General features: G+C 32.8%; 4 protein-coding genes across 4 annotated transcripts; 2 read left to right on the plus strand and 2 right to left on the minus strand.

Annotated features, from left to right (window-relative positions):
• Nucleotides 1-10,685: 10,685 nt before the first annotated feature.
• Nucleotides 10,686-12,772, plus strand: LOC114177167 (uncharacterized). The gene is made up of 3 exons (XM_028062422.2): nucleotides 10,686-10,915; nucleotides 11,433-11,589; nucleotides 12,556-12,772. Exons 1-3 carry the CDS (start codon nucleotides 10,913-10,915, stop codon nucleotides 12,600-12,602), a joined length of 207 nt encoding a protein of 68 aa, XP_027918223.1. The 5' UTR covers nucleotides 10,686-10,912; the 3' UTR covers nucleotides 12,603-12,772.
• A 481-nt stretch (nucleotides 12,773-13,253) lies between these two features.
• On the minus strand, nucleotides 13,254-16,635 carry LOC114177166 (F-box only protein 6-like). The gene is made up of 2 exons (XM_028062420.2): nucleotides 16,422-16,635; nucleotides 13,254-15,186 (listed from the first exon to the last, which is right to left on the minus strand). The coding sequence occupies exons 1-2, from the start codon at nucleotides 16,547-16,549 to the stop codon at nucleotides 13,941-13,943; spliced, it is 1,374 nt and encodes a 457-aa protein (XP_027918221.1). The 5' UTR covers nucleotides 16,550-16,635; the 3' UTR covers nucleotides 13,254-13,940.
• A 16,471-nt stretch (nucleotides 16,636-33,106) lies between these two features.
• Nucleotides 33,107-43,242, minus strand: LOC114178065 (ubiquitin-associated (UBA)/TS-N domain-containing protein). Its single transcript, XM_028063754.2, has 12 exons — nucleotides 42,958-43,242; nucleotides 42,680-42,833; nucleotides 42,233-42,328; nucleotides 41,584-41,660; nucleotides 41,310-41,389; nucleotides 36,952-37,012; nucleotides 35,698-35,765; nucleotides 35,528-35,609; nucleotides 34,407-34,493; nucleotides 34,261-34,338; nucleotides 33,557-33,676; nucleotides 33,107-33,445 (listed from the first exon to the last, which is right to left on the minus strand). The coding sequence occupies exons 1-12, from the start codon at nucleotides 43,123-43,125 to the stop codon at nucleotides 33,269-33,271; spliced, it is 1,248 nt and encodes a 415-aa protein (XP_027919555.1). The 5' UTR covers nucleotides 43,126-43,242; the 3' UTR covers nucleotides 33,107-33,268.
• A 16,233-nt stretch (nucleotides 43,243-59,475) lies between these two features.
• On the plus strand, nucleotides 59,476-71,554 carry LOC114178218 (protein HEAT STRESS TOLERANT DWD 1-like). The gene is made up of 13 exons (XM_028064001.2): nucleotides 59,476-59,985; nucleotides 65,992-66,055; nucleotides 66,195-66,358; nucleotides 66,661-66,739; nucleotides 67,053-67,232; nucleotides 67,326-67,424; nucleotides 69,267-69,432; nucleotides 69,549-69,655; nucleotides 69,793-69,932; nucleotides 70,019-70,091; nucleotides 70,466-70,581; nucleotides 70,868-70,985; nucleotides 71,079-71,554. The coding sequence occupies exons 2-13, from the start codon at nucleotides 66,008-66,010 to the stop codon at nucleotides 71,211-71,213; spliced, it is 1,425 nt and encodes a 474-aa protein (XP_027919802.1). The 5' UTR covers nucleotides 59,476-59,985; nucleotides 65,992-66,007; the 3' UTR covers nucleotides 71,214-71,554.
• Nucleotides 71,555-72,089: the final 535 nt, after the last annotated feature.

The raw sequence follows: 72,089 nt of genomic DNA on the forward strand, positions 1-72,089 counted from the left end.
AGTCTTGTACAATTATCCTCATATTAATCCTATCATAGGTAAAGATTTTGTGATGTGTTCCTAACATATAGATTTTAAACAAAGTATGAGACAAAAGCGTCAATCACAAAAAGAAAAGTTGATATTTGAATTTTTATATTTCAGTCATGTCCAAATGTTCATTTGGGTCACAATAAATATCTCTTATGGATATGATAGTGCATTCCTAAAAGAAATAAAATTCATTTTGTTCCATAGGATCCACATTATAACAATCCACACCACCTTCCATAGCATATTCCCTTCATGATTTAGATGAAAATGTTCAAAAGTGTTTGAATTTGATTATGATTATGGTTTAAAGGGTAGGTAGTAAAATATAAAAAAATCAAATTTTGTAACAACCTTTTAGAATTTTTGTAATGAGAATACTTTTAGAATTTTAGTTTTATTTTTTCATTATAATACTGATATTGATTTTATGTGAATTTAGTCTCTCTAAAATTATTTATTTATTCTAATTGTGATATTGATATAGATCATATATCAACAAATGCTATTATTTGTACTAGAAAAGAACTTAAATCCAAACAAAATGAGTATTCTCTTCTCGACATTTCATATTAAGATCATCTAATAATTTTTTTTTTAAAATAGAACACTTAAACATAGAGCATTACACTTTCATGCCCACTTTAACCGAAATTAATTTTCTAAAGCAATTTTGTCTAAAATCAATTTTGCAATCCACGTAATACAAAATGCGAAACAAAATCTATTTTTATATATATATATATATATATATATATATATATATATATATATATATATATATATATTGTTCTACCACAAACTCAATAGTCTCACATTGTTTAGGAGTCAAGGTCACACTAGTGCAAATTTGATATTTTACCTCGCCTTATAGGCCTCGGTTATGGCGGAACCGAAGCCTATAAGGAGGCGGTGGCAATTTTGCAATTTCAACAACCTATATTGCTTCGGTTCTACAAACAACCGGTGCCGTAAGCAGCTTTAGGCCTCGGTTCCTTAAGAACCGAAGCCTATTAGGCAACCCAGAAACCCTAATTTAAAATTTTCATCAGCGCCCCCTTTGGCCTCGGTTGCTTTTCGACCGAGGCAATATTGGGCAGTTTTAGGCCTCGGTTGAAATAGAACCGAAGCCTATAACCCTGCCCAGAAACCCTAATTTAAAATTTTCATCAGTGCTGCCCCCTTTGGCCTCGGTTGCTTTTCGATCGAGGCAATATTGGGCAGTTTTAGGCCTCGGTTGAAATAGAACCGAAGCCTATAACCCTGCCCAGAAACCCTAATTTAAAATTTTCATCAGCACCGCCCCCTTTGGCTTCGGGTCTCATTCGACCGAGGCCATTGAGCCACTTTAGGCCTCGGTTTTTTGAATAACCGAGGCCATAAAACCTATTAAAATCTCCAAATCGCGAACCCCAATCACTCTTCATCTTCTTCCCTAATTCCACCATGACCCGAGGGAGTTTGGTCACACCCACTTGCTTCCCTCCTTTTTTGAGTGTCTCAAACATTTCAGCACCAACGTCTTCCAACAAGAATTTTGGCAGCACGGAGCGTCCCACTCTGAAGCTTGATGCTTTCATCCCGAAGAAGCATGTCATCACCATTATCTTCAACCCTATCTCGCTTCCTACTACACAAACAATAGGGTATAATAGAACCAACACTATGGCCCTCAGGAGCCCTCCCGCTTCAAAGGCCACTAACATGAAATATCGAAACAGAGAAAAGGATTTCAACAGAGCATTTCGTTGCTGCAACTGTTCCAGGTGCTTCCATGGTGAGCGGTGCAGTATTGGCATTCACGGTGGCTCACAAAAGTGCAGGTGTTGCTGGAAGATGAGGCGAGGTGCAACGATAAAATGGTGGTGCAGGTGGTTACGATTTCCGCTGCTGCTGCGGCATCAATGGCTGAACAATGGAGTTCTCGTCACTGCTTGGTGGACTGCGCGAAGGATTCGCGATGGGTGCTGCCGGCGAGATGAAGTTCGGTCCTGTGAATTTAATTTTTTTTTTAAATATTGAATCTATGGCTTCGGTTTCTCTGCAACCGAGGCAGAAAAGAGATCTATGGCTTCGGGTAATGACCGAGGCCAAAAGGGGTGCCTTTTGGCCTCGCTTTAATATGCCTCGGTTCTTAAACCGAGGCAGAATCTCGAAAATAACCAGGGCCAAAAGGGGGTACTGCACTAATGTCAAACGTAGTTTAAATACTTATTCTTCTCTCCAGCCTTTGAAACTCGTCTTTTAAGGACAAAACTTTGATGGAGTTTCTCACTCCAAAGTAGATAATATCTCAAAAACGCGATGGTTAATCCTAACAATGCGATCGGAACATATATATATGTGGACTTACGGTCAGAAATGCGGTGGCAGAATGTATATTATTCAACTTTTTAATTTTAATTTGTTCATGTCTTTTTTGATTGCACAATTTTGTTCCATTTCATATTAAATTTAATAATCACATTAAAACTCTAACTAACACGAATTTACATTAATTTATATAGTTTTTAAAATTAGTTTAAAAATATTTTTAAACATATTTAATAAAAATGTCTATTTTAGTAAAAATAGTAGCACAAGATTTATACAAAAACTAAATTTTGTCTCAATTTATAAAGGGAAAATATTGTTCCATTTTTACTAAAATTGAGACTAAATTAAATTTAAAAAACAAATCTAGGGAGCAGATTGAGACTTTCTCCAAGTGTCATTGCTACATCACACATATACTATCATGCCACACTAACTATGCCACGTGGGGCACAATTATGAAGTGACACCTGAACAAACAATTCAAAAATAAATTTTAAAAATTTAAAGAAACTACAAATTGACATGTGATACTGACTTTAACACCAATACTAACGAAAATGACTAAATTGAATCACTTTTAAAAGAGTTGAGACCAAATTGAGAATAAATTAAATTTAAAAAACTATCTGATCGTATCTTATATGGTCACTATCCAACAAAAAACATACATATAGTATATAAATCACTTCATTTACAGTCATCAATAAAGGTAAAACTACAATCAAAACAAGTTCAAATTCAGCCCAAGAACATAAGCTAGAAAGGACGATAACTATAGAGTTTTCAAAAGATAACGAGTAGCAAATGCTAACTAAAATCTAAATAGTTGCATTGTCATCACCATTGCCAAGGGAGCCAACACCTAAATCCTCATTTGCTCACACAAAATATTGGTGATCATTGCAAAAGAAGAACAACAACATGAGAAGCACACATAAAAGAGAGGGTATGCTAATATAAAAACAAATGTTCCATTAATCATAAATTAAATCATATTAGGGAGTTGATTAATTCACACCATTATAAGTAGCAAGCCACATCATAAAAGACTCATTAGACTTAGTTATCCGGATAACAAGCATTGAGGTAGAACTACTTGGAAGTTTTTACACTTGTGATGGATAACCTCCACCGATAAGGTTAATCCTATACAGGTTCCTAGAACTACAAATGGTTCTTCCTACTAGTACCACCTACAACTCTTCACTCCTAATTCATTCTCTTCTACATGAGTTTGAATGATGAGTAGAGTGTCAATATAAACTTCCAAATTCAGAGTCCCTACATCAATGCTACCAAACCACACATAATTTAAAAAGATTTTCCCTTGAAAATCCATTCATCATTCTCAATTCACAGTTAAACAAGTCTCATACATTATATCATCAATGTACAACACACATATCCATTGGCAAGGTCATCATTATTATAGTTTCATACATCATTATTGTAAGATCCGAGAAATTTAATTAATTAATTAAATAATTAATTAATAAATGTGAGTAGTGGGAGTCTTTATGGCAATTAATGCTAGCTTGTATGACGAGGAATAATACCAGCTCAAGTGGTTGAGAGTACTTGATTGTGTTAGGAGAACTTGAGTTCGAGTCTTATGTATGCCATTTGTGAGTTATTTTAATCACTATTATTTTAATCATAATATGCTTGATCATGATGAGTGATAATATAATCCTAGAATTATAAGAATTATCATAAAACATGAATTGGTTGAATGGTTGTGTATTGACTTGACATTTGCATGGTTGTGTGTTTGAACCTTGGTAGACATGAATTAAGCTTCCCTTTTGCCAAAATTCCTTTTGGCATGAAGGTCAAGGGCCAGACAAACCCTAGCCGTCAAAGGGTAGCTAGGAAGGCTGAGAAAACTTTCATGGAACAACCATTGAATGTCAATTAAGTTTAGTTTAATGTAATTTTCGTTTTACCAACATTAAGCCTAATTAAGTTGTAGTAATGAGCATTGGTGAGAGGAAAAGAGTGGGTTTTGAGACTTCCATAGGGTGAGAACTTTGGAGAGTGTGTTTTGGACTCCTAGACGAGTCTAAGGAGCGCTGGTATGTGTGCTTGAAGGGAGGCAAGAGGGGAAGTCTTTGTGGAACCAAAAAAACACCCGAATTGTGCAAGCTTGAGCAAGGAAACCAGGTTAGGGGAGCTTCTTTACGTGTATATATAATATATGATATTTTTCATCGTATAATGCGTGAATATAATGCCTTTGCATGATCAAATTCTCTTTGTATTCGTGTTTCTGGAAAATTTCCAGAAACGACCTAGTTTCTAGGTTTTTATTAAGAATCGCCTAGCGGTGAAGAGCTATATAGCCAGGCGATCCATGCTAGTGTTCTTTTCATGAAAAACGTTGTTTTTCTTATTTTCAGGCAACAGGAATCGTCGACGCTGGTTTTATACCACCAGGCGCCAAGTCCCTGATTTATGAGCGTTGGGCACCACCGATTTTCTAGTCTGTGTAGTTTTCATAAAACTACATTTCTCGGTTCGTTAACCGTCTAATTTAGGTGAAATTTTGGCAGGTGATCCCTAACATGTTGTTCTTTACTTTTAACGGTGGAGAATTGATTTGGAGGTCTGTAGCTAGAGATATATGTTACTCATGATTGCTGGTTTGGAAGTCTTTAAAATGCATGAATAATTTCTTGATAATTTCAAGTAACTACTAATGTATCATGAGTTGGAAGCATGATTGGGTTATGTTGTAAGTCTTTATGAATTGAATGTTCCTTTGGGTTAGTCACATGTTGAGAATTGGTTTATTGGTCAATGCATGTGTATCAATATAAATTAAATTATTGCATACGAGGTATGAAGTGCTATATTAATTTGCATTGGTGCATAGAATCATGTGCTTAAGTTGTTAGAGTGTTTTTGCTTTATATTTGATTTGAGGATGCATTATTCATAATTTGGAATTGAATGTTAGCATGGATTTAAATGGTGGAGTATATATATATATATATATATATATATATATATATATATATATATATATATGAATATATAGGGATTGATGCATATGATATATGGTGATACTTGTGTACACGTATGCTAAAGCCATCTAAATTGAGATTGTGCATGTGAGTCATGTTTATTTCTGGAAGCCTATATTATTGATTATGGATTTGCATAATTATAAGAGTAGGATAATTTTACTTTGCATTGGCGGCACATGGGGGACCGCTAGGCAATAGGACAATAAGGGATATCCCTAGGGCACGTGGCACCTGGCGAAGAGGAGTTACTAGCTAGGCGATAGCCTTAAAAACAGTGGGTCAGGATTTGACTGGCGCCTGGCGGTGAGAGGTGTTCGCCAGGCGGTCTGCGCTGGAATGTCACCTGGCGACGCTTAGGCAGCGCCAGGCGATAGCAGAAAGAGGAGTGTGTTCTGTTGGCTTGTGTTTGTGATGTTGGGCTTAGACCAAAATATGCTTGATTGTGTCATGAACGGGTATGTTCATGGTTGGTGGTGAACGCATGATAATATGAGCGGGGAGGTTCATATTATGTAGCTCTCGTGTGAGGATACAAGCGGGTAGGTTCGCATGTTCCGTGCTCACACTTGAGGGCTGCTGCGAGCGGGGAATTTTGTAGCTGTTGGATCACATATGTTGGATATGGGTGGCAATGTGAATCGACCCGACCCGTTTAGGCTCGGCCCACATAAGGCCCACACAATGCAAGCTGGCCCACCCCACCTCGCACACTTTATGCGGGCTAAAAACACTGGCCTGCCCCGCATACTCCTTGACCCGCGGGCCCGCCTCCTTTTTTTTAATATTTTTTTAAAATTTTTATGATAAAACTTTCAATGTTTAAAAATTGGGAAATTTTAAGAAGTTCACAAAATTAAGTAAAGACTTTGAGGAATTAGATGATAAATTGATAATTCAACATTTTCATCATATTCATACTATGACATACACAATGTATTCTTTAAATTTTAGCACATTAAAAATTACATAATACTTGTCTTTTCCAGTTATACAAGAATTTGAAACGTTAATGCAAGAGTCCATAAAAGAAGCAATTAATATACACAAGTGTAAGTTTTTTTTTTCATTTTATGCGGGCTTGCGGGCCGGCTCACGCGGGTCGCGGGCCTATGCGGGCCTCCGAGCTCACTACCCTAGCCCGCCCTGCGTTTTTTCCACGGGCTTGCGGGTCGGCCCAATGAGCCAGGCCCTAATTGCCACCCCTAGTGTTGGACTACGGGCGGAGAGGTCTGTAGAGTTAGACTATGAGCGGGGAGGTTCGTAGAGGCAGGACCACAAGTGGGCAGGTTTGTGGAAGCATGTATATCCTGGGTCTATGGTACAGTATTGGTATGGTGTGCTTGGAATAGTAGTTTCAGGGGCATAATGAGACTTAGAGTTTTACACGACTTATGGCTTGTTTCTTTGTTGTGACATTCCTTGAGTTGTGGCTCGGTATGGTATCCCTTGAGTTGTGGCTCGGGATAGAGGTTAAACACGTGGCATTTCTTAAGTTGTGGCTCAGAATGGCATCCCTTAAGTTGTGGCTCGGGATGGCAGATGGACATGAGAATTCCTTGAGTTATGGCTCGAATTGGTAGTCTTGGGACAAATACGAACTAATGTTCGTATTGGGAACTCCACCTGGCGTTACAGAGTGTGGTCCGTAGCAGGTTTCCCGCACATGTTCTACAAGTTGTAGCTTGTAGGTGGAGGTAGCAAAGGGTATCTTGAGGTTATCATCTAAAGACGTAGAACATGGATAACATGGTGGTGGTCATGTGGTATGAAATCAAAGGATAGAGTTCCTTTGATGAATGTATGTATATATATTTGAATTGTATATACAATTTGATATTGTTAGCTCACCCTATTTGCTTGTGTTTGGCGATGATCGTGTAATGTGTTACACGGGAGCAGATGATGTTGCAAGTGATGCTGGTGAGGAATAGAGCCGGAGCGGGGATGATTAGGGATTTGATTTCATTGATTACTTTGTAACTCAGATTTTGATTTTCCCAGCTTTGGAAATGTAAACACTTGAAGTTTAATTTATGTTTATTATGAATGACAATTAAGAAGGATTTTAATTTCCCGCATTTTGGGAAAGGCATTTAATTAAACGTGACTTTTTTTTATTTTATATTATTTAAATTTAGTAATATCTGAATAGATGTTACAATTTATATTCCAAAAGTTTATATCATCCCCTCACATAATCACCAAGTAATTTACTCAATAACTTAACAACACATATGCAAATTGGTTGGGGTTTTAAAAATAAAATTGCAACTTGCACAAACATCCAAAATTTATGTTTTAATAATCAAATGAAATATAATTGAATCAAGAACTCAATAAAACAAAAGAATTAATCTAATTGGATACTTATAGAAAAAGTTATGCACTAAACAAGTGACAAAAGTCAAAGTTGTCAACAACCTAATCTATGGGAACCTTACAAGAAAAATTGCTCTCATTATAGACTTTCAAACAAAGATCACAGAGTTCAAAACAAAGCATCATATGGCTAGGACCTATTGTAAAAATTTTAGCTCAATCTGACAGTTAACAAAGCGTGAATTCAAATTTTTGCAAAATGACTCAAAGCTGGAAAAACCCACTCGCCCAACGATAGGATTGCTCGCAGAAATGGAAATGTTGCATTTGACATAGTCAAATGAACTTAAAACCTAGTTTAAGTCTCATATAAGTCAAAAACATTTCAAATTCCACGTTACCATCTCAATTTCCATCGAGTTTATCTTAAATCATACGCATTCAACAAAACCCTCAAAGTTTTCTAACCCATACATACCCAAACATGAAATTAGGGATTTCTCATCTCACACCCACAAAGAACAACATTGACATATCAATTTGAGTTGTAAAACACAATATAACATGCAATTAACATTCAAACAAAATCATCATGCTAGAAGTAAGGTTTAGCTTCTCTCACCTTCGAAGATAGACACAAACTCTAAGAATCCTCAAGGCACCTTCGAACTCGCAAAAGTTCAACATCGACCTGAGACAACGGAAAACAATTTGATCATGCCCACACAACCACTGATTAGAAGAGATACAAGATGGAAACCAAAAAAGATAGATGTAAGAAAGGAAGACTTGCATGCATTGTAGAAGGAACAGAAAAAGCGAGAAAAACTTATTTACACCAAACAAGAAATTGATCGGTAGGAATCAAAGGCCTTGTTACGAGGAACGACCCTACAATCTTGGTTCTACAAACAAACATACAAACAAAGAGTGAGGAATGGAGGTTCAAAGATGGAGATGAAGTTGAGAGAAAGGAAGGAAGGGTTTATGCTTTTTTTTGAAAACAAAAAGGCTTAGAATTTGGGACTATTTAGGAAAAAAGAATTTACAGGGTTTTACCTATGGACCAAATTCAATCTTTGCCCACATGTTATTGCTACATCGTGATACTATCATGTCACACTTACTATACCATATAACATAACTATGAAATGACATGTGAAAAAATAATTCAAAAATAAATTTTAAAAAAATTCAAAAACATCACAAATTGACATGTGACTCTAACTTTAACACCAATACTAATAAAAATGATTAAGTTAAATCACTTTTAAAAGAGTCAGAACCAAATTGAAACGAAAAAAACAAATTAATTTGACACTTTTTTATAAAATAAAATAATTAAACTATAATGAGTGAACATTAAAATATATAAATTTATATTTATTTTGATCTTTTATTAAATGATAACCATGGAGTTGAATATATATTTTTAAAATAATTATTAATTGAGATAAATTTATAAAATAGTGGTCTGATGCATAATTTAATGGTATACCAGGTGATTTATTCAGCGTCTCGCATTCAAATACATATCATTAGATTTATATTCTTGGTATATTAAATATTGGTGAATTATATTATATATATATATATATATATATATATATATATATATATATATATATATATATATATTATATAGAATTATTTTATTATTGTAACCGCGTAAACAATCCACATGTTATGTGCATCTTCTCTTGACATCAATAAGTGCATTTGGCCATTTTAATATTCGAAGATCATTTCCTGTATAACCATTATCACATACAAACCCCCTAAGAGTCTTCATTAAACTAAGGCTTCATTGTTATATTGCACTAACATGTAAAGTTTTGCGATTTTAAAATATAATTAAAAGTAAACAACACAATATATATAGATATAGATGAAATAGGAGAATCCGTATAACCTTTTTCTTTCACATCCTAGTCAATTTCTTAGGTCTAATTTCTTATTTTTTATTTACTCTTCTCTTCTAATCTCAAAGACTACAACAATCTGTCACAATGTGATATAAAAATGAAACAGAATTGTTAGTATGGAAAATGCTATAGTTTTAAAATATAATTAAAGATAAAATAATACTTTATTTAAACCAAATAACAAAATTTTTATATTATATCACGCATATTTAAAAAATACATACAGATGCATTATCACATATATGTTTACACTAGTATATATTAAGATAAAATTGTTAACTTTTACGGCCTCCATTATTTTCATATTTAAATTTAATTTTATACCGGTATAATTTTCTAAAGTTAAATTAAATTTAAATATAAAAATAAAAGAAGTAAGTTGTAAAAGATAAATAATTAATAATATTAAATTTCTTATATATATATATATATATATATATATATATATATTTGTATCCACATTTATTTTTTTAAATAATTTTTTTAAAATTTAATCATTCTTTTGTTTGAAATTTTTTAATTTAATATTTTTTCAAAATTAATTATTTTTTAATTATAAAACTAACAAAATAAATAAAAACTATTTGCCATAATAATTATAATAATTATTATTATTTTATTTTATTTTGTTATCATAATATATATTAATAGAGATATGAACTTAATTTAAATTATAAAATGTAAATCAAATTAATCTAATTTGTAACTAAATGATGTGAAAAATATTAAAAAGATTAATTTTACTCTCATAACCTCAATGTTGGAGTTGATGAAAGTAGATAAAAACGGTTTGTTGATGCTTATCATGTCCCTTTATAATACTAACAAATAATCATTCCAATGTGCTTAGGCAACTTCTATTAATGTTAGTATTCATTATTCATTATTTTAATTCCGTCAAAAAAAACCCAATCAATTACTATTATTATAATCAACACTTTTTTAATTAAGTTATGATACCCATTCTTGAAGACTCTCTCACCTACGTTGTTAAAAAATATTCTCCAATGAGGATACGCCACGCGTCCAAGATAAATGGTTTGGCCCAATCGCGAAGAAGCGGTGACGCTACTCTCGCTGGATCACTAAATTAATTGCAGTTAGAGAATTAGGTATGTTAAATATAAATAAGAGGGGTAAATACCGGAAACCGTGTTTCACTAGGATCGCTCATTCACACACGCGAGAAAATAAGGTTGGAGAGGGCGCTGCCGGAGGAACACCGTCTTTCATTTTTCCGGCCATCTCTTGTTTCTTCCACCACTCGGCGATCCCCTTTCTCTGACACCAAACATGGTACTTCATTCTCTAGTGCCTCTTCTTTCGTTTACTTTCATTTATTCATTTAGATCTAGTAGTTCCCCTACGTTCTTTTTCCGGTGCCGACATTGTTTTTATTTTTCTCTCTCTCGTATATGTAATTTCTGATTTATCCTGTTTTTAATTATGGACAAAGAAATTAGAATTCAATTTCAATTTACTCAATTATCAAGTTTGCACGTTGAAATCAGAAGTTTGTTCAACTTATTAGTTTATGATCATAATTTTGTTAACCTAGGGTTTTTATTCTTATTTGATTATTTTTTATCCGTCAAATTAATTACGGCATTTTGTGGTTATTAATTACCGGTGATTGTGAAGTTTAGCTAGCTTTTGGACCTGATCTGCTGCCATCCAAATCCAAATCCAAATCAAATCGTGCCTTACCTCCTTGTGTTATGCTATGATACACAACTCGTGTCGATTGATTTTGTTTGTTTGATTTTTGAATTGTCAATTGAAATTGAAACGTGGAATTTGTGGTTCTGTGTAGACGACATCAAGGCGCTTTGCTGACAGGAAGGTGGAGAAGTTTGAGAAGAACATTACCAAAAGAGGATTTGTGCCTGACACAACCTCTAAAAAGGGAAAAGACTATCCTGTTGGTCCACTGCTGCTGGGTTTCTTCGTCTTTGTCGTCATTGGTTCATGTAAGACTATCATTTCAGCATCTCTTGATTATTCGTTTCTTTCGCTGATAAAGTTTTCTATTTTGTTTTTCACTTTTAATTACGAAAACATGTGATTCGCGTAACTAATCTCACCTGGTAGGATAAGTCTTTGTTGTTTTTGTTTTAATTACAAAATGCATCATATTGTTTTCAATTTGCTTTGTTTTCAAAGTTTGTAGAGGAATCAGTAAAATCAACTCTTTATTGTTTATTGTGTTTAATATACTTTGAAAATAGAAAATAATTGTTTTTTTTTTTTTCTTACGGTAAGGGAAAACATGATAATAATCATAAATTCATAACGTGAAAACATAAACACATGATAATAACCGTAATACGAAAACATTAACATTTTCTGAAGCCTGAAGTTTGTCTATATTCCTGTCATGGGGGATGTATAGATTTGTTGTTGACGGAACATATCTGGCATATAAGAGTTGGATTTGGATATTTTTATGTTATTGAGTAATAGTTCTTTTGTTTATGTTAACAAATATTTCATAGCTTCTCAGGTATATCATTACACAAGAATAAAAGCAATCATAATACTGCTTTTTTTGGCAAATGATATGTGGTATGCCTTGCATTCCTCTAAATGTTGGTGGTTAACATTAATTCTTACGCCTTTATAGTCAAAGGACTTGAATACCTATCTAACTTAGGCATGGAACCCTGAAGTGAAGAGGGTATACTTTCGGTGCCACAAAAATTTGAAAAAAAATTGGATTGCAATTCTTATTGCTGAATCATAAATGTGGGGGCTTGTAATTTATTCGTTGTATTTCGTGCGTGCATGTCGGTCGCTTGGGCTAAGGTTTTAAATATATCTCGTTAAGTATTGTATATCTCCAAAGGAGTTTGTTAGATTACCTTTCTTCCCATTTGCATTTTCAGTCATATTCTGCCGAGTTCCATTAACCTTTGTGTTCGCTTTTTCTGGTTCAGCTCTCTTCCAGATTATCAGAACAGCAACAAGTGGAGGCATGGCTTAATTAATGGAGCTTTGTTTTGGGTTGTGTCATCTTCTCTTTCTTAGCCTCGTAGAAAATGCCAATACTTCCCTACATCTAATGTACTTGTACAAGACCTGGTTCCTGTTCATGTTTTGATGAACTTTAAGAATTTTTAATTTAAGTTACAACTATTATTCGTCTTGTTTTAATTTCCTACTATAGAAGGGAATGCGAGAGAGTTAATTCCTTACGCTTGGGCGGGTTGGTATGAATAGTTTTCAAAATTAGCTGTGAATTTTGAAGTGTTATGGTGCATGCAACAACCCGAAAGGTTCAAAAGAAGATATATGATATCACTCAATCATTCAACATTTAACAAAAGTTTATATGACGCTTTCAGTAGATTCTCTGTAGGGCTTGTTTGTATTCCAACGCCAACATGCTACATTCCTCTAGTGTTTTGAGAGCAGTGCCTCAGACGGTAAGGAAACTTCTGTGCAAAAAGGCCAATTGTCGCGGTGTTCAATAGTCTGAATTATTAGTATGGTTCATTGATATTGACAATAATGTCATGCATTTTTTTTTTAGCAATTTGTGCCAAAAATATAATTTTTTATATCCTCGGGCCATAGCAGGTTGGCAACCTAAAACATTGAAAGAAATCACAACCTTTCGACCAGTGAAATAGAGTTATCAAAAATCATAGTTTATCTGTATTCAACCGAACAAAGATAAGCGGTTGTTGGTTCTTTATTCCCACGGTTCGAAAATAGACAACTACGTAAACAGTAAAATAATAATGACCTTAATGTGTACTACATCAATGCGTAGTTGGGGAGAGACATCAAAATTGAAATCCCAGCTTAACCGTGACAAGCTGGAAGGAGAAGGAGAAAAGGTTCACGTGTGTAAGAAAGATCCCACATTTTGGAGACAGGTTTGTATAAAAGTACATGTTATATAATGCAAGACTGCAAGAGCAAAGTATGAGGTACCTAGTGACACCAGGGTAACCCATAGTTATAGTCCCTGTGAAGGGAGTGTCCAGGTTGAGACGTTCGAGGATCTATCTTCATTCATATGCCTTCCCCCTGACTTACGGAAGCTTCAATTCTGAATTAGTTGGTTGCTCCGGCTCTAGTTTGGAGCTTTCAGCTAGAAAACATGAATGATACTAACAGAAAAAGGTCTTGAAAGCAAGGTGATCGAAGTGCATGTTTGAGAGTACGATACAAACCCGTATCGTTTTCCATCTGCTTTGTTAACTAGCAATGAACATTATCAATCCTACATCAGCATTGACCACCGGTAAATTGCAAGGAACCTCATGATTCGAGGGAAATATTCTGAGGCCATTGCTGTATTACACAAGTTAAATCAAGCCGTCGCAGTGAGGCATGGATAAAATGCAGTACCATGTGCTATCCATTGCCGTTTTCTTCCATGTGGCATCACACACCCAGGAACCTTCACCCATTCCTTACTTGCAATGTTGTATGTAACTAATCGATTCATTTGTCTTGATCTCAATGATAACAAGAGCAAGCCTTTGTTTCCCAAGCAATTCATTCTAACGTGCTTCCCATAAAAGTCCAAGCACCATACGTTTGGCATTCTGTCAACCTCCTTCCACAAGAAAGTCATCTTCTGCAGCTCCCATATGCATATACAGGTGGCTGCATTCTTTGTGAGCAACCCCACAAGCAATATCCGACCATCACACTCAGCAAGTGTGTGGTCACTCAGATGCAATGGCGCTGGGATTATGTACTGCACCCAAACCCCAGTTGCCATATCATAGGAAACAATCCCTTCAGGATCCGAATGCATGAAGTAAAGGGTGCTGTCAATGAAAATCGCTTGTGACCTAAAATTCAGAGATAGTGGCAGCTTAATATCCGCCGGCATGTTTCCTGGATAGCTCCATGACTTTGTTCCCGAGTCATAAATTTCATATTCTCCATCACAACCCACCAGCATGATCCTGTAGACAGCAGCACCAGTTGAGTTCTCATCTACTGTCATTCCCACAGCAGCGCGAGACCCAACCCTTACTGAACAAGATGGTAACTCCTTTACGGATTCACTCAATGGGTTACAAACATATAAAGTTTGACCATATACGTCAAGAAAACAAACTAAACCCCCTGCAGAAGCCACTGGCAAAACTATCAACTCTGCGGGTAGTGCTAATGTAGTGGGGTGGTACCACTTCTTCATAGAAGGGTCATACATGGCTGCAGAATTTGTATGTTCATGAGTAACAGTGTAAAACCATGGGTTCGCTTGTTGGACTTGAGCACAATGTTGAGAAAAACTTTGAGAACTCAGCAAGGAATTCCATCGCTGGCATACAGTGCGGAAACGGAAAAATGTTGCAATGGGAAGTCGTGCAATCACAGGCTCAAATAGATCCTCAGGCAAATCTTTCCAAATTTGTTGTTCCATAGCTTCATCGCTGGAGGACCTTCCAGATGATTTTCCTCGGCTCCTGTCTCTTCGAGACTTCTTAGATGCATGCTTTAGAGGCTCCATCATCCTGAAACTTCCAGACTTTCCAGCTGCCATTACAAGGCCACAGAAATCATCTACGAAGTAATCATCAATGCCATAGAAGGACCATCTGTGAAAAGGATCATACAAGATATTCATACACTTAATTCCATTGAATTGTAGCACAAAGATGGATAGAAAGACCAGCATGTTTCATAGGAAAAGTTGAATCATACTACAAAATTAATGCACAGATTTATATTCTGCTCAAAATTAAGACTCAGCCTTTCAAGGATCGGGAAGATACCTGATTAAATCAACTTAAACACATAAGCAACCCAAGGAGTTAAGTTACAAATACAAAGCTTTTCCTTTGTATAACACTAATACAAAGAAATTATGCACAGAATCATGATCACATGTTGTTTAGCCAATAATGGTAGTCACTTAGTTAGAATACACACTTATGGTGTGTTTGGGAGTGAGTTCTGGAGCAAAATGGAAGGGAGGACAAGTATTATCAGGACATCAAATCAATGTGAATCTGTTATTCTATTTCATGTATTTCCAAAAAATATCAAACCAGAGGATATTGATTAGAAATGAAAATTTTGTTCCCCTTCCCCTTTCCTTTTAAAACTGCTCTAAAACATACCCTTAGAGATTAGGGATTCTGAGTGGCCACAAAATGAGTAAATCAAAAATGGGCATTTCGAACTGTTAACTTTGCAATGATTTTACTGAAGGCCAAGTTCGATGTAAATCCATTGAGCAATGTTCCTATCTCATGCTGAAAACAAGAAACCTCGCTTTATAAAAATAGAAAAGCAAGGTGTTTTATCCCTTCTTAATATGTGTCCTTCACAATACTTACAATCATGAAAGTACAATCAATATTTTACACAGTGAATAACACATCCAGACAGCTTCGAGTGTGAAAGTGGGCATCTTAAATGCACAAGAACTACGAAATTGTAACAATCAATCTTCTCGATAACAAAAAGAAGCATACACCAAGCAATAGCCAAGTAACAAGTAATGTTCACAAGTCTCAGGATTTGATGTAGCAGCAACACACGCACACAAGACAACCAACATAAAATCTAACACCTAGGTTATGTTGTGATGAAGCGTGGTGTGAATGATTGCACATCACAGAGCATGAAGAGAGAGTAACCGAAGGCGGTTAAGAAAGCAAAGATTATTAAGTTGGCATGGTTAATGAAGAAAAGAGGTTGAAAGAAAGAGAAAAGAAAGAAGAAAAAAGAGAGCAGAGAAACAGGGGAAGGAGGAAAAAAGCATAGATTTTTTTGAAATGGTGAAGAAAAAATGCATTGAGAGTAGATCTAGGAGAAAGAAGAAGACCTGGGGAGTTGTTGAGAGAGTGTAGGGTGAGGTTGAAGGGTAAAAGAAGGTAAGAGTGTGTGAGAGAAATGGTGATGGTGAAGGTGAGTGATGAGCATGGCATGGCCCTCTTCTTCATCTTCTTCCATACCCTCAACTCAATTCTCCTTTCTGTAACTCTCTCTCCTTCTTACCCGCTCTTCATTTTCCACGTTGCCTATCACACACAGTTTTTGCCAAGGCACCCATACTTAACATAATTTTCAAAAAAATTTAAATATATCTTTATATTTATAAAATTAAAATTTATTTGTATCTTAAATTAAATAATTTTTGTCCTCAAATTTTAAAATAATAAATAAATATAATTATTTTATTTTAATTATAATAAATTTATTTTAATTTATTAAATAATAGTTTGGATCGGTATTTGAGTTTATATATTATTTAATATATTTTAATTCAAATGTTAATATATAAGTAAGATTAATACGTAAACAAAATTTGAATAAAAACATTAAGAATATTATATCTATTTATTTTAAAGTTTGAGATTAAAATAAATTAAAATTTTAGATAAATATAAATTTTAATTTTTAAAATAGATACTAGAAATATATTTAATTTTTAAAATAATTATTGTAAAGAAAATAAAATTTATAAATGAATTATACTAAACAATTTAGTTTGATGAGTCTCCTGACCGAAACAAATTTACTGTAATTACTTGTTACTTTTGATATTGTAAAAAGGGATGGGTGAGAAATGGAAGATAGGGCATAACGTAATGTAAGTAAATTATGTAATATGTTATTTAGCCTCGGTATAAATAGATGTGTATAATCTGTTTTATATTTATATGGTTTTCAGAAGAAATAAAGAGTTTAATATAATAAATAGTAACATTATTTTTTCTGATTTGTTAAAAAGTGAATAGAATATAATTGGAATAAAATTATAAAAATTTGTTGGAGGCAGGCACGCACGCACGCAGAAGGGATAATTGATTAGTCAGAATGTGAATGATGATTTTGTTAGGTTTACGGAAAAGGCCCTCAAAAACTAATCGATGCCATTTTCCACTCACTCATTCTTCGTAAGTGGCATGCAATGAGTGGCAGTGTGCCAAGGAGTTGATGTAATTATGGTTTCCCAGCTTTCACTCTTTTCCTTTCTTTATTACCCATTCATTCCACTTTTATTTTTACAATAATTATTTCATTCTATTATTAATATTCTCTCTCCTTCAAAATCAAAAAAAAAATTCTCTAATTGTTACAATAATCCTCTCTTTCATCATGCCCTACAAAATATACAAAATATAAATAAATATAAATATGTTGTTTTTATCCAATTTAGATGAAATATAAGCTTCATAAGTTTAACTTGAAGTTTAAGTTCGGAAGAATCAGAGATCCGCCTATAGTATTATTGTATACAATTATATAAATCCTAAATTAATTTATCACTTCATATATTTTATTTATAGACTTTTTGAATTTTTGAAAAAATATATTTAGCAGATTTTATTAGTTTAAATATTATTAAAACTATTCAGTTATTGTATATATTTAAAAATATTCGAATTGATTAATAATAATAATAATAATATTTTAAAAATATTGTTAATTCCGAATATTTTGAATTGAATATCCGAATATTTTGAATTGAGTGGGTTGATAGGTTTATCCCTTTTATTGCTTAAAAATATTGGACACTAATTTTATACTAAAATAGTGAATAAATTTATTTAGTGAATTCAGATACATGTATTAAGTGGAAACTCACCAATTACGATATGATGTGGATGGTGACATGTTAGGGTAGGGATAGGAAGCACAAGGTAGGTTGAGACATCAACGTCTATGCATTTTTTTTTTCTATTTTTTCCTTATTTATGAAGTATTCTAAAAGTTAAAAAAGAAACTTAATTTTATATATATGTGTGTGTATTTATCTTTTATAGCTCCATTTAACATAGTTGTATATTTAATATTTCAGTTTTAAGAATGAAAATAAGTTAAGTTACTCATTACATTCGCATAACTTGTATAAGAGTTAGGTCATGTGTTTTTTTAGGAACTAAGTTAAATATGATCTTTAATGAAAATCTATTTCATAAAAATGTCAAAATTTTAGACTACTTTAAATATTTAACATTAAAATTGATATCTCTAATACTTTTTTTAGTGTTTTAAAATCTAACCCTTAATAAATACGCAAATTTAGTTTTTAAATAATTTTATTATTTTTGGATTAATAATATTGACGAGTAATATTCTTAGTAAGAATTTTGGCCTTATATATTCACATATGAAATTATAAAATTTAACATGTTAACATCACTAATTCAAAAGTACTAATTTCATTATAGTGTAACTTTAAAAGTACCAAATGTCAAAAATAACATGTGAACGCTATTAATTCAAAACTACCAATTTTAATATAGACTAATTTTGAAAGTACAAAAAAATTATTACGTTATATATATATATATATATACGCACAATTCACATATATTACGAAGTAATAGAAAACAATTATGAATTGTATATTTAGATAAATAAGATATTGAATTTGCCAAAATTTTAAAAGTTTTATAACAATATATAACTTTGAACATACTCTTAAGTTATAGAGTCTAAGTCGAGTCTTTATCATATAAAAGGAGCGAAAGTCAAGCGTTTGAAGTGAGAACACAAAAGCTATAAAGGTTTTGAATATAATTTTAGCTTTTTATTTTATCAATCACGAAAGAAGATAAGGTAACTTAAGATTCAGATGTCATCGAGTCTTTTAGGTCATGCGAAGGATGTTTATTCGTAAATTTTATTAAGATCACGAAAAAAAAAACACACAAAAAACTTAAATTGCAACTTAGTGGGGGCTAAAAAACTTAAGAATAATTAATTTGCTAAATAAATATTTGGAGAATTGTAATTAATTATGTATTTATATAATGAATGTTGCAAGAATTTTGCTTCGAAGAAGAAAAGGGTTAGTATATTTGGTACAAAATACTTATATGATTAATTAATTTTTATTGAGGTTTAAATATTTGTATTAATTAATTGATTTATATTCTGTATAGGTTACATTTTGTATTTATAAATAGGATTTGTCCTATCAGGAATAAGACACTCAAAAAAATTGTTTCACATTCTTTCATCTTCTCTTCTTTCTTCTCTTCTTCCCCCTGTTATTAGCTTTATTTTATAACACGTTATCAGCACGTTGTTCCAACAAACTGAGCGAAAGTGTAAGCATTCTCTCTGAGGACAATGTTCTACGTGTCTTAATTAAAGTTCTTTATAATTCTTTCTTCATCTACAATTTTATCTTATATTCTTATTTTTATCATGAGAATAGTTTGACTTTATTAATCTTCATCTTTGTCTTATTATTATTATTATTATTAATGTTTTTATTATGATGATGATGATTATTACTATTATTTTATGTGTTATAAATATGTCAAATCTTGCAAATTTTGAATTTGTGGCCATTGATATTACGAGGAAGAATTATTTATATTGGATATTGAATGTTGAAATATATTTAGATGCAATGGGTCTTGGTAATGTCATTAAAGAAATAAATAAAGTATCTGATCAACTAATTTGCTCTTACAACAACATTATCATGAGAAGGGATTTCACAAATATTTTGAATTTATTTGATATCTTCTTGTGGTTGAACAAAACAAAGAGTTTTTTTATAGAAAATCATGAAACTTTCCCAATTGGTTCTTGTATCACACCTAGCCGGTTTTGCTAGTTCACCAACACATGTAATCCTTGACCGACAACTCATATCGGACAAGGCTGGGGGACTGGTGTACCGTACCTAGCCAAACCCAACCAAGTAAACAATATACACATCAAAACCGCCTAGCATCTAGTACCCGGACACCACCGGCATAAGCCACCTAGGCAGGTAGCCGGTCGAAACCGACTACTTGTCTAGAAAGTTAACTAACATCAATGCCCCGCCTTCAATAGGCCTCCAGGGCCTGTTTTGGGGCCCAGGCCCACTCATGGCCCAAGCTGGGGCCCAAGTCAAAACCCAGTCCATGCAATGGTCAAACGTCATTAATGTTCTATAAATACACGTGGACCCCATCATTTAAAGGTACGCATTCATTAATCGCTGATTTGACTCTTTGAGAGCTTTGACTCACTTGAGCTTCGGAGATTCTTCTGTAGGTAACCCCTCCTGGGTTCAAGCCGACATGTATCGAATGGAAAGAGGCCAACTGAGGAGATAGCGGACTACATGGTAAGGTGACGCTTGTGCCTGACTTCTTATTTGTTCTCTGCAGGAACAGTTCTGCTTCATTCCCAGAAGTGAATACAACATTTGATTTATATTTTCATGATTGTGGACATGGTGATAGAGGAAATTTCAAAAAGAGATTTCATCACCAAAAGAGGAACAATAATGTGAAAAAGGAAAAGAAAAATGTGAAAATAAATGGCAAATAAGATGAGAATATAAGTTATCATTATGGTGGTAAATATCATTTGAGTTATATTTGTCGTACATCAAAGCGTCATAAAATATAAGGAGAAGAACATAAAAACACACTTTGTTTATGAAGATGGTAATTCTGATTATGATTATATGGATGCTCCTCATCTTGATATTGTTATTTTCTTTACTAAACCAAATGGAAGCACCGACTACCTCATTAGTGATGTAAGTGTTAAAAAATATATTTTCTCATATTATGTTCTTAATTTTAAGATAATGCTTTATATTTATTTCATGTTTCATGTTGTTTATATATAAGTTTTTCTTGATCAATAAAATCCTCTAAATATTTTATTCTTCTTTTCCTCTTGCATAGTAATATCTAATATTGATATTTATGTTTATATGAAGAATGAATGTTGGCACTAGCACCAATGATAAGGATGTGTGTCTTATTAATAGTGCAACAACTCATACAATTCTCAAGAGTAATAAATTTTGTTCTTGTTTGGTAATGCGAGAACTCAATATTAGCATTATTTCTAGTACTACAAATATATTTGAAGGCTCCAAAAGAGCTATTATACTTCTACCAAGAAGTTTAATATAAACTTATTAAGTTTTAATGATATTTGTCTAAATGGATCTCATATTGAGACAAACAAGGAAGAAGATGTGAAATATCTTTATATCACTAGAATTGAGTTGAATAAAAATGTGTATTGGAGAAATTATCAACATTCTCTTATGGTTTACACATATATTAGTGTAATTGAGATGCATGTCATGGTAATCCAAAAGTTCATAAATCAAAATGAATGCCTTGTTTGGGATGATTAATTGGATGGTTTGTACTACGCATATATTATTAGTATAATTAAAATGCATGTCATGGTAAACCAGAAGTTTATGAATCAAAAAGAATTCCTTATTTGGCATGATTAGTTGGGTCATCCTGGATCTTTTATGATGCAAAAAAAAAGTTGAAAAACTCATGTGGACACCCACTTAAGAGTCATAAAACTTCTTCAGACCAATGAGTTTTCATCTACTACACATTCACAAAGGAAAGTTGATACTAAGGCCATCACCAGAAAACTTAGAAATGAGTCAATCTCATTTTCAAAATAAACATATAGTGATATTTGTGGATCATTTAGATATTTCATGGTTTTAATTCATGCATCAACTATATGGTCATATATTCGTTTATTATCAACTCGCAATTAGACATTTGCAAAGTTATTAGCACAGTTAAGAGCTCACTACCCAAATTACTCGATTAAGAAAATTTATTTTGATAATACTGGTGAAATTACATCTCATGTTTTTCATGAGTATTGTATATCAACTGAAATTGAAGTTGAACATCCAATAGCACATGTTCATACTCAAAATAGACTTGGGCAATCATTACTAAAATGTATAAAATTGTTTGCAAGACCATTACTTATGAGCGCTAGTCTTCCAATGGTAACTTGGGAATATGCAATTTTGCATGTTGTAGTATTGATTCGCATCAAGCCAATAAGTTATCACAAATACTCTATTGTGCAATTAGTTTTTGGTCAGTAATATAATATTTCTCATTTAAGAATTTTTTGGTGTGGTGTATATGTTTCAATTTCCCCTCCAAAAGGGACTATGATGGGTCCTCAGAGACGAATGAGAATATATGTTAGATATGATTCTCCCTCAATAATAAAATATCTTGAACTACCAATAGGAGACTTATTTACAATTCAATTTTTTCATTGTCACTTTGATGAATAAGTTTTTCCAACATTAGGGGAAGAAAAAAAACAATTGGAAAAAGATATCTGTTGGAATGAATTATCATTACCTTATCTTGATCCTCAAACAAAAGAATATGAACTGGAAATTTAAAGGATAATTCATTACATAATTAGTCAATCAATTACCAGATGTTTTTACTGAAAAAAAAAAAGAATAATTAAATCATATATAGCAGTTGCTAATGCTCCAAATGGATTTGACATTAATTCATTACACGTCTGAAGCATGGTAGACTTGTTAGTTCCAAAGACAAGCTTAAAGCAGGGTAGGCATATTGGTTCCAAAGATAAAAACTCTCGAATAAGAAAATAAGCTAAAATGTTAGATGACCTAATCGAAAATGTGGAAATCCCAAAATATTCATTTGACATAATTAATTATTCGGTTCCAAAAGAACCTTAGGTACCTAAAATTGTTGAAAATAATGAGATCTCAATAAGTTATGTCAAGAATCATATAATATGGAACCAAAATGAAGTCAACATTGACGAGATTTTTACATATAATATAACGATGAATGTTAAGAGTGTCAATGAGGATCAAGAACCAATGATCATTGAAGATTGTCGACAAAGAAATTATTGACCAAAATGAAAAGATGCAATAAAAGCATAATTAGATTTTCTTGCTAAATAAAAGATTTTTGGACCTGTAGTTCGCGCACCTAAGGGTGTAAAACCTGTTGGGTATAAATGAACTTTTGCATAAAAACAAAATAAGAATGATGAAATTTTTAGATACAAAGCACGGTTAGCTGCTCAAGGTTTTTCACGAAAACCTGAGAGACATATTCACTAGTATTCGATGCAACAATATTTCAATATTTGACTATCCTAGTTGCCCAAGAAGGTTTGCATTTACATCTAACAAATGATGTTACAACCTCTTTGTATGATTATCCTAGTTGCCCAAGAAGGTTTGCATTTACATCTAACAAATGATGTTACAACCTATTTGTATGATTATCTTGATAATGATATTTATATGAAAATCCCTAAAGGATTTAATTTGCCTAACTAGGCAAATTCTAAAGAGGTTTATTCAATAAAATTGAACAAGTCCTTTTATTGATTAAAATAATCTATGAGGTATAACCATCTTAGTGAGTACTTGTTAAAGAAGGGTATAGAAATGATCCTATTTATCCTTGTATTTATATGAAATTATTAGAAAATGAATTTTCCATAATTATTGTTTATGTAGATGACATAGTCATTATTGGAACTTCTAATGAGCTCACAAAGACAATTGATTGTTTAAAGAAAGAATTTGAGATGAAAGGTCTTGAAAATGCAATTTTTTTTTGGATTAGAAATTGAGTATTTAAAGGTGTTTTTGTACATCAAGAGGCTTATATAATGAAAGTGCTTAAAAGTTTCTAAATGGACAAGTCACATCCATTATGAACTCCAAAGGTTTTGAGGTTGTTAGATATTGATAATGGCTCTTTTAGATACCTTAAAAAAATGTTGAAGAACTTCTTAGTCCAGAAGTACCATATCTTAGTGTTATAGGAACACTAATGTATCTTGCTAATTATACTTGCCTTGATATTGCATTTGCTGTAAATTTGTTATGCAATATATAGTTTTTCACCTGCAAAAAGACATTGGATTGGAGTAAAACATATACTTCGTTACCTTAGTGGTACTACGAATATGAAATTATCTTATCCAAATGATTCAAAATCAGATTTAATGGGTTATGCAGAAGGATGTTATTTATCATATCTTCACAATGTCACAATGTTTGATCACAAACAAGATATTTGTTCACATGTGGTAGCACAATAATTTCATGGTGGTCTATGAAACAAACCATATCAACAACATCGTCAAATCATGCAGAATTTTAGCATTACAAGAGGAAGTCGTGAATATGTTTGGTTAATGTTTATAATTCAACATGTGCGACAAACTTGTGGTCTATCCTCGAGAAAAATAGAATCAACAACCATATATGAAGATAATAGTGCATTGTTCAATCGAAAGAGTGATATGAGATCCAAAAGATTCAATCATATGAAAATTTGACAGATCTATTTTCAAAGTCTTCACTAAATGAGAAGTTTTGAGCAATTAGTTCACAAGATTGAACTTCACCATCTTAATTATGTATGTTTACATGAGTGGGAGAAATAGAATACGTGATAAACAATACTGTATTAAAGAATACAGAATGTTGTACTTTTTTTCCTTCACTAGGTTTTTATCCCAATGAGTTTTTCCTAGTAAGGTTTTAACGAGCACATTCTCTTATTAATGGACAGCCAATAGGGAGTGTTATGAATTAATGGCTATACATTGATTTGATACAGTTACCCATGTGGTAATGGTAGTATCATGCGTCATGTTAGTGTCACATGATAGTGTTTGTTTTTAGATTAGTCTCCATTTTGATTCAATTTAGTCCTCTCTTTTTTTTTCTTAATGGAGCAATTTGGTCCATTTCTAATTTGAGACCAAATTAGTAATTAAATTTAATTACAATTTATATATACATGTTAAAATAATTTTAAAAAATTTATATATCAAATCACTCCACTTAACTACTATTTTTTCTTTACATTTTTACATTAAAAAATTCCCTATTGAAACTTATATTTTTTTTAAATATTAAAAATGTAAATGTAAAGTGACGCTTGTAATTTTTAAATGCTTAGTGTGACAAATACTTTTAATGTGACAAGTGTCACTTTATATTTACATTTTTAATATTTTTAAAATATTATAAGTTTAAATAGAGATTTTTTTATGTAAAAAAAGTTAATTTAAATATTTAGGTGGAGTATTTTTATGTATAAATTATAAAAAAATATTTTAACAAGTATATATAAGTTGTAGCTAAGTTTAATTATTGATTTTGGTCTAAAATTGGATATGTACCAAATTCCTTCATTTTACAAAAAAAAAAAGGTTAAATTATACTTTTAGTCCCCATTTTCGTAGCAAAATTTGAATTTGGTCCCTCAAACTCACTATTTGGGAGTTGTCATTTTCTCATCCTCAATTTGGTCCCTGTATTTTATTTTTTGTCTCAATTTAGTCCCAATTTTTGTAAAAATTGTGCAATTTTGTCCCTCTCCAAATTGAAACCAAATTTAATTTCTATATAAATATACACAAATATTTCTATCAAAATTGATATTTCAAGTAAATATTTTTAACAAAATTAAGTTTATTTTAATTTATATTTTACGTTAAACTTTATTTAAAATTGTTTTAAAGTTGTTAATATAAAATAATGTTAATAAAAAAATTCCTAAATTATATTGATATTTTATTACATTATACTTTAATATTGTTTTTTATTTGAATTTATATTTTAAATAATTGCATATTTTTAAAATGTGTAAAATTCAATAATTTCTATACAAATATTTTAGTTAGTATAAAAATAACAATTATATAATTTAAGAAAAATTAACTAGTTTATGTAACAATAAAAAACAAATAAATTTAAAATTTGAAAACAATTTTAAGTAAAATTTAATGTGAAACAAATTTAAAGAAACTTGGTTTTATTGAAAATATATAATAAAAATATCACTTTGAATAAAAAAATCAAATTTAATAAAAATATTTGTATAACATTTTATAATTTTTGTTTCAATTTGGAGGGGGACGAAATTGCATAATTTTTACAAAAATTAGGACTAAATTGAGACAAAAGATAAAATACAGGGACCAAATTGAGAATGAGAAAATGACACCTCCCAAATAGTGACACGTGGCACTGTCACTGCCACGTGGCACTATGTTAGCTTGACACGTGGCAAAAATTTAATTTTTTTAAAAAATTTTAAAAAATTAATAAAAAATAAAAAAAATTCAAAAAAAAAAATTCAAAAAATCCAAAAGCTGACACGTGGCACCCATTTAACACCGTTACTTCACCACTAACGGAAAGGACTTGATTGAGTCAAATTTCCCAAAATAGGGACCAGATTGAGATAAAATTTAATTGAGGGACCAAATTCAAATTTTGCTACGAAAATGGGGACTAAAAGTATAATTTAATCAAAAAAAAAATAGACTAAATTGAATTAAAATTATAAATATGGGAACTAAATTGAAAACAAGCATTATCATGTGATAGTGAAATGACTCGTGGCATTGTCACTACCACGTGGCTCGCATGACCCGACATGTGGTAGTTTTTATTTTTTCTTTAAAAATTAAATATATATATATATATATATAAATTGAAAATTTCACCATTTAACATGTGGTATGTACGAACACGGTGTTAACATTAGTCTAACGAAAAGGACCAAATAGAGCTTTTTTAAACAACTGAGGACTAAATTGAAAAAATAAAAAACTAAGGGTCTTTTTTAAAATTCAAATAATATTAGAGGACCAAATTAGATATTAAGCCTAAGATAAATTACTTGTGGATAATCGATGGTCAAACTTTAAGATTGTCCATCAATTAAAAGTTAAACATTACGAGGATCAAGGATCGAAAGCTCATAACATATAGAAGCACATGGATGGTGTTATTGTAGGACAACATTGCTTTCCAAAGTCAATTTAATATCGCCCCATAACTCTTAAGTTTCACTGGCCGTAAACTAGAGAGAACTATATTCCAGTGAGTCGTTCGACCAATTGCTTCTTTATGAGATGGATACCATACAACGAGCATGTAAATCTTAGGAAGCCACAATAGTTGTTTTTCGTCAAGATGATCGAGGGAACATAAAGATAAAAGGCATCAATGAATAAAAGGAGGCAAGTCAAAGCAAACAAAGCAACAATTGAATTGGAGATTGTTGAAGGTAACTGCCCAACTGATATGGACCTTAAAATCGTCGAGGGTAGTACCAGGGTAGTGATTTAGGGTTAAGTTAGAATTTGAATACAAATATTGTAACCGTTTGGGAAGGTTTAGAAAGTATAAATATGTTTAATTTTTATTTGCAAGGGTGACAAATTGTGGAACAAATCATACATTCTGAAACGTTGTGAATAGGAAAAATGGCTAGACCAATGTCGATGGTTTCAATTTGGGTAGTCGATTTGATTTTTTTTTTGTTACAAGTTTCTTTACTTTCCTTGGTAATTTACTTTTCTACGCAAGTTACTTTGATTTCTTGTTATTCTGTCACATCTCCATCAACCATTGTGTCTCATGTTTGTATTTAACCACATTTATTTTCCACCTCATCCATTTATTATTACGCTTCTTTTGTTGTCGCCAAAAATTCAAAAAATAAACAAAATATTTATCGTTATGTTTGAGATCCTTGTGGAAGTTCACATGAGTAAACAATCAAATTTCTTAAGCATGTGAGTAAACTTAGTGCATCAAATCAACAATTTGCTTCTTAAATTGTGTTGTGCATCGATACGAGACGTGAAAAACACCTAAGTTAAGATTGAAAAATCAAGTGTTTGTTAGTCCTATTAAGAAGAACTCGCATCAGAGAGATTTAGTAGTCAAAATTACAATAGAAATCAGTCGACCTAAATCCTTGAGAAACAAATTGGCACCCCCAAGGAACAACTTGTGATTTACAATAGGGTTAGTTCCATACCATAGGTGTATGCAGTTAAGAAATGGACGAAGAGTGATGTCTCAAAACACATAGAGTTCCTTTATGTTATCCACTTTAGGGCATTCGTTGGTTAATGTCAGTTTAGTTTCTGAAATGTTAGTTATCGACGGTATAGTCAATCAAATAACTGTTGGCCCAAGTATGTTCACTTAGTATGCATTGACAATGCCAACGTGAAGTAGTCCTATAACCACTTTTACTAGGCCATATATGAGCATAAGAGGAGACCTTTTAACAATGGGCAATTTTAATTATAATGGCACATGAGGATCCATAAGCATACCTAATGAAAGGTATCCACTAGGATGCTTAATAAGGGCAGAAATAATGATTTTGATTATATGGGAACAAGAATATCTAATGCCTCGTTGGAGTTATTAAGGCAGTAAATAGATTATAGCAATTATGAATTGGTCAATGTACTATCGAGTCAAATGATAATATTCTTAAATTTGTTAGTCCAAATAATAGTCGATAATTTTCAAAGGTTGGCCGATAAGATGGCTCGAATAAGGGATGACTTGGCATTCCCATGAGGAAACAATACTGGAAATCAAAATGTTCACCAAAATTATCGACAAAAGGCTACTAATCAAAGGGTACAATAATTAGACAACCATATTGGTGAGATTAACCAACATAATGTCCAACAACACCTAGACAGGGAATTTCAAATATTAAGGTGAGGTCAAAACTCTAACCATTTATTGAATAACATAAGATTTAATAATGGCGATTGCATAAGGGATGATTTTGGATACAATGATAATTGCAAGAATGTTGGGAAGCAGTATGGTCACCCTGAATTCAATCAAGGAATGTACAATGGTCATCGCACGAATGCTGGGAACTAATATGGTCACCCTGAATTCAATTAAGGAATGGACCTTGGAATGTACAATCAACAATATTTTATATCCTCGTTTCGAAACTTTATCCTTGGAACTAAGTTGCCTAGGGGATACAAAATACAAAAATTCTCAAAATTTGCCAGAGAGTTAGGCTAATCGACTGTGGAACATGTCGTTAGATACCAGACTGAGTGTGATGACATAACTATGATCGAGAATTTGAAAACTTAGTACTTTCCCACTTCTCTAATGAAAAATGTGTGTACTTAATTTACAACTTTACCCTCAAATTCAATTTACAATTGGTATCGGTTGGAGAGAAATTTTCATGAACAATTCTTTAAAGGGAAACACAAAGAATTTAATCGATCTAATGAATGTGAAAAGGTATAAAAATGAGGCTATCAACCATTATTTTAACTGATTCAACAAATGAAATTGAGATGTGACACTTAGATACCAGAATATGAGTTAATACGAGTGGGTACATATGGTTTATAATTCTCGATAAGGGGAAATTAGTGAATATACCTTTGAAAGACCTGAATCAATTAGCAGATAGAGTAAAGAGGATCCAGTAAATTAATTATGAAAAAGAAAAATATTGAAAGTTTGATAAATCAACAAGAAAAGAGCACTATCTTATGTGGATTGTTCAATAGAGAGCTTGAGTGAAGAAAATGAAAGTGAGGGTGTTCACTTAGCGAAGTTGAAGTGGGACCTCGTTATGTATGTAAGCCATTACAAAAAGGAATAGATGATAAAATGGAAAATGAACCTATACGTTTGATGTAACAAAGTCCAACTAGATATTTGATGTTTTATTGAAAGATAAACAAATCAAATTGAATGATGGTCATAAATTGCCCTCTTTTGAAGAAAGAAAAAGAAAAATATATTGTAAGTTTCATAATTTCTATGGACATATGACTAAAAATTGTTTACTTTTCAAGGATACTTTACATGATACAATTGAACAAGGTTGATTGAAATTCAAAGAGAAACCGATGAGAGTGGAAACTAACCCATTTCAGGATCAGATGGGTTATGTGGAGCCAAAGTTTAACATTGTTTATGGTCTTGTGATGAATGAATGAATGAATGAGTATGTACCTCGCATTTGTATTCAGTCATGTAGAGACATTGATTACTCAGGCTGGTTGCACGAACTCAAATCACCAAGGTTTCAATCTCGAAGTAATTTTGATCTCTCAAGTAGAGTATGCTTACAGTTTGGAGAGCATATCGAAGATAAAGGACATAGTTGGGAGATTAGCATAATTACATGCATTAGTTGATCCGGTTGATAAAGCATTGTGGAGTATGGCCATAGCAAAACCCTTCACGTTCAAAACTACTACAGACTTCAATTCAAAGAAATGAGTATGGCCATTGTATTCACTCATATATTTCACATTCATAACCACGAAGCAAATGATTTGGCCTAATGGCTTTAAGATATAGGGTTTTGAAACAAAGGCTAGAAATTTTTATTCCAATAAGACAAAATTTACCTAGAGAATTTGATTTTGTCCATATTGAAACGTTAGAAGATAATGATTGGCGAAAACTAATAGTAGAATATTTGAGGAATTGTGGAAACACAAACAACAAAACACTAAAGTATCGAGTGAATAGTTACATCATAATTAATTATATATAAAAAATTAGGGAATATTGCTTAAGTGTTTAGGCAAGGACGAAGCCTATTTGGCTATGACAGAAATCCATAATTGAATTTGTGGATCTCACTCCAATGGTTAAAAAATGAAATGGATGTTGCATAGAAAATGATATTATTGGCCAACAATTGCGAGTGATTGGATGTTGCATAGAAAATAATATTATTTGTCAACGATTGCAAGTGATTGCATGGAATATGCCAAATCTTGTGAAAATTGTCAAAAATTTAGACCTATACAAAGTATTCTGGTGAGTGAGTTACAATAAAATAACAAGAACACTAAAGTAAATTGCAAAAAGTATATTACCAAAGAAAGTAAATTACCAAGGAAAATAAAGGAACTTGTAACATAAATCAATGAAAACGGTGACCCAAATAATAAAAACCAACACTGGATTGGCCATTTTTCTTGTTCGTGGCACTTCTCAGAATGTATGTATTGTTCCAAAAATTTTCATCCTTGTAAAATACAAAATAAACCTATTCATATTTTCTAACCCCTTGGATAGTTATAATATTTGAATTTAAATTTTGAACAAGTTACATGTTAAATCTATAATTCCTTAAAAATTACCCTTGCCAGTTTTGGAGTCTACATGGCTTGAGCAATTGATATCCACTAAAGTTTTTTAAGGGTAAATAACCTGCTTCTAACGAGTTGCAGACTCGTCTTATGATGTCATTCACTTACATCATCCTTGTAAAATATTATGTGTTAGGGCCCCTTCGTTTCTCATTATTCTCATAAGACTTAACTTTCAATCGAGCGAGCAACACAAGGCTTAACCTTCAATCGATGGGATCTACTCTACTAGCCTTTGGCCTCATAGCTACTCTTGATATTTTGAATAAATTTTTGCTACTTCTTGATGCCCTCTACATACCCCCTAAGAGAATGTTTGTTCATACCTTGAATAGATAAGTACTCTCTTGCCACATTACTCATCATTCCCCTTTTTGTGACCCTCTATCTTCTTTGCTTTTTCATGATTCTCTTCCACTCTTATTGATGTCTTAAGACCTTATGTAGGTTCATTTAAGCTTTTATGAAATAAGATAGCAAAGTTATCTAGATGTGAAGGTTCACTTCTAGAGGTTCTAGAGAAGGAGAGAGATGATTTGAACCAAGAAACAAAACAAAATGGACATGATAACATCAAACCCAAATTGAAATAGAAGAAAATAACAACAAAATGGAAGCAATAGAAGATGATAATGGTGAGATGAAACACACCACTACAAGGAGGGCCAAAGGCCACCAATCCTTGGAGATGAGTGGTGTTGTGTCGTTGAGTTTAGTTCAAAATATGGCTTAGAAGTTTTACTCCCAAAGGAAGAGACTCTCACAAGGTTGATCAACAAGAGTGTTTATTCTTCAAAATGCTCAACCATTCTACAAGTCTAGGAGCACCTCTTATATAGAAGAGTTTATGGGCCTCTAAGCAATTAAAAGATAATAAGGATGTCTCTACAAAATTCTAACTCTAACTTCTAGAAACTAGGTCAAATTAGACAAAAGACTAACTACAATGTGTCCTATACGAATTTCATCCAAGCTTTAAAGGAGACCAAAAATTGTCTTATATCTCCAAAAAATGGCCAAAATATACTTAAAAACAAAAGAGACTAAATGGTACATTATACATACTACTTTAGATTTTTTTTGTTTTATGTTTTACTCTCTCCTCCACCTAGGTGCCAAGTCACTTCTTCTTTCCAACTAGGCATGCATCAACTCCTCCGTACCTTCTTAACATAATTAAACCTTTCACGAATTATTTGTGTGAATATTTGCAAGGCATTCTTTTCTCAATTGATGTCATTACCTTTTTTTTTTCAAAATTGCTGAAAATTGTCTCTTAGCATCAACAAAAAAAAATTTCAACCCATGTTAACCAATGAAGAAAATTAATTAAAAAATTCTAACTGACAAAAACAAATTTGATCAATATTAACTAAATATTTGTTAATCAATAAAGACCTTTATCAGAGCTAATACAACCAAAAACATTACTAACTAAAATAAAATTCAATATTAAAATAATTTTTGTACGAAATAAAAAATTCAATTATTTTGTACGAAACAAATTTAAAATTCAATCCATTAGAACTATTTTATTCAAATAAAAAATTTGAAAAGACATAAAATAAAATAAATAAATTTAATATATATAATTTCCCTGAAAATTATGAAATACCCTTAAAAGGAATCTGTGGAATAGAAAGCTTTTATTTCAGTTTTACATTCTGTGTCTTGCATAAAGTCCTTCACATACGTAAAAGGCATGCATCACATTAGATATATGATCAAGTCAACAAATCTGTATAAACCTCAAACTTATATGAAGGCCAAATATATCTGTAGATATTTATAAACCTCATAAACTTCAGGTAAAGAAATAACAGTCTGTTTAATGAACCATCGGTAACAGTGGACTAGGAAATATGAAACCATAAATATCAAGTCAAGTATCTGATTATAACACTTGCACCATCTTATCTAAAGAACTCCAAAAAAGGGATTCTTAATTGCAGAGTCTAGTTCAGATCCAGCTGTGTTCAGGATCGCCATCTCAACTTTGTCCCTAGGCAAAAACAAGAACTCGCCACCATCTATCTTCTCAAACCCGCAAATTTCTAGAAATTCAATGCCCCCTTTCAATGAACCAACTCTGTCCTGTAAAACACACCCAACATCAACACAACCTTACCGTAAAAATATCTAGTGCAAAATTAATATTGAAAAGAAAAATCAGAAAATGGAGCAATATCTAAGAGAGTTTGATACCTGAAAAGATTGGTTACTAAGACGTATCTTTCTGAATTTTTCCTCATCAGGATTTCTGGCAACATTCCCTACATAAGTTAGAAGAGTTTGGAATGCTTTCTTTACTCTGGCGTCATTCTCCTGCTCCAAAAATAAGTTAATATGTAAAAGGGATAAAGATCTCACAATGTTTAAGCAGAAGACACTTTCTAACATACAACATTTGAGAAATAATGTTGTGATGTAAGCAATCAAATTCCTTTAGCTTAATGTAAAATGCGGCTAACATTACCACTACTGCGTACTAAAAAAGGCCCCTTTTTTTCACATTTCAGGATCAACTAAATATATCTTTCTGTATTTTCAAAGACCAAAATGAATGTTCTACTCTCGATTTTAAGCAACAGTACATCTTTATTTTGGAAAACACAATTTTACCACTTTTGCCTTTTGCCATGAAAAATTATTAAAATTATTAGAACCAAAAGGACATGTCGTAAGAAAAATTTATCCTTCATGAACACAAAGGCTACTGCAGTAAGAACCTAAATTGGAAGATTCAGGAGGCAAAGTATTTTAGGATGTAAAGTTATATGTACAATTTGCACTAAAATACGTATTTCTATGCTATTTCTAATGCTATTCACCGTTAGATTGACTCCAGTTCATCAACGATCAAACAGTTATTAATACTGTCAACTACAGAGGTGTTCCCAGTAATGTACCTTGTGGTTCTGCTTGAGAGAACGGAGGCACTCTCTCATTTGCTCAGCTTTTGTGGCAGGCCTAACAGGCACAAAACTCTGCATGCACAAATTTCAAATAAACTAACAAACAATTTTCCCATAATTGATTTTGGCCAAGCTCGTACCTTTTTCTCCTCCACAACAGGTGCAGCTGAAGATTTGGCTGCTGATGGTTCGTCTGGAGGCAATCCAAGTCTCCGCCTTCTTTCTGCCTGTCATAATAGATAAACAAGGTCACTTGATTTAAATCCCCCGATAAAAGATATTTGATTTCCTGTGCTATCTTTTGGAAGAAAAAGGCTTATCGTACTCCTCGGGTTTTTCTAAAAGCCTTGGACATTAGTCCATTAAAGCTCCTGCAGTCATAAATGCAGCAGTAGAGAACTACAAGTTTTTCGTTACCAATAGTTTTGTTCAAAATGCATAAGCTCCCTCCCTCCTTACTAATTTGATCAGCAATAACAAAAAGTAGACTATCATTTTCTGAATGGGTGTTTCGGGTATAGCTTATATGGAAATGGGCTTTCGGAAACTTTCATTGAACACAAATAGTCACTGTATCTTCAATTAACCCTCAAACAACTCTGCACTTAATGCTCCTATTTATGTGCATAGCTCAAATCATTCAATTCTTTAATTAAAACAATAAAACTGGAAAAACAGAAATTAGCTTTTCAGCAAACTTATCTGAAACAGAATTCCTATGCATATTGCAGAACACTTGATTTGTGGGTTGGAGCATAACTCAACCATTTTTATCTAACCTATAATTGGATAACCTAAATGCCAAAGCAACTCCAAAATGTAAACAATATTGTATATATTGTATAATTCAAAAGAATATAAATCTGAGATCTAAATAACCTTTTATCCCTAAACTACAACTTTTATTCATTTTTGACAATCATTTATGGACAACGGTGATTTATCTTAGATATCTAGACTTCTATGTTTTTGTGATCTTTTTAACAGAGACAAAAAGTTAACTAATCACGCCTTGAAAGGAAAATATCTTGAGGGAAAATAAATTCAAATACCAAAATGTATTATCAGTATTCAACAACAGCCACATGACAAACGATCAGGATTTAATGCATAAGGTAAAACAAAATCAAATGGACGTAAGAACACAGATTTATGACTGAATTTGGACTCATATTTTACTTCCATATTCTAATTAAAGGCAGATAAAAACTGTCTCAATAAAAGAACGAGAGAGAACAAAACGGTTAGGAAATGTTGAAACCTTGTCTTCTTCCAACTTTTGCTTGATTTTCTCCCTAGCCCTTTTCTCTTCCTCTTTCTCTGCTTTTCTCAAGGCCAACACCCTGCAAGAGGAACAAAATTTTCTTGTAGCCAACTGCACTCAAAACAAAACACAAGTGTGCAACAGTAAATTTATTAGCTAAGCCAGACCGTTTCCTCTCATTTTCTTCTTCTATCCTCTTTGCTTCCAGCAACTCCTTGCCAATGCGAATTCTCTCCTTCATAAAAAACAAAGAAAATAACAATCCAAAGTAATTAACAAATATGGACAAAGGTATTTAGAAAATACTATATTACAATATTATAAACTGGTCCAACATAAGTATCCATGCATGGGAACAACTAGACTTGTATACAGCAGAAAAGATGGTACAAAAGGTGCCCAAAAAACACACTAACTAGAAGTTTAACATATAGCCATTTAAGCTTCTTTTTTCCCATTTTAACACATTTTTATGAAACCTTGACTGGCTTCAGCTAATTGTCTCTTCTATTTCTTGTCTTGACTTCAATTGATTCAATTAGTTAAATTTCACAATAACCTATGGATATACTTCAGGACTCCGATCACAGCAAATTAATCAATACTTCGCCAACCTTTTAAGAATGCAACTCTAGTCATTTGTCTTTGACTACATAACCCTGGGTGCCAAAACCAATGTATTCATCATACCTTCAAGGACACACCAATGGGTAACACCGCAAGAGCAGAAGAAAATTAGTTATTCAACAATACAGGAGTAATGTGCTAAAATTGGACAACTTCCAAAAGTATCTCATTTTCTGAGCATGGACGCATTTTTTTCTTTCCCAAAATCTAAAATAGAGGGGTCATTAAACTACTAGCAACACCAACAAACCACCTTGGATGCAAAGTAAGAAAAAAGCAATCCCAAAAAACCTATTAAACAGCATCGAAATAACTTTTTTTACATTGAATAATGTGAACCTCAAATCCAAGACTATACTATATAGGTCATCTTTACTTTTAACCAACCTACTTTACCAACATAGAGAATACAACAGTCCATTTACTGTATTGTCTTCAATATAATTAAATCAGTAATCAAAAAAAAAAAAAAGTGGGAGCTCAAAGTGCACCCCACAATCATTTGGAATTGAAATGTCATTGACTAGCTCACTATCTTGTTCTAATATTCAACCCTTCCTTGACCAATGGGACAGAGTCATACATCATGTCAAGGACCTTCTCTCCCAATACCAAAAGCCAGAAAATTAACATGAGTTTTATAAAAAAAGCCAAAACATGTTACATGGAGAACCATATGGTTGGTTTTATATCTCGAACAAAGTCTACATACTTAAAAATTTCAAACAAGTGTATTTGAGTAAAGAAAGTCAACAGAAATAAGTGAGAAGCAAATGGATGAATCCACAAAATACCTTTTCTTTTTCTCTCTCTGTTCTCTTCTCTTCCTCTTCTTTCTTCTTGCGAGCTCTCTCCCTTGAGATTATAGTTTTGAAATAAATGAATTACACAATCTAAAGATATATAAGCAATAATAAATAGGCTTAAAAATGTAACTCCGTCTACACTAACTCTAGACACATGTGAGCATGTGCTAAACCCCATAATATCAAACATCAATATGTTTGTGTATTAATGGCCAGAACAAAAGACCATTATGTTATGACAATATCAACTGAACGAAAGGCCAAAACTCAATACATCGACACAAATTTCAATAACATCAATATTGTTGTGTATTAATGGCATTGTATACAACTGACATGAAATGATAAAGGAGACAAAAGCAGACACATTTTCTAATTTCTAATATTTAACAACTTCAAGACTACCTAAAATTTTAAATCAGGGACTCAGGTCCAGTACATATTTGCATTAGGTGTTCACTTGATCATCCTACGCCACTTCGGAATTTCGAAATGCATCATCTGTCATTTACTGATCAAGTGAAAGGAACTTAGGGATTACCTTGGGTCATCATCAAACATTTCTTTCATCAAGTGAATCAATACATTTCTAAAATATTCTCTAGCCCTTTCTCCATAAAAATATTAAAACTCTAAAATATCTTGCCCTTTAGTATTACTTATGACTGAAAATGTGAGGAAAAGAACTTTAGAGACTGATCATCTCTCAGATGATCTTCGTTATTTATAGAAGAAAATTACATAAGAAATATCTAGGTAATCAACACTAACATCTCTCATAGGTACAACATATAGCAATTTTCCAATAGAATTGCTAACTACTTACATTCAATACCTATTTTAACAACTACCAATTATGGTGGATACCTAGGCACCCAAAGACGAGGAAGGGCATAGTAAGCAACGAAATGCTTCGGGGAGTTGAAAATGAGAGTAGATCCGGAGATTCCCAATATAGATCAACCTTTCGAACTGCTGCTGATCCACATGCTAATACATATCCTAACACTTCTCTCAAGTTAAAGCATACAAATTGCATGTACCAAGCTTGAAACAAATAAATTCAATTTGTAGTCCTCTTAAGGATTTTGTTAACACATGTGCAAGGTGATCACTTGATCCAACAAACTTGGTACAAATTTCCTTGGACAACTTTCTCAAATAAAATGACAATCAAGTTCTATGTGTTTAGTTCTCTCATGGAACACTAATTACAAGGAATGTGGAGACTAGCTTGGTTATCACATTACATCAACATTTGTTGGATCTCAAAGAAATTTAGTCCTCGAATGAATTATTTCATCCATACAAGAATGAATTTTTCATCCATGCAAGTTCACAAGTGAGAGATGCTATTGCCCTGTATTCAGCTCTAGTACTAGATCAGGCAATCACATTTTGTTTCTTGATTTCCAAGAAATAATGTTTGCTCGAATGAAAACACAATACCCTATAGTGGAGCATGTATCCATATGAAATCATGCATATGAGCATCACAATACCCCAAAATCTGGGTATTATATCTATCTTCATACATGAGACCTTGTCTTGGAGCCCTTTTGAGGTATCTTAAGACATGGATGATAACATTCTAATTTCAATACAAGAATGTTGCGTAAACTAACTAACAACCCACTACAAAAGATAGATCATGCCTAGTAATAGTAAGATCAATAAGTATCCCACGAGTCTTTTATATCTCTCTAGATCAAAGTGATGTTCACCTTGATATGCCATTGTTTTTTTTATTTGGATCCATTGGCCTATCTATTGGTCTACATTCAGTCATATTTGTTTCTTCCAAGACATCTAAGGTGTATTTCTTTTGAGGAACTACAATGTCTTCCTTTAAGCCATTTCAATGTCTAAAAAGTATTTGAAACTTTCGAGATCTATGCTTAGGGTTCCTTCAACTGGAAGATTATAGTAGCATCATTTCCTATATTTATGACATCAACATACACAATTCAGTAAACACATTTTCCAGGCAAGGTATGACAATAAAAAACTAAATGATCAACCTCATTGCATTTCATTACAAAAGTTTGAGTAATATAAATCTCCTCGTTTAGACCACCATGAAGGAAAGCATTTTTTTATATCTAATTGATGGAGACGCCAATGACGTCTAGTTGGTAGGGCAAAGAAGAGACACAAAGTAGTCATTTTGGTTGCAACATAAAACGTATCACCATAATCAAGGCAATATATCTGAGTATATCCTTTGGCCACCAATCTAGCTTTGAGGCACTCATCTTCACCATTTGGCCCAACTTCAATGGTGTAAACCCAACACCCAACAACCTTTTCTCTAGGTGGAAGAGGAACTAAGTCCCATGTACCATTACGTTCAAGAGCTTGTATTTTATCAATCATGGCTTGTTGCCATCCACGATGATCAAATGCCACTTTCACATCTTTAAGAATGGTGGTGAATGATACAAAGGATATAAAAGAATAAGAGAAGAAAACAATGATGGCTTAGAAAATTGTAGATGGGATGAGAGTTGTGTATAGAGCGAGTACTTTTTTCGAATAATAAGAAGGGAAGAACACAATGATGGCTTAGAAAACTGTAAATGGGATGAGAATTGCAATTAGTGCAAGTACTTTTCCGAATGGCAATAGGCCAACAGGAATCTTCATTATCAAGAGACGTAACATGGAAGGACAATGGCTGCTAAACTTCAAACTGAGATATTCTTGATATTCTTCATCAGAAAAATGTGGTTCAACCTTCTTAAATTGGAACATGTTTTGTGTCTTACTAGGAAAACCATGTAAAGAGAAGCATTTATTTTAAGTGTTGCCAACTCTCTTACAAAAGGAACATTGATGACGTTTGTATCCACTCTAAGAAAAGGAAGACATATTGAACGAACAATTCACTACCAATCAAAATTACAACAATCTATACTCCACAGTCAATGCCAAGTATAAGAGACAATAAACAATTGTGGAGGAAGAGTATAAGAAAGAGAGGAAGAGCCTTTTAACCAAAGCTAAAACCGAAGAAACAAGAGTCAAAACAAATATAGGGATGCTAATGAGCCCTATGGAGAAGACGAGGATTTATTCTGGTGACAAAAAGGCAGTTGACGAGTGGCTAAAGGACCGACAACAATGGTCAATTGAAGTGGCCAACAGTAAACTATAGTGGCCAACGACTTGCAAGAGCATGGTAGTTGAATCGTGAATCATATCATGTATCAGAGAGCTGATTTATCATATCGTGAATCATTTCGTATTGCGAATTGTACGATTCATAAACATTTTGAAAGCATCTTTTTTAATTTTTTAGATACAATGTCAATTTCTAGAGTCACCCTTTTTGGGTGGAGTAGTAACTTTAGTCACTCTTTTTTGGGGTACAGTAACTTTAGTGGAAGTTACCATCTACTTATTGGGTCTTAAAACGTTTTAAACAAATGGGCTAAAATTTAGGTTAAAACCGGCACAATTCCAACCCACTAAAAACCCTAGGGTTTTTTGTGTTTCATATGCACAAAGACTAGCTTCAAGGCCATGCCACTGTCAGGTACGTTGATGTCATGCGAGTTGCTGCCATGAGTTACCAACATGCGAGAGATGTTGACTTCTCTCTCATCACTCCACGAGGCAGCGAGAAGCACCACGACAAGAGGCGCCAGTGTGAAAGTCACTGCAGCAAGAATCGTCATCGTGAGAGGTGCCATAGTGAGTGATATATGTGCCCATGGATGCTACAATTTGGATTGATTCATACAATTTGGAGTCTGAATCATACAATACAAACATGACACGGGAACAAAAACGATTCATCAAGCGATTCTATCGTGGAGTTATTGAATCGTTTCGTATCGTAAGATTCATATCATGAATCGTACGATACTTACTACCATGAGTAGGAGACGCTAGACGAGGGAGGATAATGGTGTTTAAAGCGGTGGACAACAACAAAACTAGCATAGTAGGATCGACATGCTTTGATACCAACTTAAGCCTGAAATATGAGAAAAAGAACCTAAGTGATTGATAATTTCTAAGTTGTTCTTTGTTATTTATAGAAGAAAATTACATAAGAAATATCAGGTAATTAATGTCAATGCCTCATGGGTACAACATATAGCAGCTTTCCAATACAATTGTTAACTACTTACATTAAATACATATTCTAACAACTATCTATCTATATTTAATACATATTCTAACAATATTAATGTTATCTGAATTGGGGATTACCTTGAGTGAATCAATACATTTCTAAAATTATTCTCTAGTCCTTTATCCATAACAATATTAAAACTCTAAAATAGCTTCATTAATACGCCCTTTAGTATGAATGTTATCGGAATTTAGTTTTATACCTTAGTTCTTGTTGTTTGGCTTTCAGTTCTTCAGGGGTAAGAGAAGGTTTAGGAGCCTCAATTTTGGTGTTGGCAGGTACCTGAGATAATCATTCTTCAGCAGGTTACAAACTAGAGATGCAACTTAATCACACTAAATAAAATTTGGCACTTACTCATTACTTGAACTAGACTTAATTTTGTTTAAGTTTGCAACACCAATTTGCTACTTATGCAGCAATCAGCAGTTAAGCACACAGTGACAAAGACAGATAACAATTATATAATAGTGTACCAAGGGCATCTGATCTATGTCATGATCATTCTCATGCTCTACTATCCAGTTTACAGCCGCCTCAAGACCAGCATTACCTGTCGAAGGGAGAAACCAAGTTTAATAATATCTAGATGTCGATAACTATCAATGTTTAGATATATATACTATTAACAATGTATTGCAAATACTTTTGAAAATATGACTAAAACATTTCACAAACGTCAAAAACTGTCCTATGACAAAAAGCACTATTATAATCAATTGTACTCACTTAAAGATACATAAACAGCTAACATACTCCAGAAATGTGCAATGATGCAGTAATATTCACAAACTATCCCATCAAAATAATATAATTATCAAGGCAGGCAGAAAAAATTAAAAATCTACAATAGTAATCAAGCTGCATCACACTAGGTAAGATTAGCTTCAGGATCAATCAATGTTACTAGGCTCTATTGCAAATCACGTTTTCAATAAAAGCAGTCCCATACAAGTTAAACATAATTGGTCTTCCTCTATTTCTTTAACTCAGATGATCCCCCATTTCATCCACTTAAACTACACAAGCCTTTATTGGTCTTCTCACATGAGACAGCAAAAAAACCAGTTGTACACTACATAACTATGCTCAATATCAATAGAACAAGACCGCAAGTAACTTCACCAGAGTAATGAAGCGCCCGTGTAGCCCGTGCCGTTGGAAACCCCATTGATTCGAGTTCTTCAAGCAGATTTTTGTCCACTTCAGGAACAACCATTTCTGCATTTCTCAACATACGTCACAATCAACAAAAAGTACAATCTAAAACCACATCCCCATACACCATCTTCACAATCATTCATTAACTAAAATATCGGATTCCATGATTCATTACCTAAAAGAATAATGGTGAAATATTGTTTAGATATAGTTACTAATCAGATCACTATCCCTTCACAATCTTTACTATTTAGTCCTTTACCAACACACTTTTTATTCCGTTTTAGTCTAAATTATGGAGACTAAAACGGATAAAAAAATGCTACAGGTAATTAAGCCTTTACTTCATAACTCTACAATTTTAGACTAGGAATACCCCAATTAATCAACTCGGTTTAAATTAAAAAGTACCTTCATTTTGATCAGTTGATGCGGTGCTGGAAGGGTTTTCCAAGGAAGCGATTGCATCCACCTTCGGTGCCTCCAAACTAATCGGTTTCACGGTCTCGGAAGTCTTGTCAACAAACTCGGCGTGGCCTGTTCTTTTAGTGTGCAAATCACTCTCCTGTGTACGTGATCCAAACAACAGTAATAGTAACAGATTCAGTTAATAACACACATATTATATAAAAGGAAGAAAAAATCGTTGAACCCTAGAATGAGAATCGGTAATTGAGGATGGGACTAACGGTTTTGGATCTGCAGGGTTTGGAGCAAGCCGTGCAAACGAGGTTGAGAACCGGTTCGGTGGATTCGGAGAAGTTGGAATGGGAAGTGAGTTCGGCGTGTTCTTGAGCTTCTTCTACCGTTCTCAACAGAGCACCGCAGTCACCGCACTTGAGAGAAACCCCCTCCATTGATACAAAGCAATGCAAGAACGATTATCAACAAAAACTATTTATATTTTGACCAATAAGCACTTAAGATGACTCTCTGCTTTGCTTTGCTTTCTCGGTACAACAAAATGGATGCTAACAAAACTGCCGCTTCCTATATCTCATCTAACAATAAAATTTTATATTCAAAATAAAAATATTTTAAATATAAAAGATTTTTTAAAAGTATAATGATTTTTAATGTTCTTTTAGAATGATTGTTCTTATAATTTTGCAATTTAAATTTTGAAGGATATAACAAATGCCAAATTCATTTGTTATTAAACTTCTTTAGGAACTTTATTGACACAATTTTGGTTGTTTCTTGTAAAACTAAACCATCGCTAGTCAGTTAAATCCATTTTTCGTTTTAAATTATTTTAAAAAATTATATTTCGTATATCAATTAAATAATATATAATATTTAGTCTTATATTCTGTAGAAGTTAATGTTAAACATTATTTTGATTCATTATAAAATTTTATTTATCATTGAACTCCTTTGTTGGAAATAATACTTAATATTATCTTTTATAAAATTCAAGATTCAATATTTTATAATTTATTTTAAGAATTAAAAATAATATTTTAATTTGAGAACAAAAAATATATTTAATTAAATATTACTTGAATTAAAAAATTAAAAAAACACTTTTTTTAAATGGAAATGCTTTATTTAGTTAATTCAATTTGTATTTTACCATCAACAAGTAATTCATAATTCAAATTGTGTAGTTATGTATTTAATTCAACATTATTTATTCTTATCAGTAACAATATCTATAATAATACATACAGAGATTCCGTTTTGTGTCCACATTTTAAAATATCAAATTTATCCTTTAAAATATAATTATTTATTAAATTTTTAAAAATTAAATATTACTTTTAAAAGAAAATTATAAAATCGTCTATTTTTGCTCTTCTTATTTTCTTTATTTATCAATAGTTATTCTTTCATCTTTTATTATATATTTCACTTTATTTTTAATAAATATTATTTTATTTTATATATCAACTTAATAAAATTACATTATCATTACCTATTAATATAATATCACGTATATTTAAAAAATCATTCACACATACTCGAGAATACCATATTAGTCAAAAACTTTGTTACCATAACTGAAAGTTGTTTCTAAAAATCAATTGATATTTTATACATAATTTATATATATATTTCTATACTTATGAATAAAGATATTTTATGTTGGTGTTTATAACTCTATTTTTAATTTTATCTTTTAATAAATAATTGTTTTTTAATTTAAAATAATTGTTTTACCATTTCTAAACCGTCTTTTTATATAACTGTTTGGTTCATTTAATATTACTTTTAAATTAATTATTTTTAAGCTAAAAGTAAGTATTTATGACAATATATTTATAGTCTATAATTTAGAATATTCTCTTTTATTTTAAAAATCTCTCTTGTCTTTTAATAGTTTTTTTTTTAACTTTTTTGTCTAATTTTGAAGAATATATAATTAATTTTTAAATGTTAAGTAAATGTGATTTGTCTTCAAATTATATAACAGTTATTTTAAAAATCTTTTTTGTGTACATATTTTATTTTTTAAATTCTACTTATTATTTTACAAATTAATTATTTTATAAATAATTTACTTTTAACCGTTATTTTAGAAATCTCTTTTGTTTTTAACAGTTATTTTATTTGACAACTATTTTAAAAATTAATTATATATTTCAAAAATAAATATTATTGATCTTAACTAAAATTTCTACAAAAATTAAAACTTGCGAACACACAAACGCGACAACTGTGATGCCCCGATTACTATATTAAATAATTATTACTTGATAAAAAGATGGAATTAATTTTTTTTACAATAAGATTTTCCTTGAGAGGACACTAACAATAACATATATATATGTCTATATATATATATATATATATATATATATATATATATATATAATATATATACATCTCTGTAATGGTTCATGACATATTACAAAAATATGTATTTGTATAATATTAAGAGTTTTACATCATAATAGAAGATTATCTATATTTTTAATATCTCATTAGATATTAATATAAATTATCCACGAGTCAATCTTCAGAAGATCCACCAATAATATTTCGAACAACTCTCATCGAGCAAGTTCCCCTTCTACTGACGCAACATGTACATATGACAGAAAAATATGAAACGAGTGAGTTTTTTATAAGCCTTGAATATCAATCTTAATAAACTCAACAAACAATACAAACATTGGGGCCTAGAATTGGACCTACAACCACAAAACTAAATATCGTTATACTAGACATATGGATCCCTATTCCACCTCTGATGATCCATTATGAACATCAAAAGTTACTTTGGAAAGTGATTAGGTAGTGTAGTATTTCTCATAGAACATTGGTACAATCATAATTATTTCTTTCTCGAAAATATTAGCCATTTATCGGCCCATAAAAGAGATATATATTCACTACCTAACATTGGCGACGCTGAGTAGGTATCATATAGTCCCAAGTTTGGCCTATGAATATCCTAGTCCAACACATTATTCTAAACTATCTAGTTATTCACCTACTTGGTAAACTTCCTTAGACCCCACCATGATTCTTGCCTTTCATCCCGCAGTATACCAAACTATGACTTCCAAAATACAAACACTCTGACAATGGTTTGATCTCAACTTATTGAAACCAGATTTAACTAACATACTCTTTGATATTTTCAAAGGTCATGAAATGTGATGACTATCAAATCATGTCATCGTATAAACTATACACAAAGAATATAAAATAACAATAAAATGTACATGTAATCTTCTTTTAAGCAAACTCACTGAATAAAATAATATTTACTTTTACTTTTTTTAATTATAAAATAATGATAAAATAAGAATCAAAGCAAGAACTTTAAATAAATATCTAGATAAGGATTAAAATGTTATAAATAAATATAATAACAAAAATATAAATTAAACAAGATCAATGGATAACTGGAAATAAATTAAATAAAATAAATAAACAGGACCAATGTCTAACATGAGATAAATTAAATTAAATAAATAAACAAGATCAATGCATAATTGGAGATAAACTAAATTAAATAAAGGGTTAATTATGTTTTTTGTCCCTCTACTATTATCATTTTTTGGAAATGGTCCATCCCGCAAACATTAAACCATTTTGGTCCTCATGATTTGAAAGTAATGATTTTAGTCCCTAATTTGTGAACAACGTTAAGTTTGTGACTTCGTGGCAATGGTGTTCCAGCTAGGCTCGTCATGTGCAGACACATTGTTATTAAGATGCAGACACGTGTTAAATGAAATAAAAATTTTCTTTATTTAATTAATTCATTTATATAATATTATATAATATATTAAAAAGAAATTTTAACATGTGCTTTTTATTTTGCACCAGCAGCAACATGTTGGTTCGTAAGTGTTAAGTGAGAGTGGTGAAAGTGTTGTCGGAGAAAGATTTGGTCAGCGAAACCCTTCGATTGCGTGGTGAAATTGGAATACACAAGGTGTGTGAGTAAGTGTGGAAGTTGTTCGCGTGGTGCGTGATTGAGTTTCTCGACGAGGTTGCAAGACCAACATTGGCTGGAAATAGAGGTAAGTGTTTTCTTTCCTTTTTTATTTTGATTTAGGGTTTTGCTGCGTTTGATTTGGGGGGGAAATTTATTGGGTGTTTCCAGTTTCCAGTGAGTGTTTTAGTGTAGTTTTGATTTCTTGTTGATTTTGATGGGTTTAGGGTTCTGTTTTGGTTATTGCACAAATGGGTTTTTTAGTCGTGTTCCATCACATGGGGAAGTTTGAAAGATTTAGGGGAAGGATGTTGCATTACGAAGGTGGAGGGGAGCATGTAGTGCGTGGACTAGATCTAGATATGTGGTCCTACTTCGAAGCATTGGGTATTCTAAAGAAGGATTTTAAGTATGATGGAGAACTTTATATGTGGTGGAAGCCTAAGAAAGGGAGAATGGATAGAGATCTAAGGCCATTATGTGAAGATAAGCATGCTTTGGAGTTGGCCAAATACGCAGAAAACATAAATGAGGAGGTTGAGATTTATGTGGATCATTTGGTTAGTTCTGCTTAAGTCATTGAACTTGTTGAAGGAATGAATGGTGGTGGGGTAAAAGAAGAAGATTCAAATGTTGTTGTTAATGGTGTTGGGGTAAATGAAGAAGAAGGAATTGTTGTTGTTAATGGTGGTGTGATAAATGAAGAAGAGGCAAATGTTGTTGTCAATGGTGGTGGGGTAAATGATGAAGAGGCAAATGTTGCTTTTAATGGTGGTGTGGTAAATGAAGAAGAGGCAAACGCGATTGTTAATGGTGGTAGGGTAAATGAAGAATAGGCAAATGTTGGTGCTAATTTCAGTGTGACAAATGAAGTAGAGGGGGTGGTGATGTTTTTCAGGAGGTGCAAAATACAGAAGACATTGCTAATGGTGATGCTGAATCTGGTGATGAATTTGGTGTTCTTTCAGGGGATGATGAACCTGATGAATTGGATGAAAGTGAGGATGAAAGACACAGAGATGATGATGATTGTTTTGGGATGCAAAATACTTCATGCGGGAATTTCTCTCAAGTTTTAGACAGGTGGAAAAATTCAAACAAGACTGGAAAAATAGGAAGAAGTCAAGAAAGGAAGGTATGGGTACTGTTGAGGCAAACCAAAGTGAAGGTCTGGGTACTTCTAGCACACAACAAAGAATTGATAACCATGAAATAGATGCCAACTACAACACTGATGAGCTAGATAGTGATATGGATATTGTTGATGGGGAGGGTGGGAGGAAATACCCAATATTCAGGGGCAAAGAGATGTGCAAGGAATTCAAATTCATACTTGGGATGGAGTTTTGTTCCTTGAAATAGTTTAAACAAGCTCTGATGGAGCATTCTGTGTTGAATGACAGAGAGGTTAAATTTACCAAGAATGATGATGTCCGAGTGAGGGCCATTTGCAAGAGGAAGTGTGGATTTCTAATTTTATGCAACAAAGTTGGAGGAAGTCAGACTTTTCAGTCAAGACCTTGTTTGATACCCATAATTGTGGCAGAGTTTTTGTTAACAAGAATGCAAACAAGGAATGGGTTTCCAAAATTGTAGCTGATAAGTTTAGAAATGTTGGGAGAATGACAGCGAATGAAATTATTGATGATGTCCGAAGATCATACATCATTGGAATAACCCCCTAGAGGGCTTGTAGAGCAAAAGAGATTGCAATGGACATTCTTGAAGAAGATGGGCAAAAGCAATACAGTTTGATATATGATTATGCTGCAAAGCTGAGGAGAGTGTTTATTGAAACAACAATGAAGATTAAAATTAATCAACCTCAACCCACATTGTAGCCACGGTTTGGGTCCTTCTATTTGTGTCTGGATGGGTGCAAGAAAGGGTTTGTCAATGGTTGTAGACCATTTATAGATGTAGATGGATGTCACCTTAAGACTAGCTATGGAGGCCAACTATTAGTTGTTGTAGCAAGGGATCCAAATAACCAGTATTTTCCACTAGCATTTGTTGTTGTGGAGAATGAGTGTAAGGAGACTTGGAGATGGTTCCTAACATTATTGTTGGAGGACATTGGAGATATTCAAACCAATCGATGGGTATCTATTTCATATCAGCAAAAGGTAAAATAACATTCGTGTACTTAATTGTGAACAATTAAATAATATATATTATTGAGTTATTATATGTGTACATTTTACAAGGTCTGATGCAAGTATTTGATGAACTATTGCATGGAGTCGAGTATCGTTTTTGTCTAAGGTATTTATACAGCAATTGCAAGAAGAGATTTGGTGGTGGTATAGTCATTAGGAATCTCATGATGGCAACTGCTAAAGCCACATACTATCATGGTTGGGAGGCAAATATGGAAAAGCTAAAAAAGGTCAATCAAGAAGTTGTTGAATGGTTACATGCAATTCCACGTAAGTCTTGGTGTAAGCATGCATTTAGTGCATATTCCAGGTGTGATGTCCTCATGAACAACTTATCATAGTCATTTAATAGCATTATATTAGCTAGGGATAAACCAATTATAACAATGATGGGGTGGATTAGGATTTACTTGATGAGTAGGTTTGCACATTTGCAAGAAAAATTAAGTGCATATACGAGTGTTCTCATGCCTAAACCAAACAAAAGGCTAGATAGGAAAATAGAGAAAAGTGGAAATTGGTTTATTGTTTGGACTAGAGATGGTAAGTTTGAAGTTACACAAGGATTCACAATGGATAAATTCATAGTGAACCTCACAAACCACACTTGCACCTGTTACTTTTGGGACTTAGTTGGCATACCATGTAGACATGTCGTGGTTGCAATCAATTATAGAGTATAACAACCCTCTGATTTTGTGCATGCATATTATAAAAGGGAGGCTTATGAAGCTTGTTATGGGTCACAAATTTCACCCATTAATAGCCAACAATTATGGCCTAAAAGTAATGCACTACAAATCCTACCCCCAACATTTAAGACTCCTCTTGGAAGGCCACGAAAATTAAGAAGGAGAGAACCTGATGAGGATGTCAGTCACTCTAGGTTGAGGAAGAAGCATCTTAGAATGAAGTGTAGTAACTGTTGACAATTTGATCACAACATCAGAAGTTACAAGCAGGGAAAACCAACAAGGTAAATATTGTTTATCATAATGAAATCATATCTGATATAATTACAAAGTTGGAGCTAATGAGTGCATGTTCTTAACAGGGAAAACAGAAAAAGAAGAAGTCTGCAACAACTGCAACTACCACTACCATTGCCAATGCATCCGGGAGGAAGACGAACCTAAGATCTGCTACCACCACAAGAAGGACAACTAATAAGAAGGGAGGAAGGTCATCCAAGCCCCCAAGCGGCGCACCTACTTTAGGTTCACAAGCAAGTTCAAGCAACCCACTAACTGGACAACCCATGTGAACAATATTGGGAGTTGTGTTATGTAGTGGTGGTCACATGGATATTTTGATTTAAATGTATTTTTTGTTGTTAACTGTGATAAACTTTCCAGTTGTTGTTGTTTTAGCTTTAGGAGACCGAAACAGACCACTTGGACCACTTGGATCACTATTTTGAATATTATATGTGATGCTACTTATTTCATGCGCTATTAAAATGTATTTTTTGCTTCATGATGCTTGATTACACTTGGGATAGAATACAACTTTATCATTCATGGCCAGGTTATAAATTGATGTTTGATAAACTTTTGGAACAATACTTGGCCTTGCTTTTTCAGTAGTCTATGTTAAAACAGCTTTGCACAACAGGAGAAAAATTACAAATTTTCATAGTGCATATATTTACACTATTCGTTTATTAGGTATTGCTATTTATAGATCACACTCAGATTACGTTTCAGTGTTCAAGTATAATTTCGATATTAGTCCAAATGCCATCAACTATACTTGATTCATGATTTAAGTACACAATACCAGAAACTTAACTTGCTTAAAGTTCAACTTAAAGAAGGGAGTAGGGAAAAAACTTAAATTTGCTTAACAAACTTAAATTCACAATTCCAGATTCTGCAGTTCATAACAGTGAAATGAAAAATTCCTAACTTCCTGCCAAATGACCAATTGCTAACAACCTTACTCCTTACAATTTGCCTTTAATAGAAATAAAACACAAAGTATGACAGTAAAATTAAGACTTCTTCTTTAGTTTGGCATTCTTCTGCACCAACTGAAGTATCATTGTCTCACTGCCACTTAAATTTTCATTCTCTCCTTCTTCCTTCAGGCTTTCCTTCTACTTCAGGTTCCACCGCATCAGCCCATCGAAAATAGTTATAATGAGATTCATACTACAATACAAAGTAACAAATTTAACAAAATTAAGACATCCCCACAAACAAATTAACGAATCTAAACACCATAAAAAAAATATACGTACTGCCCAATTTCGACACCTGAAGAAAAATCTGGCATTATTCTTTGTAGTAGTTGCTTTAAGAAGCAGTAATTAGTCGCCACAACAACAAACTTTTCTTCTAAATTGAGAAGATCCCACTTGCGCAGAAAAAGACGATGACAACAGACCACCATTCGACCCAGTACTCCTCCTCATTTATAAACCCTAAAACACAAAAAATTCCCAAATACTCAAATGAACCTACCTTATGTTAATGAACAAATTTTTAGCACAAAGCTTCAAATGAACCTCAAATGAACCTCCTGATCTCTCTTCGAAACTCTTTCTCTTCGATGCATTCACAAAGCTTACGTTTGCACCCTCTAAAATGAAAAACACACGTTAAAAACTTCTTTCTAATATATTATATAATATTATATAAATTAATTAATTAAATAAAGAAAAAATTTATTTCATTTAACACGTGTCTTCATCTTAATAACCCTGTGTTTGCAAATGACGAACCTAGTTGGAACGTCGTTTGCCACGAAGTCACAGACTTAACGTCGTTCACAAATTAGGGACTAAAATCATTACTTTCAAAATCATAAGGACCAAAATGGTTTAACGTTTGCGGGAGGGACCATTTCCAAAAAATGATAATAGTAGAGAGACGAAAAACATAATTAACCCTTAAATAAATAAGTAGGACGAGAGCATAACTGGAGATAAATGAAATTAAATAAATAAATAGGATCAATATATAACTAGAGATAACTTAAATAAAATAAATAACCAAAAGTAGTATATAATTGGAGATAAATTAAATAAAATAAATAAACAAAACCAGTACATAATTAGAGATAAATTAAATAAATTAAATAAACAGGACGAGTACATAACTAGATATAAATAAAATCAAATAAATAAACAAGACTGGTACGTAACTGAAGATAAATTAAATAAAATAAAGCTAGAGACAAATTAAATGAATATAATAGGATAATAAATGAAAATAAGTTAAATGAGTTTATCAAGATTAATATAAAAAAAAAGTTTAATCTCACTTCCTCTTACCTTGTTTATTGAATGACACACTAAAAATATTTGAAGTGGACTAGGATCTCTTTGAATATTTTGTTCTAAACTTTCTCTCTCTTTTCTTTCTTTCTCTCCTTTTCTTTCTCTCTCTCCTTTCTTTCTCACTTCCTTAGATAACTTTTTCCCTCATTTCATATCTATATATATAAGCCATGCATGTGCTCATTTTTTCCAAATCATCATTCCTTCCATTAATGAAGAGATAATGTTTATTTCTTTAGCTTATCTTCCTTTTTTTCCGTTTTCTTTTTTTTTTCTATTTTTTTCTTCTTCTTATCTTCTTATATCTTTAGAAGATTCTTCATTTTTTTAATACACACACCTATTTAATAATATTTTAATTAATATATTTTAACCTAATTTTTTTTAATATCTATATATATATACATATTTTATTAGTTTTGTTTTCTTCTTATTATTATTTTCAATAAGTAAAAACTACAATAATGATAAAATATATTTTTAATGTTTAAACTACATCATAATAAAATACGAAACATTAGTAAAAATAGAAAATTTTTTAACTATTTTATTTAAAATAAATAATACAGTTTATTAAAAGTAGGGATGTTACAACAATGTCTATGTTTTCATTAGTCTTTAATAAAAAAAAATTATCTACGAAATAAATAAATATATACCTATATATAAAAGGATACCACATTTTGGTACCAATATTTATATTCTAAGTTTTACCCTTCAAAAAATAATATGTTTTCTAATTAAAATAATTATTTAACTATTTTTACCTTTTAAGTAAATTTTTGAAGATTTAATTGTTTCATTCATTTATTTTTTTATTTTAAATTATTAATTTTTATACTAAAATAAGTATTTTTAATAAAAAAAGTTATCTACAAAATAAATAAAAAATATTTATAATAAATTTAAAAAACCATTTATATAAAAATTTAAAAAAAGGAAACATTCATGCACATACATACCGCATATGCTTTCACTAGTTACTAGTAAAAGAGCACATGTTTACACAATGTTCTTTTCTCGCTCTTTTACTCTTTCTCTCCCTTTTTTTTATTTGAGTTCTTTCATCTTTTGTTCTCTTTCTCTCATTATGTCTCTTTTCTTTCTATTTATTTTTTCTTCTTTTGTTCTCTTAGCTCTTGCTCTTTTCTATCTCTTAGCTATTGCTCTTTTCTCTCGTTTAGTTCTCTCTCTTGTCTTGAATTTTCCTACATTTCTTTTAATGCTCTTTCCACATTTTCTCTCTCTTGTGTTGCTTTTTCCCACATTTCCTTTAATGCTCTTTTCGTATTTTCTCTCTCCCTTTGTGCTTGTTGCTCTTGTTAAACTTCGAGCTTTTGTCTAACACTTCTTTTCACCTCTTTCAAGTATACAATGTAATCTTGGAGTTCATGAAGAGTGATGTACTTAGCGTTCCAATTAGGACATTTATAATTTTTGTGTCCATATCCTTCATACTTGGTGCACCTAATAACACTTGTTTTGTCACTTGGCAATGATCTTCTATCATGTTTGTGCTCCCTTCTAAGTTCCCCAAGTTTGTTATTTAGCCTAATAATTTTGGACACAATGAAGTTGATATCCTCTATCAAGGTCGAACATGTATGGAACAATGTGGAGTGCTAAAAAATGTTAATTCCTACAATGAAAGAGAGGAAACAAGAACTAGCAAAAACACACAATATGTGGTTAGCATAAGTAATGTAGATAAAATTATCAAATGGGCATCACCACTTGCGTGTTTACACTCAATTCCACTTGTGTTTCACTCTCACAATGTATTCACTCGCTCTCAAGTTCCTGTTTAGTTCTTCAAAGAATCTCCAATCAACCCATCAAGAAATCAACATCAAAGTGAAATATGTAACGAATCTAAGCTCAACTCATGAGGCCAAGGAAAGGAAAACTCTAAGACAAAACCAAGGAAATTTGAAGACAAACTAAAAAGCATCAACTTAAGAAATGGATAAACCAAAGGGAGTAAATATGTTACAAACTAAGACCCTGACAACGAGAAAAGCACTTTAAAAGACACGAGTAGTCTAAACAGTGTATTTAGAATTACTACTAGAAATGTGAAACAAATTACTCAAGCTAAACTATGATGATTAATTCAAACTTCCACAAGCAATACTTCCAAAAAAGGTACAATGTCCCACAACACAACAATCCAAGGGAAAATCAACTCAAAGAGAAATGATCGACAAAAGACTCAAACAAAGTTAGGAATTCAAGAAAATGACTTATATTGACAAGAATAAGTACCATATGCACCATGGAGAGCAATCATAGTAGCATCAACAACAGCCCTCAAGACACCTCTATTAGTAGTAAAACATCAACAAAGACCGTCTCACATGTGTTGTCAAAACCAGCCAAAACACGCCCCAAAACAGTAGTTGAAAAACACCTCTATTATCACCTAAGACAACACCAATTAGCACTTAAAATAGTAGTCCAAACAACTATGATCAACATGAATAAAAATAGTAGCAAAATATCACCATAACAACACACTGAAAAAAGGTTTGGTTGCTGCCAAAAGCGGGCCAGCTACCGCCAAAATGCTTAAATCAAATATGGTTGTTGTCAATTGAATCTAATGATCGCAGATGGAAATATTTGGTTGTTATTCAAGTTGTTCAAGCAATCTGCACTAACACGTCTCCAACTTCCACTGAATCAACAAATGCGCTGTCAGTCAAAACAGACTTGTGGCTACACTAACACGTTCCAAAATTGTAGCTTAGGAAATGAACAACTAGCCTATTGGATGAACTAGCTTCTTAAAGAACAAGCTACACAAAACCAAGCTCTTTCCATCCAATTTCTAAATCATGTCATGCTAAGGAAACGGGTAAGAATGCATCCAAGGCCCATAGCCGCATGCAAAACTCTCACTAGACCTTAATTTCATAAACCTACACCATAAAGTTTCCAAACGCCACCTATTCTACCGCAAACTACTGCACCAAATTGCTTAAAAAGACTGCCACCGAATGGATCAGACTATGTCAGAACCACTACCAATTTGCACCGAAAAGGAGCCAATCAAAAAAATACCGCTTAAACTAGATACTCAAGTGAAATTTCTACACCAAAATGACTAAGGCACATTGCTATAAAGCATGAAGCATCAATTCTGCAGCCTTTTGATGAATTCAAACCAAACACGTTCCTGTTCAGCTGTTGCCTAACGTATTTCTACTACACAAATTGGTTTCCACAATTCACTAGGTGTTGCTGATTGCATCATATGCAAGTCTCCACATGTCCACCGCTTCAACCATCAAAATGTTATTGGATTCTTTAATTCAAGGCCAAATCTCACCACATCAAATGCTATGTCGCTTAAGCGAGGGAAGGAGGTTGTTGGATTTTGGGGTGAATTTCGTCTTGAACGAAGATGGGTAAATGAAGGACTTCGATTGGGGGTTTTGCGGAACGGGAGGGAATCATGTCACTTGGAGGAGGTTCCAAGATAAGTGAGAAAGATTCTCCATTGAATCATAGAGTCAAAGATAAAGACCGGTAGTTCTAAAGAGAACCTCGAGACTTGAGAGAAAACTCATTGCTTCATAAAACACTCAAATCTGAATACAAAGTGTTTCATAAGGGCTTATATACTATAGGCCAAAACACCAAAAAGTCCAACACAACTAAAGATTCGATAAAGCCCAAACAAAGACATTACAAAAATTATAAAAGGAGTTCATATTCTACATCCGAGAGATCTCTTTGAAGGTCCTAAGCATAATTCTATCAATTGCTCTAAAATCCACATGACGATCCTAAAGCATGCCTCAATCATTATCATAAGTGTGCACATGGTTTGCTTATAAAAGAATGGAGTGAAAGAGAAAAAGAAAGAAGATAAGGAGATAAAAAGGAATAATGTGCATTTAAGGCAAATGTGATCATGCAATCATGTATGAATCCTTGCACTTTGGCTTAACCTGGCTCTTAAGCTTCTTACAAAGCATACAACTTTTTGGATGTAGATGATGATATCTATACAAATGGATCATATATATATATATATATATATATATATATATATATATATATATATATATATATATCGCACAATGAAGTACCACACAAGTGGGTATATAGGAATCCAAATATGTCGCTCATGTTATGATCTTCTCCATGATACCAAATGAAGTGTTCCTCATTTGCACATGGACTGACTTAGGATCTTTAGGATTAGAACCTTGTTGGAAACTTGGAATGTTAGTGAAAAGGTGGATTAGAAAGAGGTGGAAGTTCCAATTTGGCCAGTATTGTCAAATCGTCAATATCATGGGTGATAGAACTCTAATTGACGTGATTCCAAAACGAGGTTATGATAGTTATGACTAGAAGATAAATCTGGACAAAAGTGAGTTTTTGATTCCGGGTGAAAGAAGATGTAAATATGAAAGGTGGAAGGATAGAATCATTCTTTCCAAGGGAAGCAACACACAAAGGAGGTAAAAGTCCTTTGATATAGCCAAAGGTTTTTGAATCACTCAAGAACTTAGGAGAATCACTCTTACTAAAATAAAAGAGATAAACTTTAATTTTCTGAATAATACTAAACTTGTTTTCATTAATAGAATGGTTTAGCTTATATAGAAGCTTTAACCACTGGAATTACAAAAGACCCATAAATTGCAATTACATCTCACTTAAGCTATTAATGATTCAACTACTTAATGGCTGCTTGTAACTACAAATTTGGCAGCCCAAAAGTCACCCCAAAAGCATTTAACTATTCATCCTATTAGTCTCCCAAAGGTTGATTCTTAAGTTGGCAAATATGCCCTATTACAACTTGAAAATAAAGCAAAACTAAAGCTCATTAATTGGTTAAGCCAAAACATAATTTGGTCAACCAATTTTACAAAGCATTGGGCCCTTATTTAAATAAAATAAATTGCAACAAATTGGTATATTAATCTTTCTCCACTTAGGCTATGATGCAATTCATAGCTTTGGTCTTTTCTCCTTGAAACTTGGGTTTGTATTCAAATAATATGGACAACACTTGCTGTAGAGCTTCTTTTGCTTTCCTTGCTCTAGCCCTTGTATAAGTCCTCCAATTTTTCAAGTGGATCCTTGCCCTTGCTCATTGTCTCGTCTCCATCATAAATATAGGTGAAATGGGGGAGAATGTGGAAAAAAGATAAAAGTTACGTGAGAAAGGTGACAAAGAAAGAAAGAAAGAAATAAGGGAGAGAAACGGAGAAAATATAGAGAGAGAAAGAGTGAGAAAGTTTGGAACAAAAGATTCGAAGAGATTCTAGTCCTCTTAAAATATTGCTAATGTGCCCCTTCAAAAATTAAAGGTAAGGGGGGAGTGAGGTTAAGCCTTTTCTATGTTAATATTGATAAACTCATGTATGTTATATTAATCTTTTATTTATTTATATATTTACCTCTATTTAACTTATTTTCATTTGTTTTCCAGTACATTATTAATATTTATGTATTGGTCCTGTTTATTTATTTCATTTAATTTTATCCTCAGTTATGCACTCGTCTTGTTTATTTATTTCATTTAATTTTATCTCCAATTATGTAATGATCTTGTTTATTTATTTCATTTAATTTTATCTCAAGTTATGCATTGATCCTGTTCACTTATTTCTTTTAATTTATCTCTAGTTACGCACTGTTCTTGTTTAATTATTTCATTTAATTGATCTCCAGTTATGCACCAGTCCTATTTATTTATTTATTTTATTTAATCGATCTCAAGTTATGCATTAGTCATGTTTATCTCCAATTATGCATTGGTCCTGTTTATTTATTTTAGTAATTTATCTTCAGTTACGTATTGTTCCTATTTATTCATTTCATTTCATTTATCTCCAGTTTTGCACAAGTTCTTATATTAATCTATAATTTATTTTATTAATGTGTTTATAACATTCTAATCCATATATATTTAATTCTTTAAAATTATTGCTTTGATTCTTATTTTATCATTATTTTATAATTCAAAAAATATAAAAATAAAGTAAAAATAAATATTATTTTATTTAGTGAACTTGGATAAAAGAAAATCACATATACATTTTATTGTTATTTTATATTATTTGTGTATAGTTTATACAATGACTTGATTTGATACTCATCACATTTTCAAATTTTCGTAGAAAGATAAGTTTATGAGCGAGATCCACTATTTGGTAATGGTCGTCGAAGCATTTTGGATGTAGACACTCTCCTTAAGATTGGTATAATTCGTTATTCAGAAAATCAAATTTAAAAAAAAATAAAGTTTTGGATTACTTGGTAATGGTTATCATTGTCTCCTCAGGATTTGTCTAATCTATTTTTCAGAAAATTAAAATTTCAAAAAGATAAAGTTTTCAGATCGAGACCCTTTACATGTATTGGTCACTGAATCCTATGGATATAAATCCTCTCCTCAGGATTGGCCTAATCCATTTTTCAAAAAATCAAATTTTCAAAAAGATAAAGATTCCAGATCGGGACCCTTTATTTGGTAATGATCGCCGAATCTTTTGGATATATATCTTATTCTCGAGATTGATCTAATCCGTTTATCAGAAAATCAAAATTTCAAAAAGATAAAGTCTTCATATCAAGTCTCTCTACATGGTAATAGTCGCTGAATCCTATTGATATAGACTCTCTCCTCAAGATTGGTCTAATCCATATTTCAAAGTTTTTAGAATTTCAAAAAAAGAAAAGTTTTTGACCGGTTCTTTTTAGATTTAGACCTACTCCTCAAGATTGGTGTAGTCCATCTTTCAAAATGATCATTGATTTTCTTCTTTCTCTTTTGATAAAACCCTATCCTAGGTAATGGTTAAATTTGTTTTTTCCTTTCTCGATCTCTTCGTAAAATTATCGTATATGCTTGAATTGTTTTTCCTCTTTATCTTTAAAATCCGAACAAAATTAATGTCTTTATCTTTAACTATCTTTTAATATTATAATATGGAAAGCCACAATTTCATATTATCTAACAAAATTAAGTAAAAGATGGACAACTATGAACACATGATCTTGTCGAGTTGAATAAAATTTATTTTCAAAATTCAAAAAAGTAATAAATAAATAATAGATAAATAAAGATGGATGAAATAAAGTTTTTGAAACGAAAAATTAAAAAATGTGAAAAAAATTAATTAAAATTATAGAAAAAAATCATTTTAAACTTATTTTTTGTTCAAACTTTTGTTAAAAAATGATATTAACCCATGTTTACATTAGCACACCTATTTTTTCTATTCTTACAACCCATTTTCTTCTTTCCAAAGGCACAATCCTCAACTTTGCTAAATGTCACCCCTAATTTTCTACTTTCCACCCTCCAAAACCCTCAGCGCCGCATAACATCTGCTTTCATCTTAAACCCTAACAGACTCTCGCGCAGACGGGGATGGGGGAATTTGACTCGCGTTTTTTACACACTGGACCCAAAAACAGGAGACCATTCACTCAACCCTAACGCACTACTCCCACGATACAGAGGGTGCTGAGCGAAAAAAACCCACAACAATTTTCTTCCTCTCGAACCCACAACAATTTTCTTCCTCTCGAACCCACACACAGAAAATTTCACTACCAATCTTCATCCTCACTCTTATAACCAGCACGCACAACGGCCGTCATCTTCCAACACTGGAACGAACACACACATCGATACACACTACGAAGGAGAGGAGACGCTACCAACGAGAGTGCTTGCGTTCTCGTTGAAACGGGGCAGAGTCGCACTCGCCGCCAGTTCGTGATCATAGTTGGAAAACCTTCAGCGCCGCTTTTTGTCATCACGATAGCCATTGGAGTCGTCGTCGCGGCGCATCCCTGGAATCGTCTCCAACTTGCGTCCTAATCTCCCGTAGTTGGCGCCGCTGAGGTTTTTTCTTTTCACTCTCTTCCCGTCGTTCCCTGTTTCGTTATGCTTTTGGATTCATTGCTTGAATTTGGGGTTTCATTCTGAAATTGATAACGGTTTGGTTGAATATTATTATGAGCTGTTGAGGCCAATTTGTGAGGCTAAGGTTACTGATTAGCTTGGAGTGGGCATTTTTTGTTGAAAATCGTATAACCTATGTGTGCCCTTTATGATTTTGAGTTTAAAATTGATTCTGTTTGGGGTTTAGATGTGCTGGATTGGTGTTTTGGTTCGTGTTTCGGCATGAGTTTTCTGATGGTTATTGGTTTTGTTTCAATGCGATTCTGGTTTGAGTTTTTGATGCAATCTCTTTTGTGCCACGAAATTGGTGTATGATTAGATGAGGTGTTGATGATGTATTGGCTGCTAGTTTCTTTGGTTCCTTCGTATGTTTCGAAGGAACTATTTGTGGATGTTCAATATAATTGTAATGTTGGAGTCAATGCTGCAGTGTATAATGACTGGTTCAACATTTTGATTAGGCAGAGAGTAAGGCACCTGATGCTGTTTCTGTTTAGAGAACTTATCCATGGTTTGAGTCGGATTAGTTTGAGTTTCTTGTGTATGTGAAGTTTACAATCTGTTTTAACATTTGATATTTAATTTGTTTGGCTTCACTCTATCCTTTGGACTTTTAATTTGCAATATTGAACATGAATTCATTCCAAATTTGAGTAGGTATTTTGTATTAGGATGCACTCCATTTAGGTTCCAAATTTGTATACCAATAATGAATAAGGGTATGTTTTTACAGTGGCTGGCGGTACCTATATTTTAATTTGAGTCTATAACTATTTTATCATTTCTGACTTATTTGGATCTAAAGGTAATTGAATTCATAGTTTAAGGATGGCAATTTTGGGGTTTTTAGTTTACAATTTTGGTTTGAATCTGAGTTTATGCAGTATTTGATTATGTTTATGAAATCTAATGAAGATTATGAGCAAGTGAATAATGAGTTAAATTTTGATTCGTGGTAGTTTAAATTTCGTTTAAAATGCTTAATTGTAGAAATATTTAAGTGTCATAAGATATTGGGATATAAATTCATTGTTTGTCCTGAATTTTCTTGAGTTTTATGGGTATTGTTTCTGAATTTTGAACTCATTGTTGAGTGTATGTAAAATTGGCAAGGTACTCATATAATAAATTGAAGTAGGGGTGTGTGGCTTTGTGATTAAGATTGGTACTCATAATTGATGCTTGTATGGAGCAATGAATTTGATTATATTAGGGGTGAGCTCGTGTTTTTTTTTTCCTTTGATAATTTAATGATGGGTTTGTGGTTGAAAATTTGTTAAATCCAACAATTGGGATCCGCAGAACTGGGCCATAGTGACAAACATTCACTAGGCTCTAGTTTTGTTAATTTCCTTATTCTATATGGTTTGAGGTTTGTCTATAAATTTACTAGTATATTAAGTCCAACATTTCTTTTCTCATTTATTTATTTATATTTTTTAATTTCATACTTATACTTTTTAAAATGTTTTGGATACCTTTAAGGTCGTCTGCATCATTTGGTATTAGACTCTTCTATCAAAATTTGTAAAGACAATTTTTTAAGGATGTTTGTTTGGTCGTCTGTCATCTGACATCCTATCAATTAAGGTCTAAATATTTGTATGGTCATCCGCATCGTGTGGTATTTGACTCTTTTACCAAAATGTCTAAAGATGAGCCCTTTTGGGTGTTTGTATGGCGGTCTGCTCTTGACATGCCCACAATAAAGATATGAGTATTTGTGTGACAGTTCGCTTCATCCTAGTATTCATACCTTTTCTTCTCTTAAAAACTTTAAAAAGTATATACTATTTTCAAACATTAAATATCAACATTTTCACTCAAACTTTTACGAAAAAAAGAATTACATGAAAAAAGAACTATGTAACCCTATACAATAGAGATATATAGGAGCGAGAATTATCCTTGTTGGACCCCCCTAAAACCTAAAAACTATTTTGGTTTCTTTAGAGGGTTACTTTCTTATTATTTTTAGGGAAATTTAAGCATTTTGAAATCCACATCATTTTTGCTTTTTTAATTAAAGATATCACATTCGGGTGGGTGCGTGAGGTGTTAATACCTTCCCTACGTCTAATAGACCCTTAGACTCAATATGGATTTCGTAAATCGGAAGATCGTAACTCGGATCATAAGATTCTACAAATTTCATTATCACTCAAAATTCATAACTAAACTTCATAATAGATGAAATAAAAGAGTACATCATTAGGTGCAAACACAACATCCTAGCTATATAGGAGTAACAACATAATAATTCATCTAAACTAAATAATCTTCTAAGTTAAATTCATATTCTTCTAAGTTAAATTAATATTTCAGAGAGACCTTCAACTCCATCATTTCCATCTCCTAGACCACTCAAATCATCCATATCTAAGTCTTGACTATGTAAAGTTTCATCCTCTTCAAGTGGAATCAAGTTTTCATCCAAATCCAATGCTTCATTTTGCTCATGCTCATCTTCCATAATCCACTCTTCATCAGATGAACAATCATCAATGTTAATTTGAGCTGGTTTTCTTGTTTGTTTCTTCTTTACTAATTTTGAATTGGCCATAACAAAAACAACATCAATCATTGTGCTTTGCTTTAGCCTATTTCTTTTCTTTGTATGGACCTAAAAAAATGCAAAGTCAAATATGATAAGCAAGCAAGCACTAGACTAGGAATTTATTATAGATATATTCTAACATCAACTTACCGTCTCAAAGGAACTCCAATTACGCTCATATCCAGAGGAGCTACATGTCAAGCTCAATACATGAATGGCAAATTTTTGGAGTTTAGGATACTCATCACCATAAGACTCCTACCAATCTGCTTGAGTCTTTAAATTAATTGACCTAGTAGCCAAGGGACAACCAAAACATTTTGCTTGTTTTATGAAATCATCAATTTAAACATCAATGAGAGTTTGTTCATCCTCATCCTCCACCATCCTAGTTATACATTCCATCAAACCATGTTTCACTTCCAAATCTGCTTTAAATCTGGGACGATAATGCATTTGAGGGTTAAAAAAATAGCTAGCAGCATGCAGGGGCCTATGGAGTTGCTTGTCCCACCTTTCATCAATGATGTTCCATAAAGGCAAATAACTAACCAAAATACATTGCATTGAGTTAGTTTTTTGTTTTCCATTAACAAAAGAATATAGATAGTTAGATGACTAATACCTTTTTTTTGACAGCATTGAAAGCCTTTTGAATCTTCTCCTTTGCTTGGTCCCTTGCTTCATAAATGAGTCCCATGGCTAACTTTTGATCCGAATCAACCAACCAAAGCACTTCAATTTAAGGCAATGCACCCTTCAAACAAGTTATTATATTCTTCCAAAATTCCTTTTCTAAAACAACATCTTCAACAATTTTACCATCAGTGGTTTTAGAAAACTTTGTAGACTTCCACTTCAATTTAAGGCAATCCACCCTTCAAACAAGTTATTATATTTTTCCTAAATTCCTTTTCTAAAACAACATCTTCAACAATTTTACCATAAATGGTTTTAGAAAACTTGGTAGACATCCACTTATTGCTAGTAGACATTCTAATCATCCTAAAGTCAGGTACGATGTAGCGAAATGAGTAATACCCGACCTCACTAAATCTCTTCCTTTCGTGAAATATTATAGTAGAAAAATTAGAGAAGATCTCAAATAGATAAAGGTAGTAATTTTTTTACCTTTTGGAATTGTCTTCTCATTAATGGGGATCTTCGCTCATAGTCCTCGAACATCAAGTCAACACAATGTGTAACAACATTGTCCAATATAGCCTGCATCTCTTTGTCATCAACATTTGACTAGTTGGCTGCATTATCTGTGACCAAGGTTGTCAAACTCGAGAGTTTACGTAAACTCGTGAGAGTCCAGTAAACTCGAATCGTAAACTCGTAAGAGTTTACTTCACATGAAAAAAAAATTATATAAATAATATCTTAATTCAAATAGGTCCATAAAATTATATAGCTTAAAAGTATTTAAAATAAATAAATTCATACAAATACCGTAAATCATAGATTCAAATATCTGTCTAATCCTCTAATGATATCATCATCTTCATCACCTTCTTGATAAAACATGTGCATTTTCAGACATAATGGTCTAAATTTTCACTACAAAATTAACGAATAAAAAAATATCATTCAATGGTGCAGTGTAAGTGTGACTGTGTTCGACCCAAAGCTGAAATAAATTCAAACACTTAAACAGTGCACTGCAGCTGGGAATAAGTGAATAACATCTGCCAATAGAACACCCAAACCTAGGAACCACACTCGTGAACCTCGCTCTATTGAGAACACGTAACAGCGGGATGGTTGTCGACGGCCACCCACCGCGACGGCAAAGCGAGCAAGGATGACGGTAGGAGAGTGGTCGATGGGGAGTGCGAAGGCCGCAAAACTACTCGCGAGCAAGGACGAAGGCTACAGAACTGCTCGACGGTTGTTGATGGCTGCAGAAGTGCTCGCGATGGCCATAGGACAGGTCGCGATGGCCACGGAACAGGTCGCGACGGCCATGAAAGGGGTTGCGATGGCCACAGAACGACTCGCGACAACCACTCGACCCCGTTTCGATTTCCAATTTTTTCCCCTTTTGAACTCGCGAACTCGCTGAAAACTCGCGAGTTTGAACGATTCCGGCGAGTTCATTCACGAGTCCACCGATTCTGCTTCAAAACCGAGTTTGCTTGCGAGTTAACTCGCTGAGCATGACCACTCACGCAAACTCGTCCGAGTTAACGAGTTAACTCGCGAGTTTGATAACCATGTCTGTGACAACTTGAATGACATTTTCTTCTCCCACCTCTTCAACAATGTTATTCATCATCTCAAAAACTTTCTTAGCTGTCTTAAATATTGCAGATGCATCTATGGACTTCAAAAACACAATTCCCTTTGGGCTGTTGACAAAGAAGTTTATTGTTGTCCTTCTTCTAGTCATAATAGTACATCCTGTTTTTTTTTTCATTCATCCGTATGTGCTTGTAAAGCAAGGCATGTATTTTGAACTTCCTCCTTCAAATATTTAACTCTAAGAGAAGCACCATTGCAACTGCGAGGGACTGTCTCATGAGAATTGTCGCTCCCATACGACTTGCGATTTACAACAGTGATCCCACACGATCTGTGAAGATCGCGAGTTTTAAGTGAAGTGAGATTGGAGTGGGGGACGAAGATCGTAGACTCGTAATCACGTTTTTGACATGATTTGTTACAGGTTTTCCATAGTTTTTCCAAAATAAATTATGGGCCGACTCCTAAATTTCATTTTTATTTTAAAATACTATTTTTTCGAGTTTGTTGTCCCATCATGCGATTTAGGTTGCTACAATCTTATACCACAAATGCTTACATTGGACAAGGCTTTTATTGTAATGTATCCATGATTTCCTTTTAGAGAAATTAATCTACGTGCTAATTTATGATGGCATGGACAGTTAATGTCTTTTGGGTTACATCTATGCTCTGTGTATTTCTTTAGCCAGAAGCTGATCTAAAAAGAAGTTAGCTGATTTTTCTGATTTCTAAAGAATTGGATGATTTTTCTGATTTCTGGAGAAGCTTTCACCTTTTTATCTAGTGACACTCAAATCCTCTGATTCTTCATTATCCATGCTACTAATTTCAAATAAAAGTTGTGAACATCAAATTCATGCTTTCATGATGTTTAAAAAATACATGGTCATACAAGTTCTTTTGTTAGTGTGTGTATTTTGACCCCCTTTTACCTTCCGGTTAGTCTTCACCATAAGCCTACTCTATTCTCTACTCTGATTTTCGTGTCCTCAGTAAAAAACTTTGATTATTATTGTTATTATCTTTGTTTAGTGATTAACAATTGTTGAGTGCTTCGTGGATTATTATTGTAGAATTTAGCTTAGTATGTAGTTTTGCAATTTCTTTGTTGACTTCTTCATCTTCTTTTGTCTTCTCAGTTCCAACTAATCGAATATGACTCGCGGTATAAAACATAGGAAGAAAGCCAAGAGCAAAAACAAGGTTAAATCTCCTTCCCTATTCAAAGCTTATTATTATTACTTTTATTATTATTATTATTTTTACTTGCTTCATTATTGGCTTTTGAGGACAATTTTCATTGTTTCTCTTTATTTTTGTTTAAATTTATGGAAAAAATCAGGGCTCTAAGAAAGAGGGTGGGTCTTCTTCATCTTTGGCACCACAAATTCCTGTGAAGGTGTGGCAACCTGGGGTGGATAAGTTAGAGGAAGATGAAGAGCTTCAGTGTGACCCTTCTGCTTACAATTCTCTTCATGCTTTTCACATTGGATGGCCCTGTTTGAGGTCTTTTTCCTGGCTCTTATTTCTGTTCAGTCATTTGTGTTTTTGTTTTTCTGTTTGAATCAGAAGTGAGAAAAACATTGAGCTTCTTTTGATAAACTAACTTGTTTGTCTTTTTCTTGTATTGTTGTTTTTGATAATAATGAAACCATAAGTTCCTTTCGAGTTGACATTGCAATTCAATTGAGAATCTTGGCCAACTTTACTTGGGCATTTGCTTTACTTTCTGATTAGTATCGGTAATCTTCTATTTTTGGTTGTCATCAGTAAGTAATCTTCTACTTATGTTTTGGGACTTTTGACAGCTTTGATATTCTACATGACTCTCTGGGCTTGGTTCGAACAGAATTTCCACATACAGTATATTTCATGGCAGGGACTCAGGTCAGTGTTGTTTCTTATATTTGTTTTTGTTTGAGGATGTTTCATTATTCAAATTGAAGGTGGTTAGTATTCATGAGCAATATCACATGGGGTAGCATATATTAGGCTTTGTGGTTATGAGAGAACTTTTCCTTTAGAGGACTTGAGTTTTGAAAACAATTATTTTTCTTTATTGTAATAGGTAATTATTTCAAGAAGAGTTAATGCATAGCAACTAATAGTTATTTGGTCCACTTGCTTTGCTTCCTTTGTCTTTTTTCATTTTGCTTCTTTTCATTGAGAAACTCATTTTATGGCAATGCATGAAGCACAGGCAGAGAAACCTTCTTGGAATTCTATTGGAATTTTTAAAGTATCACATATTTCTGGAAAGAGACGGGAACCAGTACCTAAAGTTGAAACTGATGACTCTGGAATGGATGGTGAGGATAGTGATGATGATGATGATAGTGAGGAAGAAGATAAAGATGTTGCTCAGGGTCCCAGTTTGCAGGTACATTTCTCTTCATTTTAGTATTTATTGTTTCATTTGTTCACTGCTATAGATTTGATTATTCTATCCTTTTCATGCTTTTGTTAACTACAGCTAAGGAAGGTTGGACACCAAGGATGTATCAACCGTATACGCTCAATGCCACAAAATCCCCATATATGTGCAGCTTGGGCTGATACCGGTCATGTACAGGTTGGACTTTTAAACCCTTTGATTTGATTTTCTAATTTGTCATAAATTTCAAGAAAACGTTTCCTTGTGTTTATGGAATTAAAAATTAGGGCAAATTCATGTGATTTGGCAATTTTCATTTTGTTATGTGATAAAATGAATGAAAGTAAAATTGCTATTTAATGGAGAACTGTTGTTTCATAGTCATATCGACTTTGTTTTAAGACAGTGTAATGCTAAATGTTCACGAAATGACATGTGGCTAAGGCTATGATTGACTAGTATCTTAACTCCTAGTATTTTATGGTTTTGGTTGCTATTCTGAGTTACTCTACAAATTCGGTTTTTAGTTTTCTGAGATGTATTGATTGGACCTTGACTAAGGAAATACTTGGTAAAATTGAATCTCACAAATTTTTAATTCTTGAAGAAATTGTTTCACCCATACAAGTTCACAAGTGGGAGACATCATTACTCTATATTCTACTTGAGCACTAGATTTGGCAACCACATTTTGTTTCTTGCTTTTCCAAGAAATAATGTTTCCACCAATGAGAACATAATAACTTCTGGTGGAGTGTCTATCCATAGTAGATCTTGTCGAATCAACTGCACAATATCCATAAATTTGGGTATATTTTTTATATTTGTTCAATAGACCTTGCCCTAACGTCTTTTTGAGGTATCTTAAGATGTAAATGATAGCATTCAAATGATCAATACAAGGATTTTGCATAAACTGACTAACAACACCCACTGCATAAGATAGATTAGGTATAGTAATAGTGAGATAGATAAGTTTCCTAACAAGCCTTTTACATCTCTCTGGACCCGAGAGAGGTTCACCTTGGTTTGCCAGTAATTTTTGATTTGGATCTATAGGGCAATCTACAATCAGTCACACATGTTTCTTCCAAGATATCTAAAGCATATTTCCTTTGAGAAACTACAATGCCTTTCTTTGATTGAGCCACTTCATTGCCAAGAAAGTATGTGACTCCCAAGATCTTTAGTCCGAAAGTGATTACATAAGTGTTCCACACAAGGTATGGCAATAAAAAGTTGAATGATCTGACTTACTATGCTCATTCCAAAAGTTTGAACGTGACTAAATTTTCCATACCATGCACGAGGAGATTTGTCCGGGGATGCTAAACATGACATTGGCGGTCTAGTGCATAGATAGTAGAGTACCCTTTGTTCATTCCTTCACTAATCAGTTGACTTGTACTGCACTCTTGTATAATAAAAGATGGTATAGGTGAATTAGGCTAATCATAAGAATTTGATTTATTTGGAGACTTTGAACAATGGTAGAAGGAATGATGCTTACAGACATGTAATATCTTTTAGTGTTGGTTAAATAACATCAATACCTTTTTGAAGACTCGAATATCCTAAAAGACACTTTGGAGGTGGGGATGCTAAACATGACATTGGTGGTCTAGTGCATAGATAGTAGAGTACCCTTTGTTCATTCCTTCACTAATCAGTTGACTTGTACTGCACTCTTGTATAATAAAAGAATTTGCATCGAAGGTTATAGAACAATTTAAAGACTGAGTTAATTGACATAATGAAATTAGGTTAAAAGGACAGTGAGGGACAAAAAGAACATGCTTTATGTTCAAAGATGAAGAAAGGGAGATTTGACCAATTCCTTGAGAGGTAATATCTATATTAAATACCTATTTTAACTTTAACATAATTAAATTTCTTAAATTCTTAAATTATTATTAGCAGATATGGTTAAACATTCTGGAGTGTATTTTCTATCTTCTCTTTTAATCAGAAAATGTGTGTACCGTTCCCAGCGATGCCTTCTTTTTAGTATATAGTCTGATACTTGAGAACAATTTGTAGGTCTGGGACCTAAGCTCTCATCTCAACGCTCTAGCTGAGACCGAAACAGAAGGTGTTCAAGGAGTTGCAGCAGTTTTTAATCAGGACCCATTGCATAAATTTAAACACAAAGATGAAGGTTATGCTATAGACTGGAGTCTTCTTGTTCCTGGAAGGCTTGTATCTGGTAATCTTTAGTTCTATATTTTTCAGTTTATCTATATTTTATTTATTTTCCCCTGGTATGTCGTCATATTTTGTGATATTTGTGATATTAACCTTGACAATGATCTTCATTTTAAGGGGATTGTGATAATAGCATTTATCTGTGGGAGCCTACATCTGCTGGAACATGGAATGTTGATAATGCTCCATTTACTGGACATTCTGCTAGTGTTGAAGATCTGCAAGTACGTGTACTAATATGCAAGGGAATAGTTGCTCTTGTATTTTCAGTATAATATATTGTGAATACAATCTCTCACACATTACTAGTTTGCTTTTATTTATAAATTTGATAGTTGTAATGTTTAATTAATCCCTGCAGTGGAGCCCTACAGAACCTCACGTTTTTGCTTCTTGTTCTGTGGATGGAAATATTGCTATATGGGATATCCGTTTGGGGAAGTCACCCGCTGCATCTTTTAAGGCACATAATGCTGATGTGAATGTCATATCATGGAACAGGTATTGATTAATACATAATTCTATGGTGTTCCATGAATTGCCATTCTAGCTCTCTTCTTTATTTTGTGTGCTATTGTACTGAACAGGTTGGCTAGTTGTATGTTGGCCTCGGGAAGTGATGATGGGACTATTTCTATTCGTGATCTCAGACTGCTCAAGGTATAGGTATTTATCATAACGATTATAAAGATGTTTTCTTATGTCGATGGTTTTCTTATGTCGATGGTGTTTCATGTTATATGTTATGTTATACCCAGCTTCCTTGTGTTCCAGTGGGTATATTAAATCATTATTTCTAAACCTGTCATCTGACTTTCTTTTCCCTTTTTTCGTTATCACATTCATCTTTTATCTTTCATTTTTATACCTGTAAATCCATCTGAAGGACTGGAAGATGCATTATGGAATAGAAATATTATTGTGGGAATATGATTTAGAAAGTAACTTTCACGATGTTTGATTTGTTTCAGCTTATTGTTTTACTTTTTATTGTTATTAAAGCTGACTTGAAAGGAGCATTCATTTATGGGCAGGAAGGAGATTCTTTGGTAGCACATTTTGAATACCACAAGCACCCAATCACATCCATTGAATGGAGTCCACATGAAGCCTCTTCATTGGCTGTTTCATCTGCTGATAATCAGCTTACGTAAGTTCAACTTATTATACTATTTAGTGTGTGTTTGGTTGGGTCAAATTGATGTAGAATTGATTATAATTGATTTTCTAACGCAGAATTGGTACATGTTTGGTTTCCAAAATCAATTAAAGGGAAAAAAATTCACGTTGAATGAGAAGTAACTAATTTTTGTTTCTTCGTAGAATCAATTCTCCAAACTGAACCAAACACACCCTTAGAGAGATAGAGATCTGGTGGTAAAATGCTTAGTTGTTTTTTTTTTAATCTTTAAGAAGTTTTATTACCTTTCACACAGAATATGGGACCTTTCATTAGAAAAGGATGAAGAAGAGGAGGCTGAATTTAAAGCTAAAACCAGAGAACAAGTTAATGCTCCTGAAGATCTGCCTCCCCAACTATTGTTTATTCACCAGGTAAGTCCAAATGCTCAACTCTGTTTATCTGAATGGTAGAATCAACTCCCGGATTAACTGTTCATTCGTTTATTTTTCCTTGAATTAAAACAGGGACAGAAAGACCTGAAGGAATTACATTGGCACGCGCAGATTCCTGGAATGATTGTTTCTACAGCAGCAGATGGATTCAACATACTTATGCCTTCAAATATTCAGAGTACACTGCCATCAGATGGTGCTTTATAAGACACTCGCCAAGTTTTCAAGACAACCGGTTACAAGTTGGATAACCTGTTTTTGGTGCAATCACCACGACTCTACTTGGAATATTGGAGAAAGTTTCTTTGTACTCTTTTTTTTTTTGCTTTTGGTTCTTATTGTTTCTTCTTTGCCCATGCTTTAAGTTTTGTGGATTATCTGCGTTAGCTTGGTATGCTTCACTTGATTTTGATGCAATTTTCGTGTATGTTGTCTAAATTGTTGCTGATAGTAAGGTTAGAATGGAAACAAACAGGCTAATTTAGCCGAATGTTTGTTTATTATACCCGTCTTAATTTCATCATTATATTGATAAGGAATTTTGATAACTAGGATGTTAAATTTTAATGTGAACTTGTGTGATTCTACTGTATAGATTTCAGGTTAATTGAAATATTAACATTGATTGGGGCATATTGGTGGTTTTGTTAAGATCTCGAATATGTATGGGCTCTCCGTAATGGGGAAGTCTAGTCTGGAGTTATTTTTTTCAAGAGCCACAGTTTTCAAATGCACTTCTAAAACTTCAAATTTTAAATTTTTCTTTGTTGTATTAAATCACAGTGGATGGAGATTGTTACTTTTGGTGTTGTAATGTGGCTTTTCTGACAAGTTTCATGGGGGTGATACTTGGAGTGTACAGTGAACATTGGCTTCTTGGATTCGTGATGAAGTAAAGATAGAAAAAGAAGGGAACATTTAAGTTTGGGATATCGATCTGCAGTTTTTATTTAGTTTCCAATTTTTTATATAATTTGAGATTGTACAATCTTACGTTCTCTAAGATATATGCAAAACATTTCAGTTCCAAATTATCTAATTTAGAAGTCAGAATCATGTGATATATGCGAACCATTTTGACTT

Source organism: Vigna unguiculata, chromosome 3 (genome assembly GCF_037176805.1).
Source record: "Vigna unguiculata cultivar grain cowpea cultivar isolate G323 ecotype 2 chromosome 3, ASM3717680v1, whole genome shotgun sequence".
Lineage (NCBI taxonomy): Eukaryota > Viridiplantae > Streptophyta > Magnoliopsida > Fabales > Fabaceae > Vigna > Vigna unguiculata.

What these genes read in the sequence shown, in the direction of transcription:
- LOC114177166 (XM_028062420.2), bottom strand. Translation starts at nt 16,549, where the DNA reads ATGGAAGAAGATGAAGAAGAGGGCCATGCCATGCTCATCACTCACCTT. An exon ending in CTCTCTCAACAACTCCCCAG is followed by an intron (nt 15,187 to 16,421) that starts GTCTTCTTCTTT and finishes TCCTTTTCACAG; the next exon opens with ATGGTCCTTCTATGGCATTG.
- LOC114178065 (XM_028063754.2), bottom strand. Translation starts at nt 43,125, where the DNA reads ATGGAGGGGGTTTCTCTCAAGTGCGGTGACTGCGGTGCTCTGTTGAGA. An exon ending in AACCCTGCAGATCCAAAACC is followed by an intron (nt 42,834 to 42,957) that starts GTTAGTCCCATC and finishes TCACGTACACAG; the next exon opens with GAGAGTGATTTGCACACTAA. An exon ending in GCCAAACAACAAGAACTAAG is followed by an intron (nt 37,013 to 41,309) that starts GTATAAAACTAA and finishes TATAATCTCAAG; the next exon opens with GGAGAGAGCTCGCAAGAAGA.
- LOC114178218 (XM_028064001.2), top strand. Translation starts at nt 66,008, where the DNA reads ATGACTCGCGGTATAAAACATAGGAAGAAAGCCAAGAGCAAAAACAAG. An exon ending in ATTTCATGGCAGGGACTCAG is followed by an intron (nt 66,740 to 67,052) that starts GTCAGTGTTGTT and finishes CATGAAGCACAG; the next exon opens with GCAGAGAAACCTTCTTGGAA. An exon ending in TCTGCTGATAATCAGCTTAC is followed by an intron (nt 70,582 to 70,867) that starts GTAAGTTCAACT and finishes CCTTTCACACAG; the next exon opens with AATATGGGACCTTTCATTAG.
- LOC114177167 (XM_028062422.2), top strand. An exon ending in CTTTGTCGTCATTGGTTCAT is followed by an intron (nt 11,590 to 12,555) that starts GTAAGACTATCA and finishes TTTCTGGTTCAG; the next exon opens with CTCTCTTCCAGATTATCAGA.